Genomic DNA, 68,406 nt, shown 5'->3' on the forward strand with positions numbered 1-68,406 from the left:
TAGTTACTTATTACACAGTGCTAGTGTGCTGTTTGAATCACAAATTGCATGCTAATAGCCTAATTCATAAACCATTGACATTCTTTATGAGTCCTTAGCATTCAGAAATGAAGAATTTCTGTTCAAAATATAATTTGCATTGCAAAATTCAATAATTTAGTTTCTCATATTCATTAATGCCTAAAACCACAACACATAACTTATCCCATTCCAACCCCCTCCTTGGGACACTGGAAAAAGAAGTGTTTCAGCTGGGAAATCAAGTACTGCTTTTTATGGCCACGTTTGAAACTGCTGTGAGAGTTATCACAAGGGACGCCATGTTGGTTTTCTTCAAGGAGTGGGCACTGAAGGATTCTGCCATAACAAGATAGCAGAGGTAGAAGGGCCTCTTGCACCCATGCAGAAGTTTATTTAACCTTCCCAATCTCAGGAACCCCATCTGAGACCAAAGTTCCTGCTGAAAGAGATGTGTGATTTTCGGTGCACTCATCCATAGAAAACTCAATGAAGTGACCAGTGTAACATTCAAGGTAACAATTGAATAATTCATGGGACACTCAGTTGAATAGTCTGTGGAACTCTCAATAAAATGATCAATGTGACAGTCAACAGAATAGTCCATGGGAAAATTGAATAGTCTGTGAAGCACTCAGAGGGATTGTCAATCAGATATTTAATGGAAAGGGCTGTAGAATTCTTTGTGAACTAGAAATGAGGAACATTCCCTTGGCAGATAGCTCTGTTATGAGATAGGGAACCTACCTCGTGTAGATGAGAAGTAAAGTTGAATTCATAGCAGCTCTAGCTATTTTTGTGTCCTAGTATAAGTGAGGCACTGAAAATCTGTTGGAAGAAAGAACGGAGAGTTGGATTGCTTATGGAAGAGCCAGTGGGAATGCTTACCTGGCTCAGGTGCCCCTAGTAAGGTCTTTTGTGGTACCACCTAGGGTTCAGCTCCAACACACCAATCTTGATTTGATGGGTTTTAATTAGAATGTGCTAATATAAATTTTTCTTTTGAAACAATGCGTAGGCTGCTCAGAACCCAGATCCTAGTATTGAGACAATAAAATTGAATGAACGTAACTCCTGGAGTCAAAAGTCCTGCATTTTAATTTTCACTCTGCCTCTAGCCCTCTGTGTAAACTTGTCCAAGCCACATCCTCTCTCTGGGACTTATAAATAGGGAAGTTTGGATGTCGTGATCTCTAAAAACTCTTTCAACACTAAAACTTCTAGGACTTCTGAATCTGACCCTAGTATCATGATCGAAATTGGACACCAGTCACTCCTGTCTGGGTGTGCTTGCCTCCCAGAGCTGCTATCCAAGGCCATGAAAGGTGAAAGGCCAAACACCTTACTAAAATTACATTCTAGGGGTCCATTAAAGAGAACGATGTGTCTCATTTAGTGCTATATTCCAGGTGCTCAACATACAACCTGAATATCATTAGTGCTCAAGAAATAATCATTCAGGCCGGGCACAGTGGCTCACGCCTGTAATCCCAGCACTTTGGGAGGCCGAGGCAGGCGAATCACGAGGTCAGGAGATCGAGACCATCCTGGCCAACATGGTGAAACCCCGTCTCTACTAAAAATACCAAAAATTAGCCAGGCATAGTGGCGGGCGCCTGTAATCCCAGCTACTCAGGAGGCTGAGGCAGGAGAGTGGCATGAACCCAGGAAGCGGAGCTTGCAGTGAGCCGAGATCACGCCACTGCACTCCAGCCTGGGCGACAGCATGAGATTCCATCTCAAAAAAAGGAAAAAAAAAGAAAGAAAAGAAAAATTCATTCATTCAACAGATGTTTTCTGTGCACTGACACTGTGATGAGCTACATTCTAAGCAGTAGGGATATCATGATGAACAACATAAATAAAGTCTCTACCATAAAGGTAGGGTAGTAAAAGTCCAAAAGGTAGTAAAAGTCCAAAGCTTACATTGGACTGGAAGAGACAGATAACCAACAAATAAAGCACACATAAACAAAGCAAACAAGTTTGAATAGTGATGAGAGCTGATAAAATAAAGTAATTGATGGAGAATTGTTGAGATGAAAAGATTACTTTCGATTAGTTCAAGAATATATCCTCAGACTTTTGATAGAACATTTGAGTTGAGACCTGGATGACATCAAGAAGCCAGCCGTGGGAAGATCCCAAGGCAGAGCATTCTGGGAAGAGAGAGGAGCAAGTGTCAAGGTCCTGGAGCAGAAACATGCTCTGTGAGTTCATGGAAGATGGGCCAAGGCCTGTGTGGATGGAGTATTGTGAGGGGCGATGAATGGGCGAGGTGGTTATGGTTCATGTCGGAGCCTTTGATACATGGTCACGGGTTAGTATATTATTCTAAGTGTAATAGAAAACCACTGAATATTTTTAAAAGGTAAATGGCATGATCTGGTCCAGAGCTTTAAACAACCAAGTGGATGCTTTATGGAAAATTGAATTGTTGAACGAATGGAGTATGAAGTACCAATTGAATGTTACATTGATTATTTCACCGAGGGTTCCAAAGACTATTCAACCGAGTGTCCCATGAACTATTGACTTGTTACCTTGAATGTTACATTGGTTACTTCATTGAGATTTCCATAGACCAGCTTACCAAAAGTCACACATCTCTTTCAGCAGGAACTTTGGTGTCAGATGGGGTTCCTGAGATTGGGAAGGTTAAATGTGCTCCTTGGAAGAGAGTCATCCCGGGAAAGCGACACCTGTCCAGGAGAAGGACGCAGTCAGGCATTTCAGAAAGCAACTCCAGTGTGACTCCTGCTGCTGTGACATCTGACCACGAAAGCCACCCCTTCTGCCTGGCACCCAGTACCTCTTTGTGAAGCCTCAAAGTGGCTCTCGTTTTGAGATTTGCTTCACTTCTCCCTCCTTCTGTCCCTGCAAAACTCTATCCCTGCAGCCTTGCCATGAGAACAAGTCATTCTTCAGAAAATCTGAAATATTTATTGTGCATATTTTAAAGGCCAAAGTGCTACATCATTGAGCTCTGCCCAGATGGGGACAAGGTTTCAAAGTGTGATGACTGGGGTAAGGAAGTGTCGGACAAAATTGCAGACAATTAATCTGTGCAAATGTAATTCTTCAAAGGGGACCAGAGGACTCGCTTAAGCACCAAAGACAAACCAGTCCATAATGACCATCATTAAAATTTAATGCAATTTGCTTATTTGAAAAAAAAAAAAGGAATTCTTCATGTCCTTTATAGCTATCACTTATCATACTCCTACAGGGATAATGTGAGAAGTGGGAGCAGGTGGAGGGTGTAGAATTGCTTTGAGGGCTAATCATGAGCCAAATTCTGGTGGAAGGGTCTCTCCAGTGCAACTACATCCGTAGACATCCCTCTCTCCTGTTCCCATCACTACTTTTCCTTTGGCAGTGAAAGCAAAAGTAGTAATGGGGTGGTACATCAGATGGGATGACACACGCAAGTGCTTGGTGGGGGTGCTGAAGGCAGAGGTGCTGGTGGATAGGTGAGCAACGTGGTGGTTGTTACTGACTTTGAGCAAGTCCTTTGATCCTCAGGACTCTCACTTATAAAATCTACAAATGTACTTGGCACATGGTCAACATTGAATTCATGCAACTATCATCAGAGTTATCATCGCTATGGTTGTACTCCTAGATACTGGCTGTGGGCCTTTGGGCAAATCTCCTAAGATTTTCATAAAGCAGAATTATTACTGTGTCTTCCCCACTGGGATCTTGGGAAGATTAGACAAAGTAACATGTGCCCAGCACTTATGTCCCTGTACAAGTTCAGAGAACAGCTACTCCTGTCATCATCACCTTCTCCATCAGTCTCAGTGATTGACTTTCTCCTAAGGTCAAGACTCGCTTTGGAACTGGGGCTGGTGCTGAGATGCTATGGTGGGGAGTGGTGGTGGAGGGGTGTGAGTGGTGGGAAGTCTCACCATCTGAGTGTCCTCTGTGCCTAGTCTCTGAGTCTCTGTGTCCCCCATCAATAAACAGGAGCACATATTGGAACCACATAGTTCATAAGCCTTGTTTTGAAATAAAATGCAGTCATAGATACTAAGGCACTAGGAAGGGTTAAAAAGCTCTATATAAATATAAGGTGTTGATGGTTATTGTTTATTAAGTAGCAAGGACTTTTTTATTATTATTTTGATTCCTCTAGCCCTGAGATAGCAGATAAATCAGAAAAATGTCAAGTCAGAGTGAAACACAGATCTCCAGGAACCAGGGTACAGAGCTTCATCGGGATTTTTTTTTCTTCTTACAATCTTCGCTGAAAGACATTTGAAGGGAAGTTAATAATTGAAACGTAATGAATAATTGCAGTTTGGGGTCCATAGCACAATCATAATTGCCAGTTTATTACTTTTTTAATACATTTGCCAAGTATTAATAATATTGAAATAATGCAAGAAGATCATGGGAAATAAATGAAATATATCATTTGTCAAGGAAAAAGGATTTCCAAACTGTAGGCACTGATCTTATGAGTTCTGTGATGAATGTGGCATTGCAGCAAATCCTTCATCGTGGGAACGTCACCTGCAAATTTTGGTTCCTGCATAATTCTCATCAAGTCAAATAGAGGTGATGGTATGGAAGACTCACTGCGTAGGGAGCCCTGCCATGTTTCATGTGCTGCCTGGGGTGTGTGGAACACAAAGGGCTGAGAATCACAATACCCATGTTTTAGCCCCGGCTCTTTGGTTCGATCCTGAGCAAGTGTCTTATTAAGTCCTCATGGTCAAAATGAAAGATAAAAGCTTCAAAAATGAAGGGAGTGGGGAGGGCACGGTGGCTTACGCCTGTAATCCCAGTACTTTGAGAGGTCGAGGCGGGCAGATCGCCTGAGGTGAGGAGTTGGAGACCAGCCCGGCCAACGTGGTGAAACCCCGTCTCTACTAAAAATACAAAATCAGCTGGGTGTGGTGACGTGCACCTGTAATCCCAGCTACTCGGGAGGCTGAGGCAGGAGAATCACTCGAACCTGGGAGGCGGAGATTGCAGTGAGCCGAGATAGCACCACTGCACTCCAGCCTGGGTGACGGAGCGAAACTCTGTCTCAAAAAAAAAAAAAAAAATGCAGGGGTTGAAACACGTCCTGAATCCCAACTCTTTCATCTCTAACAACCCATTTTATTATTTTTAGCCCCCAGGTACTTGCATGTTTTGAAAGCTCTTCATATAATAATTTGTACATAGCTAACTTCACCACACCTTGACGTCTTCTTCGGGAACTTTGAGGGACTGAACATCCTTGTCTCTAAAATGAGAAGGTTGACTGGAGTGAAGGCTTGTAACCTCGGTATCTCAACATTAGGAAATAATGACTAGCAATGGGGAGAGTCACAACTAATTTATTACTAAAATCAGCTCAAGTAATGGAGTCTTCAATAAATTGCTTAAACAAATTAAAGTGGATTCAAAGGTCCCTCTGACAAAGCCATTCTTGCACCCTTAAGTTCAGATGCTTATTCTTTTTCTTTTTTTTTCTATTTTGGTTTGTTTTTGTTTGTTTGTTTGTTTTGGGTTTTTTGCTTCCATGTTTTAATCATGTACCAGGCATTTAGCTCAGGAAAAGGTGAGGACTCCCAGTTGAGGCACTGGGAATCACCACTGTTCATGGTCTAATTATCCACCCTTAGTCAGTAGTAAAAGGCAGAGCAGGTGTGAAGGGCACTTGTTTGTTTCAAAATAAAGATAATATTTCCTTTGTCATGGCTGGAGGAATCACACATTTTTACTTTTATTAAAAATACAGGCCAGGTGCAATGGCTCACACCTGTAATTCCATCAGGTGTGAGCCAAAGTGGGAGGATCATTTGAGCCCAGGAGTTGGAGATCAGCCTGGGCAACAAGATGAAACCCTATGTCTACAAAAAATTTAAGAATTAGCTGGACTTGGTGGTGCATACCTGTAGTCCCAGCTTCTTGGGAGACTGAGGCTGGAAGATCTCATGAGCTCAGAAGTTGAAGCTGCAGAGAGCTGTGATTGCATCACTGCAGTCCATCCTGGGCAGCAGAGTGAGATCCTGTCTCAAAAAACAAAAACAAGCCAGGCATGGTGGCTCACACCTGTAATCCCAGCACTTTGGGAGGCCGAGGCCGGCAGATGACCTAAGATCAGGAAGTCAAGACCAGCCTGGCCAACATCATGAAACCCCGTCTCTACTAAAAACACAAAAATTAGCCAAGCGTGATGGCACATGCCTGTAGTCCCAGCTACTTGGGAAGCTGAGGCAGGAGAATGGCTTGAACCCGGGAGGCAGAGGTTGCAGTGAGCCAAGACCTCACTATTACACCCCAGCCTGGGTGACAGAGAGAGACTCCATCTCAAAAAAAAACAAACAAACAAAAAAACAAATATATATTTATATATGATAATAAATCTGCCACCAGGATATAACTGATGCTAATATTTTAATAAACATTCTTCCCAATTCATATAGCTATTCACATATACGTACAGATTCTATTTCTCATAACCATGATAATATCATATGATATCATATGGTATGAAACTACAATCTGGTTTTATCCCCCATTCTGTTTTATACCAGGAACTTCTTTCCATGACAGCAAAGCCCTACAGAAGTTTTCCATTCTATTGGTTTACTGTTAATAATTCACCATTGACATCCGTGGAGCTATCAAAAAGCAGCTGTAAAAAAGAACAAGAAAGCTTATTGTGTACTGATATGAACCACCTCCAAGATATGTACAAGCATAAAAGGCAAGGTTAGAACACTGTTTACTTTGCTCCTATTTGCGTAAAACAAGAGAGAAACGAAAAAGGAAAGGTGTCATGGCAGGGGTGGGTGGGGGGCAATATTTAAACATTTTTGCCCTGAGACTGGGCGCGGTGACTTACACCTGTAATCCTGGCACTTTGTGAGGCCAGAGCAGGTAGATTTCTTGAGCCCAGGAGTTCGAGACCAGCCTGGGCAGCATGGTGAGACTGTCTCTACAAAAAAAAAAAAAAAAACTTAGCTGGGCATGGTCGTGCCTGCTTGTAGTCCCAGCTACTCAGGAGGCTGAAGTAGGAGGATCACTGGAGCCTAGAAAACCATGATCCTTCCACTGCACTGTAGCCTGGGTGACAGAACAAGATGATGTCTCAAAAATAAAAAAAAAAAAAGACAGACATATTTGCTCTGGAGGGGAAGCCAAAGAATTGATGGTGCTGGTTGTGCTGGGAGATAAGCCAGTGGGCAGATAGAGACCTGAGGCAGGAGAGAGAAGTGTCATCGTGTTCCCTATTGTACCCATGGAATTTTGGACCATATGACTGTATGAACATAGACAAAGAATGTGTGTGCTGTGGTTTTTTTGTTTGTTTGTTTGTTTTTTGTTTTTTTTGAGACAGAGTCTTACTCTGTCGCCCAGGCTGGAGTGCAGTGGCGCGATCTCGGCTCACTGCAAGCTCCGCATCTTGGGTCCACGCCATTCTCCTGCTTCAGCCTCCCGAGCAGCTGGGACTACAGGCGCCCGCCACCACGCCTAGCTAATTTTTGTATTTTTAGTAGAGATGGGGTTTCACCGTGTTAGCCAGAATGGTCTCGATCTCCTGACCTCGTGATCCACCCGCCTCGGCCTCCCAAGGTGCTGGGATTACAGGCGTGAGCCACCGCGCCCGCCCGGCCGTGCTGTGTTTTTATGTTGTATATACTTCATTGCATATGTGTGTGGATGTATGTATTTAATTTGAATACAGTAGATAAATTTGTGTTATATTTAAATTATATCATTTATAATGTATCTGTTTGTGACTTTGAGAAAACAGTTTATCACTGTATCCTCCATCTCTAGTCAAATGCCTGGAATAAAAGGAGCTCAATAAATACGTACTCAATAACTTGATGTTTGAATGAATAAATAAATTCTGATTATTAAATAGCATATTTGTGAGTTGTGATTTTTTTTAGTTACTTCCACTTTTTTCAATTTGGGTGTTCGGTCACAATCTGGGCATTGCCATGGAACATGTGACCCCTATGAATACCGTCTGCCTGATGTGCGGTGCTGAATAAATGTTTGAGGATCCCTGGGCCAACTGCCCTCAGGGTGCTTCCAGCTGATATAATCTTGAATTCCAGAATGCGATCTGGAAGACACAAGATTCAGGAGTCCTTTTCCTCTGAGAAGAGAATTGAGGGGTGGGAGGTAGAGAAGCTAGAAGCAGAATCCCAACCCAAGACCCACTTACCCAGAATACTTGCCCCTGGCCCGAGTGACTGCTCCAGCTCCGCAAAGCCTCCTTCTCTCTCTGACCCTCATCAGACCCAGAGGAGGGCTCTGCCTCCTGCAAGCAGGCTCACATGCCTGGACAGATCTTCCGCACAGCCTCACACCACCCTCTCCTTCCATCCTCCCATGCTCCAATTCCCTTATCCAAGGAAAATGACCCCTGAAGCTTCACTCTTCCACATCCCATCCTGGGATTCGGGGTTGTATCAGCTGGAAGCACTCTGCGTGCAACTGGCCCAGGGATCCTTAAATATTTATTCACCACCACAAGCAAGACAGATGTTGTTCATATAGATCACATGTCCCATAGCAATATCCAGATTGTAACAGAAAACCTAAACTAAAAAAGAAAAAAAAAATGGAAGTAACTTTAAAAAATTACAACTCACAAATATGCTATTTTTTTAATTGTTTTTTTTTTTTACACAGAGTCTCGCTCTGCCACCCAGGCTGGAATGCAGTGAAACAATCTCTCCTCACTGCAGCCTCCACCTCCCAGATTCAAGCGATTCTCCTGCCTCAGCCTCTGGAGTAGCTGGGATTACAGGCACGTGCCGCCATGCCTGGCTGATTTTTGTATTTTTAGTAGAGATGGGGTTTCACCATGTTGGCCAGGCTGGTCTTGAACTCTCGACCTCAGCCTAAGGTGATCCACCCGCCTCAGCCTCCCAAAGTGCTGGGATTACAGGCTTGAACTGCTGCCCCGGGCCACAAATATGGTATTTAATAATAAGAATGTATTTATTCATTCAAACATCAGGTTATTGAGTGCATATTCATCAAATTGCTATAAATATATACATAGCACTTGGCTAGAGATTAAGGATACAGTGATGAACTACTTTTTCATAAAATAGTTTATAGGAGGAATAGAACAGTCTCAGATAGAGGTAGGAGCTCTGGACTCCAGCCACCTGAGCAGGAATCCCAGCTGGTCGCTCGCCTGCTGGGTATCATTATATCAACCTCAGTTTCCTCATCTGTGAAATAAGAGTGATGATGATTGCATTGAATTCATCAGATTGTCATAAGTCTTCAATGAAATAATGCAAGTAAAATATCTGGTATACAGCAAACACTCCAAAAATCTCAGCTATTATTACTGTTATAATAGCACCCATTTTATCCAAGGTTGGATAGTCAATGAAAGATACAGAAAAAGACAGGGAGACTTGGGAGTTGATAAGAACAGGTGAAGTAGAACAGGTGAAGTAGAATTCAATTCATTCACTGAACCAATTTTTATTGACCACTCACTATAGCTCAGCATTCCACTAGGTACTGGGAACCAGTGGTAAGCAAAGACAGACATAGTTCCTATCTTCTTGGAGCTTACAGACTGGTGGGAGAGATGGACATAAACCAAAGAATCACACGAATAACTGCTGAATTTTGACAATGACAATTGTTACAGAAGAGAGATGTAGGATGTTTCAAGAGCTGACAACAGGAGGACTTGATCTAATCAGAGATATCAGGGCAGGCTTCCCTGGAGAGTCAAGTTTGAGCTGAGATGGAACTCAGGTTAAAAGATTAAGCAGCAGGTGCAAAGTCCCTGTGGCAAAGACATACGCATGGAACTGAAAGAAGTCCAGAGTTGCCAGAGAGAGGCTACAACGGGGAGTGTAGAGTGAGGTGAGGCTGAGAGCAAAGTCTGGACCAGTCCCATGCAGGGTCTAATGATAATAATGACCACAAATAGAGTGGCAGCAATCATATATTCATCTCTTGCTATATGCCAGGCATATTATATCATATCATCTAAACTCATGACAATACCATGAAGTTGGTGCTATTATTTTCTGCATTTTACTAATGGGGAAACAGGCTTGAGGACATGTGGCTACCAAGGATGTGAACCAGTTATGTCTAACTCAAGAGCCCTCACAGTCTTGGACTCAGAGCATCATACTATTTGTCATACAAATGAGGACAGTCCAGGGTTACATTATTAATAATACTAAGACCACAGACGTAAACCAGGACCTCCCCAAGCTCTACTGGATAAGATCTCAGGATAAAAAAAAAATGAAAGTACTTTGTAAACAGTGATATCTACTAAGAGATCAGAGACAATTCATCTGACCATAAGGTTCAGGAAGGGGAAAGATCTCAGTGTAACCAGGAGATCATTTTCTTGATCCAATGCCTCATTCTGCTACAACATGAAGCTTCATTCCAGTCCCACATCTTCAATATATTTGACATTTTGAAAAATAATTAATTGTGTCAGTTTTATTAATGTTTTAAAATACAAATTAAAAATGTGACAAATGAGTGAGAAACAGCAGTCTGTTTTAATGAAAATTTCATATCCTCCATCAATAAATCATAAACTAAAGAGAACCCAACATAAGCCACTATATTCCTTGCCTGTCTGTGTATGGGGTTACTTGGCAGAGGGTTCCACTTGGGAACTGGGAAGATTCTAGAATTCTGCAGGGCCCAAGAGTTCAGGCTGGTGAGGATCAAAGGGGTCTGGCTTAGAAAGACGTAGCACAGGCTCCAATTCCCCTGTTCTTTCCAAGAACAAAGGGCTTAGAGAGATGTAGCACAGTGGCCCCATATGAACTTTACCTCTAAGGGATCCACCACCCTGCGAGGCAGCTTTCACCAGGACAGCATGGTGATCAAGAAAAAGCACCCCAACATTAGGTTGAAATGCAGCAGAAGCATACCATTGTGCTGGCTGGAGAAGTCATCCCCCATCACCCTCCCTGGCTGAGATGTTGAGGATGATTCAGGGCGGGGGGGTCCCTTGACCAAGGAGGATGTGAAACCAGGTACCCCTTACTTCCTCTGCCAAGATTTCTCCTGCTTCAGACTCTGTTCCAACTGTAGGGCTCATTCCCAAACTTTGTGTCTAGAACCTCTACTGAAATGTTCTTTTCCCTGTTTTAACATCTTACAAGAGATGTTTTATCCTATCTCTGGGTAGCAGTAAACCAATTCCATCTATTTCACATTTTTAAAGAAACCCAGATAAGGAGATGCGAGGGTCTCCCTTGGTCATCCCAGGTCATTTTAAATTCCCAAGTCTGCTCCTCCAGCACCATCTTGGAAAACTTTCATATCTGATTTCAGGTTTGCAAAGGATTGGGCCTGATTGAGCTAGATCTGCTTTTCAAAAATTCTAAATATGTAAGAACGATTTGGCACGGAGTGGTTGGAAATGCAAATTCCTTGGCTTTATAATGTTCTAAATATTGATTCTGTGGGTTTGGGGTGGGGGAGGCCAGCAACAGGGGTAGGAGTGTACTTTGTAAATAAGCAACCGAGGTGCACTATTCAGAAGCACTACACTAAATGAGCCTTGGAAGGAACAGGGGAATTGGAGCCTGGAGTTAGTGGGTTATCTGAGGGAACTGGGATATTTCCAACCAGAATCTCCTCAGTCTCAACTCCCCAGTCCTCCCAGCTCTTCCCCACATCCTCCCTCTGCACCAGAGTTTAGCAAACGTAGTCTTCTTAGGCCAGATTGAAATGCCAGAATGTATGGAGATTAATCACAGAATAATACAAACTGCCGCTTATCATCTCCCATATATTTGACATAATTACCCTACAAGCAACATGAAAATGTTATACCGTAATAACTCCTAGCCAGGAGAAAAGGCAGTGTTGCTGATAACACGAAAATAGACAAGTATACAGAACACAGCCCTTCGAAAACTTTTAATTAATTTTTCCCCCTTTCAGCATAATTGATGTCAGTTCAGGCTTCCGTGTTTCTGAAGTGTTTGGCCTCATAGCAAAGAAACTTAGGATCAGGCAGATTGACTACAGATCAAAGCTGGGCCCCAATGGGGGACTAAGGAGAGACGGCATGAGGAGCATTTGTTCATTTTTAAACACATAATTTAGACTACGTCACTTTTCTATTTAAATTATTTTATAGTTCTCCCTTGCCCTGCCCTGCAGAACCCAAAGACCAAGGTCCTTTGGTGTCACTGGGGATAATTCATGGTGTGGCACTTGCTTGTTACCTTGTCAATTTCACCTGCTTCCCCTACCCACCAAGTGCCCTAGTGTGACTGAGTCACTTGCATCATGCAATGGTGCATCTTGCACCATGCTTCATTCCTCCAAAACTTTGCACTTGATGTTCTATCTACTAGGACACCCCTCCCACCGAAACTTCATCTGGCCAACCCAACTCATTCTTTAAAACTCAGCTCAGATGTCATCTCCTCCCCAGAGCCTTCCTTTCTCAATGACAGCCAAGGTTTCTGCCTTGGGCTCCTAGAGCCTCCTGACCTTCCTTCTAACATGGACTGTATCACCCTATATTGCATGAACCCAGCTGTCTCTCTCCTCCTGTAGAATGTGAATGTATCATTCATTTCTATAGCCCAAGATCCACACAATGTCTAGGATAGAAAACGTGCTGAAAGAATATTTGAAGAATGAACAAATAAATATTCTCTATAGCTACTAGAGTAACCTAACGCTTTGTCAATGTCCATAACATAGGAACCTACACAGTAAATTCCTTGTGTAAAAAACCATGCATCTCTCTTCATAAACCACTGTGATTCATTGGTCAAACTGGCTTATGTAATCCAATATTTTCCTTTTTGCCTGGACTGCCAGGAAGCTCGACGCTAAATGCCATGACAAGTAATAACAACAGCATTAGCCTGGGTTTTGTTTTTGTTGATTGATTTTCTTTTTCCTTCACTGTGATTTTGTTGCTGTTTTCGTTTTCTGTTTCCCATTTACTGACTCATCAGTAGCAAGCAACTTTATATAGGCAAGCTGCAAAGACCAAGTAAAGCATATATGCAAGCCCTCTCATGCTTGCTTTATGTCTTGCTTAACAGATAAGCACAGCTTTTGGATAAATAACAAGTATAATTTGTCTAAGTGGTAAACGAATACTCAACAAATATTTGTTGAGCATTAACTGAGCCAGGCACCAAGCTGGGTCCTGTGCATATAGAGAAGAAAACATACGGTCTCGTCATTCAAGGAGTACCTTGTTTTCTGGGAAGTAAAGGGGGTGATATTTGAGCAGGGTCTTAATGGATATGTAGGGGTTCACCAGTAGAAGAAACAAAACCTGCTGAATTTTAAGAACGTCAAGTGACTTGATATTGCTACAGGATACATGTGAATGAGCAGTCGGTAGACGACCAACCTGTTGAAATGAGGAAGGGTAGCTCATAAGACTCTTAGGAACAGACGTTGCTGATAAGTTTAGACTTTACCCTACAGGCCGCTGGTCTATAACTGTTTTACATAGGGGAACCCCTTTTCAGTGTTCAGAGATTTCATGGCAGTAGTCTCAGTGCAAATTGACTGAGAAAACACATGACAGCAAAAGTCACAGTAAGTTCAGTGATGCGTTTAAATTAATTTGTATTTTGTTCAACCCAATCAAATTTACAGACATTTGAAAAATAGCTGCACCCAGCAAAACATACACTGCTCCCCTCAGAGATATAAATAAAATAAGAATGTGTCTATTCCAAGTGGTTACTCTTCTCCTCAACATCTTTCTCTCTCTCTCTCTCTCTGTCTCTCTCTCTCCGCCCCCCCCCCCCACCCGCCCACCCACCCCGTAATATCTTATCTTGTGAGGCTTGGCATTGAAATGCAGTTTCCACAGTGCATGTTTCCAGTGTGGTTATTACTTGCGGACCTGTTTTATCAGATGCTCCTGTCTTTTGTTTAATCAGGCCCATATTGCACCCTTTCTCTTTTCTTTCTAGTTGTTCTTTTCTTTCTCCTATGTTCTTGATCACTAGTCTATTGTTGGCCAGGCTCAGTGGCTCACACCTGTAATCCCTACACTTGGGGAGGCCAAGGTGGGAAGATTACTTGCATCCAGGAGTCCAAGACCAACCTGGGCAACATAGCAAGAGCCCTTATCTACAAAAAATAAAAAATAACCAGGCATAGTGGCACATGCTTGCAGTCCCAGCTATTCGGGAGGCTGAGGCAGGAGGATTGCTTGAGCCCAGGAGGTTGAGGTTGCAGTGAGCTGTAATCATACCACTGCACTCACCCTGTGCAACAGTTATACTCTGTCTCAGAAAATAATCAACATCATCATCATCATCACCATCATCATCATCTATTGCTATCAAGTTACATTTTGATGTGTTAATCTAATTTTGTGGTCCTTAAATATTCATGTGTATCAGAACCACCAAGAGGGCTACTCAAATACAGATTGCTGGGCATCATTCCCAGAGTTTCTAATTCAGTAGATCATTAGTGGAGTTTGAGAATTTGCTTTTCTAACAAATTCCCAAATGAGGCTGATGCTGCTGATCCGGGGGCCACACTTTGAGAATCAGTGAGCTACCTTATCTCCCTTCTCCAACTATATTACCATTTCATTTATGGTTTCATTGGTTTCTTACATATTTTACCCTTCTTAAAATTCTCAAACCTTTGATTTCATAAATAAATGCTCAGCCAGGCATGGTGGCTCATGCCTGTAATCCCAGCACTTTGGGAGGTTGAGGGAGAAGGATTGCTTGAGCCCAAGAGTATGAAACCAGCCTGGGCAACATAGCAAGACTCTATCTCTACAGAAAATTTAAAAATTAGCGCTGGGTGTGGTAGTGTGTGCCTGTAGTCCCAGCTGCCTTGGAGGCCGAGGTGGGAGGATCACTTAAGCCCAGGAGATGGAAGCTATAGTGAGCTATGATCATGTCACCACGCTCCAGCCTGGGAACAGAGCAAGACCGTGTCTCAAAACAAAAAAAGAAATGTTCAAAATGAATAAAACAATTATATTAGGAGCATAAATGTTCATAAATACATACAATCCTGAAGAACACTTTTACACGCACCACGATGTTTCAGACTGATTGTGTATACATTATAGAATTTCTTAACTCATTTCATACTGTTAAGTAAATCAACACATATAATTTGCATTCCTTCTAATTGTCACCTGTCAGTAATTGTAAACATGTATAAATGAGGAGCCAAGACTTTCATGTGATCTCTTTAAGTTTACATGTTTACCTGAGAGACTGAATGTACCAACAGTGGCCGGATTCTATAAAAAGATGAATCCTGACCCAAAAATCTGCAGCGACCAGCCTGGACATTATCTACAGGAACCAGCCCAGGGTGCCAGCCTGCTCTCTGTAAGTCAGACTTGTAGGAAGTCCGGCCACGGTCTCTAGCAACTGGTTCAGGAAGCCAAGCAACAACCCCAGTAACAATCAGTCCCAAATGCCCAGGGTTCAAATAATAACTGACAGCTTCCCTAAAATTTTTGTCCCTGCATCCAACTGGGGATAAACCCAAGAAAGCTAACCAGATACCCCTACCAGATCACAGCAGATGACCACTTGTAATTAACCCACCTTCAGGTTCCCCATGACAACAGCTCCAATCAGAGCACACCAAGTCTTCTTTTTCTTCTGCAATAAAGGTTTCGCTCTCCTCTATCTACCTTTGAGTGTCTGCCAAAACGCAAGTGATGCTGGCTGACTCCCTTGCTACGGCAAGCTCTGAATAAATAGCTTTTGCTTGTTCTTATTTGGTTGGGCTGCGTTTATTTCGAAAGCTAGCTGGGAGGACAGGGGAAAGCCACAGCCAACTGAGCCTTGGGTAAATGTATCTAAGCATTACATAAAATACCTGTATGTACAAGACCCATTAGAATGTTTATCCAGTCTGCATATAATGGTTGCTGCAGGTAAGTGTTCTCAGGCTCTTTTCCGGAATTCTGTTGAGGGATCGTGTGGTCTCATTGACAGCAAATACAGCTGGGGGAAAGGGGGAGTCGTCAAGGAATTTTTGAGCTGAAAGTTGTCATGATTTTTGCATTAAAGACACCATCCCAGCAGCTGTGTGGAGGATGAGGAGTAAGGAAGGGCAGAATGCATCAACCAGGATTTCTCCAAAGGGGTTAAGCAAGAACTCTAGACCAGATTCTGTCTCTGTGGAGGCCCTTCCTTGTCCTGAAATGCATTCCCATTGCCCCTGAAGAGACGCGCTTTCTTTCTTTCTTTTTTTTTTTTTTTTTTGAGACGGAGTCTCACTCTGTCACCCAGGCTGGAGTGCAGTGGTGCAATTTCAGCTCACTACAACCTCTGCCTCCTGGGTTCAAGCTATTCTCTTGCCTCAGACTCCTGAGTGGCTGGGATTACAGGCACCCACCACTACGCCCGGCTAATTTTTGTATTTTTAGTAGAGACAGGGTTTCACCATCTTGACCAGACTGGTCTTGAACTCCTGACCGTGTGATCCACCCGCCTTGGCCTCCCAAAGTGCTGGGATTACAGGCATGAGCCGCCGCACCCAGCCAGCACACTTTGTTTACTGAACACAAAGGTTGGCAAGGTTGTCTTCTCAGGCAGGAGGAGGTCCTTGCGTGGCCTCTGAGTGAAGTCTCGGGGAAGTGCGGACCACAGTCATGGTTATTTAATTACCATGAGAGACTCTCATCAGGATGCCAACAGGCAAGTTCACAGCTGAGAAACCCCTCTTAATTGCTGGGCTTGGGAGGCCCATCATTCCTTTGATGGGCCTGTGGCTTGCTCTTTTGACCTCCAACATCTGGATTTGCTGGGGCTGTGGAAATGATTCCCAGTCCAGGTGTTAGAAACGTCAGAAACAAGACTCTGGCCAAAACATTTGGCCAGACTTTGTTAATTTCATGAGGAAGGGGAAATGCAAGTTTCACGCTCCTGGAACGGCTGCAAGCAAGACCCTCTAAAAAGCCTGTTCTTCAAATAAGTTACTTAGACACCATGAGTTTGAATCTAAGCTCCAGCCCCTAGTAACGGTGGGACCCTGACTGAGCAAGGGGCTTAGTTAGCCTCTCCACCCCCGGATTTTCTCATTTGTGAAAATGACATAATATGAGTTCCTGCCTCTCAGGGTTGCTGTGAAATGATGCATTTGAAGGGTTTGGCAGTGTGCCTGACCCATAGCAAACTCTGGCAATTATAACGCATGTTTCTTGAGTGCCGGGTGGCACCTCTATAGTTTTCTACAGTCAAGGTCAATGATTCTCAGATACTAGCCATGTACAGCGTGGCTTTACAACCTTTTACTATTATTACCTCCCTGATGAGTCTTTTAAACTTTTTTTCCTAATCGTCACCCCACACACACCCTTGAAATAATAGCACAGGTGCACTGTGTATCTGTTTCTGTACTGTGACCTTTTGCAGGGCCACGAACCATTGTAGTATCCTAGACCTTTTTCACCCCCTAAGAGCAAATTATCTGAGCAGAGATGAAATCTTATATGCATTTTTTGTCCTTTTCTTGCCCATAGAGAAGTGAGCTAAAAATTGCCATGTATATATATATATATACAGAAAAAAATACACCCATATATGGAAAATACTTTGTTTTACTTTAACTGACAGAAATGACCATGTGAAATATTTCAATTTTACGTAGTTGTTGGAGGAGCTAGTGTTAAAAAGAAATAAAGCATCTTCCAATCTAATAAAGAGAGTGAGAGAGAGAGATCCAGTTGTTGCCTGGGTTAAGAATGCATGATCTCGCCGGGCGCAGTGGCTCATGCCTGTAATCCCAGCACTTTGGGAGGCCAAGGCAGGTGGATCACAAGGTCAGGAGATCAAGACCATCCTGGCTAACACAGTGAAACTCCAGCTCTACTAAAAATACAAAAATTTAGCCAGACATGGCAGCATGTGCCTGCAGTCCCAGCTGCTGGGGAGGCTGAGGCAGGAGAATGGCGTGAACCCTGGAGGTGGAGCTTGCAGTGAGCCGAGATCGCACCACTGCACTCCATCCTGGGCAACAGAACGAGACTCCATCTCAAAAAAAAAAAAAAAAAAAAAAGAATGCATGATCTCAGGTTGGGGGTGGTGGCTCACACCTGTAATCCCAGCACTTTGGGAGGCCAAGGTGGGTGGATCACCTGAGGTCAGGAGTTCGAGACCAGCCTGGCCAACATGGCAAAACCCCGTCTCTACTAAAAATACAAAAATTAGCCAGAAGTGGTAGTGGGCACCTGTAGTCCCAGCTACTCGGGAGGCTGAGGCAGGAGAATCGCTTGAACCCAGGGGGCAGAGGTTGCAGTGAGCCACGATTGAGCCACTTCACTCGAGCCTGGGCAACAAGAGCAAAACTCCGTCTCAAAAAAAAAAAAAAAAAAAAAAAAGAATGCATGATCTCAACGTGAGATCTGTGTGAACTGAGAAAAATAAGAAAGTTCACATACATTCTGTCTAAAGTTCAACCTTTTATTCCAAGATATCATATTTTCCTTCATGTGTGTGTGCATGTGTGTGAGAGACGGTTGTAATAGGAAGTGGTAGTGATTATCTTTTTGTATGCGGGGTTCTGTGTCTGTGTGCTCAGGTGGTGGCTGAACTGATAGACTTACTTGCCATGATGAAGAGTAAGTAACAGAACTTCTACCTGTATTAGTCAGGGTTCTCTAGAGGGCAGAAGTAATAGGCTAGATGTAGATATATATAAAAGGGAATTTATTCAGGAGAATTGGCTCACATGATCACAAGGTGAAGTCCCACCACAGTCCATCTGCAAGCTGAGGGGTAAGGAAGCCAGTAGTGGCTCAGTGCGAGTCCCAAAACCTCAAAACCAGGGAAGCCGACAGTGCAGCCTTCAGTCTGTAGCCAAAGGCCGAAGAGCCCCTGGCAAACCACTGGTGTAAGCCCGAGAGTCCAAAAGCCAAAGAACTTGGAATCTGATGTTCCAGGGCAGGAAGCATCCATTATGGGAAAAAGATGAAGGCCAGAAGACTCAGCAAGTCGGCTTCTTCCACCATCTTCTGCCTGCTTTTTCTAGCCGTGCTGGCAGCCAATTGGATGGTGTTTACCCACATTGCGGCTGGGTCTTCCTCTCCCAGTCCACTGACTCAAATGATAATCTCTTCTGGCAATAGCCAGAAATACCCAGATACATCCAGAAACAATACTTTGCATCCTTCAAGCCAATCAAGCTGACACTTAATATTAACCATCACAGTACCCTAGAATTTTGTTCCTGTTCTCTGGAATCTAAAATCTGGTCCCTCCTGGCCGGGTGCGATGGCTCACGCCTGCAATCCCAGCACTTTGGGAGGCCAAGGCGGGCGGACCAGGAGGTCAGGAGTTTGAGAGCAGCCTGACCAACGTGGTGAAACCCCATCTCTACTAAAAACACAAAATTAGCCTGGTGTGGTGGTGCATGCCTGTAATCCCAGCTACTCTGGAGGCTGAGGCAGAAGAATTGCTTGAACCCCGGAGGCAGAGGTTGCAGTGAGCCGAGATCACACCATTGCTCTCCAGCCTGAGCAACAAGAGCGAAACTTCGTCTAAAAAAAAAAAAAAAAAAAAAAAAAACAAGCAAACAAACAAACACTGGTCCCTCCTAACACTCCAGCTCTTGGGGCTCTGAAGGTTCACCTCCTGCCCACTCCCATATCCACACATGCTTGTGGCTGCTAGAGAGATTCATCCCCTTCCTCACCCTGTGGTCCTCGCTGAACCCACAGGATAGAACGTCCACTGCTCTCCTCCTGAGAGAACCGCCGTAGAAGACTGAGCAAAACATTACTGGGCACAGGTATTCTGCACCTCACCTTGTACTTGATTTGCAGAACTACAAAGATGAATGATACATGGTTCTAACCATAAAGGAGTTCAAAGTCTAGCAAAGGTGACAGAGGTCTCCCGCCATCCTGTTCGCTCACTCTTCCTTGTTCTACTGAGCTATGGGTCTCCCAGGAAACGTGCTGCGGTCTCTGGCACTGGAGGATTTTTTTCTCCAAAGAAAGGATCCCCTAGAATTCTGGTTTTTACCAGAACCAAGAACCAGGAACAAGACTGTGGCCAAAACATTTGGCCAGACTTTGTTAATTTCATGAGGCAGGGGAAATGCAAGTTTCACGCTCCTGGAACGGCTGCAAGCAAGACCCTCTGAAAAGCCTGTTCTTCAAATAAGTTAGTCAGACACCATGTGTTTGAATCCAAGCTCCAGCCCCTAGTAACGGTGGGACCCTGACTGAGCAAGTGGCTTAGCCTACACTGTGTAGCCTTCTCTACACTGTTATAGTTAAAAATAATATTTAAGGTAAAAAAACAAAGATGAAAATGTCAAGGCCAAATTAGGTGAGCATTACATAAGAAGAGAATTCCAAAAATAAACAGTTGGCCCCAAATTCAACTTCCTCTGGCCAAAGCAAAGAGAGAAAGTCCATCAGTGACAACATTCCCAGTATCCTCAGATTTAACCATGCTAAAGTTTGACAAGAAACATTGACTTTCCGTCTGTGAAGCAGGACAAAAATTCATCTTTTCATAACCTTTCATAGAGTAGCACAATTGATATTATGAGAGCATCTCAAACAATACTCTGAAATAAAATTTAACAGTGTGTTTCTAGGGGTGTTTTATTAAACTTCTCCATTCAAGCTCGTGTATCAAATGTAAAACCCATGGTCATAATTGTGCAAAACTGAGAGCCACCCAAATGTCCTTCACTAGGTTACTGGATACACAAACTATACTACATCAGAACCATGGAATACTACTCAGCAATGAAAAGGAGCAAATGCAACAAAGTGGGTGGATCTCAAAGGTATTATGCTGAGTGAAGAAAAGCCAGTCTCCAAAGATTCTATATTGTATGATTCCATTTATATAACATTCTCAAAATTACAGAGCTCCAAAGCTAGAGGACAGAGGAGTGATTGACAGGGGTCAAGCAAGGACTATAAGGGGGACCAGGCACAGCGGCTCACACCTGTAATCCCAGCACTTTGGGAGGCTGAAGTGAGAGGATCTCTTGAAGCCAGGAATTTGAGACCAGCCTGGGCAACACAGCAAGACCCTATCTCTGCAAAAAAAAAAAAAAAAAATTTAATATTAGCCAGGCATGGTTGTGTGCGCCTGTAGTCCCAGCTACTACGGAGGCTAAGGTGGGAGCATCACTTGAACCCAGGAGGTTGAGGCTGTAGTGAGCTATATTCACTCCACTGCTCTCCAGCCTGAACCACGGAGTGAGACTCTATTTCTTTAAAAGAAAAAAAAAAAGACTACAAAGGGTATCTACATAGAGCTCCTTTGAGGTGATTGAAAAGGTCTGCTTCATGATTGTGCTGCGCAAAAAACTATACATAGCAGAAATTTGCACAAAACTGTACACACACACACACACACACACGCAAAGATAACATCTGTAGTTTAACTAACAGTATTGCAATGTGGATTTTCTAGCTTTGATATTGCACTGCAGTTATGTAGGATGTGACCACTGGGGAAAGGTAAGTGAAGGGTTCAAGGTACTCTATGTACTATTTTTGCCACTTCCTGTGAGCCTATAATTATTTCAAAATAAATAGGAAAAAAAAAAAGGACAATGGCTGTGCTCTAAGGTCCTACCTGCTCCTGAATTCTCTAACTCAGGGACCCTGGCCTTCCGCCCTGAAGGTGAAACCTTGCTGTTTCTGCACAAACCCCTCCCCTCCCCTCCCAGCAGCCCTTGATTCTTGGGCTTAACAGCTCCCAGGGCCCGCCGAGCTTTGACTGTGAAGTCGTCTTTGATCACCCACTTTAGGTCTCTTACCACTTAAGCTGCCTGTATTTAAACTTTCCGCGAGTGATCTCCATCCTTTTATCCAGGTCCTTTGATGGCTTGGCTCTGGTCACTTGCTAATCCAGCCGAGGTTCTTGCTTCCTGCCAGGTTTTTCTTCCGACTTCTCATCCTCCCCTTTGTTGCTCACCCTTTGCTTGGCGAAGAGGCCAGGATGGAGATGACAGGAGAGCACAGGAGTGCCGATCGCAGCCGTTTCATTCCTCTGGTCTGAGAAACACTCAGCTGGCCCTGGGGCATCAGCTCAGTGCCCCTGCTTTCCAGACCAAGAATCAAGACCTGTGATTTAATGGGCATTCTTTCATATCACTTTGAAATTGAGGTTCTGGAAAATCTGGCCATGGGTGGTCCCTGTGGGTGTCTGTGGCCAGAGAAGTCTTTCAGGAGAATGAAAATAGCTGTAGAGTCCAAAGAATCAGGAGATGGAGATTCAAGGACTTGAATCTTTTTTTTTGAGACTGTGTCTCACTCTGTTGCCCAGGCTGGAGTGCAGTGGCACTATCTAGGCTCACTGCAGTCTCAGCTTTTCTTTCTTTTTTTTGAGACGGAGTCTCGCTGTGTCACCCAGGCTGGAGTGCAGTGGCACGATCTCGACTCACTACAAGCTCCACCTCCTGGGTTCATGCCATTCTCCTGCCTCAGCCTCCCGAGTAGCTGGGACTACAGGCGCCCGCCACCACGCCTCCTATTTTGTATTTTTAGTAGAGATGGGGCTTCACTGTGTTAGCCAGGATGGTCTTGATCTCCTGACCTCATGATCCGCCCACCTCGGCCTCCCAAAGTGCTGGGATTACAGGCGTGAGCCACTGCGCCTGGCCAATCTCAGCTTTTCAAGTTCATTATCTTCCCACCTCAGCCTCCCAAGTAGCTGGAATTACAGGCTCACACCACTACAGGGCCTGCCCACTCATGGGGTTTCCCTCCCCTCTCCTCCCAGGTCTCTCCTTCACAGTAACCTTTGTGGTTTTCTCTGGTTTTGCCCATGTGAGTTGGTGTTTATCATGCACATTTCCTGAGCTCTTCTCTCTTCGCATGTGATGCTGACTTTGCTGACTTTCTGAGCACCTCATACATCCCAAAGGTATGCACTACTGATGCAGGGTAGGTTCTTGGCTTAGCCCAGGAAGGAATTCAAGAGCAAACCTCTGGTAGAAGAAAACAGCTGTATTGAGGAGGTGGCAGGGTTGCAGCTCCATGACTGCTCCTACAAGAGCAGGGCTACCCCACAGGCAATGTGCTAAGAGTAGCAGCTCCGGGCAGTTTTGCAGTCGTCTTATACCCACTTTTAATGATACACTAATTAAGGAGCAGCCTTTCAGAATCAGCTAGAAAATGAGCAGTAACTTCCGGGTGGTGGGGAGGTGTTGCCATGGCAAGGCAAGGGGCAGTAACTTCCGGGTGTTGTCATGGCAATGGTAAACTGTCATGGCGCTGGTAGATGCGTCTTTTGGTGCCTCTTCCCAGCTTTCACCAGTCTTCAATCTGGTCCAGGGTCCAGTTGCATCAGCTGCCTATCTCACTATTGTTTTCACGTAGATGACTCCCCATGCATCTGACCAGGTAATTCTCAACCAGGATAATCGTGTCTTCCAGGGGACACCTGGCAATATCTGGAGAGGTTTTTGGTTGTCATAACTGCAAAGAGGGGATGCAGTTGGCATCTACTGGGTGGAATCCAGGGATTCTGCCAAACAGCCTCCAATACAGAAGGCAGCTCCCAAGAACAAAGAATATCTGGCCTCAAATGTCACTAGTACCAAGGTTGGGAAAGCCTGGTTGACCTAACCCTAAGAAGTATCTCCAACTGCCTCTTGGACGTATCCCTCTTGGATGTCCCCACATTGTCGCAAGCACTATCTTCCAGAATGAATTTACTATCTACTCCCCTCCTTCAACACCACCTGTCGGCATGCCTCCTGGCATTTTCCAGCTCTGTGAATCATAATACCATCCATACTCATATTTCATCTGAGAACCCGGTCTCTTCTTCCTGCATCCATCACTCACCCAGTCCATCAATTCTACCTCGTAAATGCCAAGTCTGAATTCTTCTCTCCTTCCCGCCAGCTCTGCCCACATTCTCTCATCTACACAAGTATCAGCCCCTCTGCCGGCCTTTGTCCCTGCAGTTATACCAGCCCCCGCTTCTCCAGCCCATCACTCAAGCTATAGACAGAGATCCTTCTAGGGCACAAAAGTATCGCCTCCTCCATAGAACTCCCCACTGGGTTTTCTTTTGGGTTGAAAAGGGGTGAAAACATTCATCCTTTTCATCCTTTGGGGATGAAAATGTTCTAGAACTAGATGGTGACAATGGTTGCATGACTTTGTGCATGTACTAAATGCCACTGAGTTGTGTGCACTTTATTTGTTGTTGTTGTTGTTGTTTTGAGATGGAGTTTGGCTCTTGTTGCCCAGGCTGGAGTGCAATGGCGTGATCTTGACTCACTGCAACCTCCGCCTCCCGAGTTCAAGTGATTCTCCTGCCCCAGCCTCCTACATAGCTGGGATTACAGGTGCCCGCCATCTCACATGGCTAATTTTTTGTATTTTCAGTAGAGATGGGGTTTCACCATGTTGGCCAGGCTGGTCTCGAACTCCTGACCTCAGGTGATCCACCCGCCTCAGCCTCCTAAAGTGCCAGGATTATAGGCATGAGCCACCGCACCTGACCCGTGTGCACGTTAAAATGATTGAAATGTAAATTTTATGTCATGTGTATTTTATCACAATTTTTTAACACCCTTCACATTGATCTCAATGCTCCTCCCTGTGGCCTTCCGTAATGTGGCCCCTGCTGACCACTCCAGCCTCTGTTCTTGCTAAGGATGCAGATAAATAGTTGGATTTTGCTGGGGACCAGAGCTGGAGGTGTCTGAGATCCCATGGAAGAAATAATGAGTCGGTGAGGCTTGAGGAAACAGGATACACTCGGAGAGGTAGCAGATTGTACTTTCTAAAGGTGGCTCTAGCAGCTCTCCAATCCCCCATGCCCTTGTTAGAATATGACCTTGATACTTCTCCCAGGGAGGTTGAGGTCTATGTTCCCTCCTTGTGAATCAGAACAGGCTGTAACTGTGGCAGAAGGGATGCTATATGACTTCTGAGACTAGGTCACAAAAGGTAACACAACTTCCACCTTGCCCATGGGAGCACTAGCCCTGGGCCCAGGAACTGCCATATAAGCCTCCCAACAGCCCTGATACTACCATATTGTCAGGAAGCCCAGTCTAGCCCATGGGGAGAGCCATATGGAAAGGCCCCGAGATGATGTAAAGAGAGAAGTGCTCAGCCTGCCCCTAGCTGCTCCACTGCCTGCTGTTCCAGCTCCAGCTACTGCATGAGAGAGGCCAAACCACAATTGCCCAGCTGAGTCCTTCTGCAATTCCCAACTCTCAGAGACCACAAGCAATATACAAGGGTCACTAGTTTTAGCCACTACATCTTCGGTAATTTGTTACGCAGCTACGAAGAAATGTATGTGGCCCTTAAGAACACAGGTGCTGGTCAGCAGCCTTGGTCCCTTTTCCAGAACCAACTTACCCAGGGCATGAACTCAGGTAATTATTTCCTGCCTCTGAGCCTCAATTTCCTTATTTTGGGAAAGATAATAACAGCACCTACTTCACAGACATCGTGGGAAGACTGAAGAAGATAAAGCGCCATCGTCATCTGGTAAAGTCAGCTGTTATTAACACTTTGATCTTTAAAATAATCTTGTGATATAGTGACTTTAGTAACTTCTTAGAGCTGCCCTAACAAACCACCACAAATTAGGTGGCTTAAAACAACTGAAATGTATTCTCTCACAATTCTGAAGGTCCAAAGTTCAAAATCAGTCCAGGCTGGCACGGTGGCTCACACCTGTAATCCCAGCACTTTGGGAGGTTGAGGCAGGCGGGTCACCTGAGGTCAGGAGCTCAAGACCAGCTTGACCAACATGGTGAAACCCCATCTCTACTAAAAATACAGAAATTAGCTGGGTGTGTGGTGCATGCCTGTAATCCCAGCTACTAGGGAGGCTGAGGCAGGAGAATCACTTGAACCTGAGAAGCAGATGTTGCAGTGAGCACACGCCACTTCACTCCAGCCTAGGCAACAGAATGAGAGTCTGTCTCAAAAAGAAAAAGAAAAAAACAAAGTTCAAAATCAAGGTGTCAGGTGGGCCATGCACTCTCTGAGGACTCCAGTGGAGGATCCTTCTTTGCGTATTCCAGCTCCTGGTGGCTCCAGGTGCATCCTGGCTTGTGGCAGCATCACTCCAACCCCTGCCTCTGTCTTCATGTGGCCTTCTCTCTGTGTATCTCTCCATCCTCACATGGTCTTCTTAGAAAGACACCAGTCATTGGTTTTAGGGCCCACCCTAATCCAATATAACTTCATCTTAACTACAGTAATTACACCGGTAAAGACCCCTTTTCCTAAGTAAGGTCACATTTATAGGTAGTGAAGTTACAATTTCAACATGATCTTTTTGGGGCACATGCTTGAACCTCCAACAGTCCCCTATTTAGGCAGGCAATTACAACACCCACCCTGAGCATTTCACCCCACCTCTCAGGGCCCCATTGACAGAAGGTGGAAGATCAGATGCCAGTATGATTGCACCCAGTTCTTTTTTTTTTTTTTTTCGAGATGGAGTTTACTCTATCACCCAGGCTGGAGTGCAATGGCGTGATCTCGGCTCACTGCAACCCCTGCCTCCTGGATTCAAGCAATTCTCCTGCCTCAGCCTCCCGAGTAGCTGGGACCGCAGGCACGTGCCACCATGCCCAGCTAATTTTTTTTTGTATTTTTAGTAGAGACGGGGTTTCACCATGTTAGCCAGGATGGTCTCAATCTCCTGACCTTGTAATCCACCCGCCTCAGCCTCCCAAAGTGCTGGGATCAAAGGCGTGAGCCACTGCACCCGGCCACTTTTTATTTTTCTTTTTGAGATGGAGTTCGCTCTATCACCCAGGCTGGAGTGCAGTGGCATGATCTCGGCTCACTGCAACCTCTTCCTCCCAGGTTCAAGTAATTGTCCTGCCTCAGCCTCCTGGGTAGCTGGGACTATACGCATGCGCCACTACGCCCGGATGATTTTTGCATTTTTAGTAGAGACGGGGTTTCACCGTGTTGGCCAGGCTGGTCTCCAACTCATAACCTCAAGTGATGCGCCCTCCTCAGCCTCCCAAAACGCTGGGATTATAGGCGTGAGCCGCCGGACCCTGCCTTAATTCCACCCAGTTCTGAGACTAGCTGCTTCCATCGCACAGATCAGGACCAACGTCCCAGCTGTGGAGAAAAAACAACGGCTACTTCAAGCATTACAGGTGAATCCTCGGCCCGCCATGGGCTCCCTGAGCTGCTACTTCCAAGCAAGGACCCAGCAATCCAGTGGGTGCAGGAGGGAGCAAACTCCACCAAGGAACAAAGGTGGAAGGAGATAGGGGAGTCGGCTTTTTCAATGCATGAATATTTTATCAGTCATCAAAGCGTTGTTTCTCTTGTGGGGCTCTGAGTACTCTGTTAAAAGAAGCATTTCACTGAGGAAATAGAAATGAATGTGGGACAGACGTCGATGTTCTAACAGAATCCCCATGCCACCCTCACAAGGAGAAGGTGGCTGAGCCCTGCAGTTGCGATGCTGCCGACTTCGTGCTGCTGATGATGGAGGAGCTGTGTGTGCGTGAAGCCCAGGTTTCCATGACACAGAAGCTGCAGCACCAGGACAAGGACTGTGCTCCCCATGGGGCTCTTTAGACCCCAAAGGTGAGAAGTCGGGAGCCTGGGGTGGCTGAATGGGAGGCAGAAGTGGGCGGCTTAGCTGGGCACTCAGAAGACAGGGCTTTGAGTCTCCGTTCTGCAAACTTCTGGCTAACGATCTTGTTGTGGTTGTTGTTGTTTGAGATAGGGTCTCACTCTGTTACCCAGGCTGGAGTGCAGTGGTGCCATCACAGCTCACTGCAGCCTCGATCTCCTAGGCTTAATTCCCCCACCTCAGCCTCCTGAGTAGCTGGGACTACAGGTGCACACCACCATACCCGGCTATTTTTTATTATTTTTTTTTTGTAGAGATGGGGTCTTGCTGTGTTGCTTAGGCTGGGCTCAAACTCCTGGGCTCAAGCGATCCTCCTGTCTTGGCCTTCCAAATTGTTGGGATTACAGGTGTGAGGCACTGTGCCCAGCCTGCCCAGTGATCTTGGATGCATCCTTGACCTCCCTGAGTTTCTGCTGGCTTGTCCATCAGTGGGAGCGAGGGTGGGCATCCTCTCCTTGGACAGTGGCAAGGGTCAGATGAGCCTTGGAACTTGCCCTGGAAACTCTAAAGTGCTTGGCCATGTTTACAAAAGTTTGCATGCCAGGGTGGCCCATCCTCAGCGACTAGGGGCTAGGCACAGAGGAGGCACTTCCTGCTGGCTCCAAAAGGCAGGTTGTTTATTCTCAAGGAAGAAAAGGAGGGAGGTAGCCTGGGATGTCAAAGGGAGATTCTGAGGCTGGAGTTCGAGTCTCACCCTGGTTTCTCTCACTATCAGCCTCTACCAGAGCAAGTCTTCTCCTTCTGTGGGCCTCAGGCTCCTGTCTGTCATTCAGGGCATGAGAACATGCTTGGCAAGTTTCCAGGGGGCCCTCACTATGTCTGGGATCCCCCATCAGCCCCAACGTTCACCTCCAGGAGAAGGCACCAAAGTCAGCATTGGGGACTGAGGCTGGGTGTATTAGTCTGTTCTCACACTGTTGGTAAAGACATACCTGAGACTGGGTAAATTATAAAGAAAAAGAGATTTAATGGACTCACAGTTCCACGTAGCTGGGGAGGCCTCACAATCATGGCAGAAGGCAAAAGACACGTCTTATATCACAGCAGGCGAGAGAGGGAATGAGAGCCAAGCAAAAGAGGGAAACCTCTTAAAAACCATCAGGTTTCTTAAAACTTATTCGCTACCACGAGAACAGTATGGGGGAAACTGCTCCCATGATTCGATTATCTCACACAGGGTCCCTCCTGGAATTCTGGGAACTGCAACTCAAGATGAGGTTTGGGTGGGGACACAGCCAAACCATAACACTGGGTTTTCAATCTACTCCTGTCTGTCCAGCCCTAGGGAGATTCCCCTTCCCTTGCCTACAGCACAGTCTTGGGCAACACTTATTGAGCTAGTTAATCAAGGCAAAATTAGGAGGAAGAGTTGCTGGTCTCTCAAAAGACTGGACAGGACATTATTTTCATTGTACAACACACTCTTCCCTGCCACCTTCTCCCCATGTGCTTTATAGAACTTCTTACCAGGAAGCATACCCCGCATTCCACCAGCCATGTTTACTGTCTGTCATACCCGTGCACTCATACACACAAGTGCACAGACCCCAGAATGTCAGCTTCAAAAGGCAGGTTTTGAGTCACTTTTGTTCACTGCTAAATCCTTGGTGTTTCAAACAGCACCTGGCACATCAGGCATCAAATAAGTCACTGTTGAATGAATGAGTCGATGAGCATATGAATGAGTAAGTGAATGAATGAATAACTATATGAACAAGTGAGTGAGAAAGTGAATGAATGAGTGAATAAATGAATGAGTGAGCGAGTGAATAAATGAATTAGTGAATGAATGAGGGAGGAAGGCAATGAGTGGGGGAATGAATGAATGAATGAGTGAGTGAGGTAATGAGTGAATCAGTGAATAGTGAATGAGTGAGTGAAGGAGAGAGTGAATGAGTGAGTGAATGAATTAGTGAATGAATGAGGGAGGAAGGCAATGAGTGGGGGAATGAATGAATGAATGAGTGAGTGAGGTAATGAGTGAATCAGTGAATAGTGAATGAGTGAGTGAAGGAGAGAGTGAATGAGTGAGTGAATGAATGAGTGAGTGAATGAGTGAGTGAGTGAATGAGTGAGTGAATGAGTGAGTGAGTGAATGAGTGAATGAGTGAGTGAGTGAATGAGTGAGTGAGTGAATGAATGAGTCAGTGAATGAGAGAGAGAATGAGTGAGTGAATAAATGAGTGAGGGAGGGAGGGAATGAGTCAGTGAATGAGTGAGTGAGTGAATGAGTGAGTGAGGGAGGGAGGGAATGAGTGAATGAGTGAGTGAGTGAATGAGTAAATGAGTGAGTGAATTAGTGAGTGAATGAATGAGTAAGTGAATGAGTGAGTGAGGGAGGGAGGCAATGAGTGAGTGAATGAGTGAGTGTGTGAATGAGTAAATGAGTGACTGAATGAGTGAGTGAATGAGTGAGTAAATGAGTGAGTGAATGAGTAAGTGAATGAGTGAATGAGTAAGTGAATGAGTGAGGGAGGGAGGGAGGGAATGAGTGAGTGAATGAGTGAGTGTGTGAATGAGTAAATGAGTGACTGAATGAGTGAGTGAATGAGTGAGTAAATGAGTGAGTGAGTGAGTGAATGAGTGAGTGAGTGAATAAGTGAGTAAATAAGTATGTGAATGAGTTAGTGAATGAGTGAGTTAGTGAATGAGTGAGTTAGTGAATGAGTGAGTTAGTGAATGAGTCAGTGAGTGAGTGAATGAGTCAGTGAATGAGTGAGGGAATGAGTGAGTGAGTGAATGAGTGAGTGAGTAAATGAGTGAGGGAGGGAGGGAATGAGTGAGTGAGTGAGTGAATGAGTGAGTAAATGAGTGAGTGAATAAGTGAATGAGTGAATGAGTAAGTGAATGAGTGAGTGAGGGAGGGAATGAGTGAGTGAATGAGTGAGTGTGTGAATGAGTAAATGAGTGACTGAATGAGTGAGTGAATGAGTGAGTGAGTGAGTGAGTGAGTGAATGAGTGAGTGAGTGAATGAGTGAGTAAATAAGTACGTGAATGAGTTAGTGAATGCGTGAGTTAGTGAATGAGTGAGTTAGTAAATGAGTGAGTTAGTGAATGAGTCAGTGAGTGAGTGAATGAGTCAGTGAATGAGTGAGGGAATGAGTGAGTGAGTGAATGAGTGAGTGAGTAAATGAGTGAGGGAGGGAGGGAATGAGTGAGTGAGTGAGTGAATGAGTGAGTAAATGAGTGAGTGAGGGAGGGAGGGAGTGAATTAGTGAGTGAATGAATGAGTGAGTGAATGAATGAGTGAGTGAGGGAATGAGTGAGTGAGTGAATGAGTAAATGAGTGAGTGAATGAGTAAGTGAATGAGTGAGTGAATGAGTGAATGAGTGAGTGAATGAGTGAATGAGTGAGGGAGGGAGGGAGGAGGGAATGAGTGAGTGAATGAGTATGTGAATGAGTAAATGAGTGACTGAATGAGTGAGTGAATGAGTGAGTAAATGAGTGAGTGAGTGAATGAGTGAGTGGGTGAATGAGTGAGGAAATAAGTAAGTGAATGAGTGTGTTAGTGAATGAGTGAGTTAGTGAATGAGTGAGTGAGTGAATGAGTAATTGAGTGAATGAATGAGTCAGTGAGTGAATGAATGAGTCAGTGAATGAGTGAGGGAATGAGTGAGTGAGTGAATGAGTGAGTGAGTAAATGATTGAGTGAGGGAGGGAGGGAATGAGTGAGTAAATGAGTGAGTGAGGGAGGGAGGGAATGAGTGAGTGAATGAGTGAGTGAGTGAATGAGTGAGTAAATGAGTGAGGGAGGGAGGGAATGAGGGAATGAGTGAGGAAGTGAGTGAGTGAGTGAATGAGTGAGTGAGTAAATGAGTGAGGGAGGGAGGGAATGAGTGAGTGAATGAGTGAGTGAGTGAATGAGTGAGTAAATGAGTGAGTGAGGGAGGGAGGGAATGAGTGAATGAGTAAATGAGTGAGTGAGCAAATTAGTGAGTAAATGAGTGAGTGAGCGAATTAGTGAGTAAATGAGTGAGTGAATGAGTGAGTGAGTGACGGAGGGAATGAGTGAGTGAGTGAATGAATGAGTGAGGGAGTGAATGAGTGAGTGAGGGAGTGAATGAATGAATGAGTGACTGAGTGAGGGAATGAGTGAGTGAGGGAATGGGTGAGTGAATGAGTGAGTGAGTGAGTGAGGGAGTGAATGAGTGAGGAAGTGAACGAGTAAATGAGTGACTGAGTGAATACATGAGTGAGTGAATGAGTGAGTGAATGAGTGAGTGAGTGAATGAGTGAGCGAGTGAGTGAATGAGTAAATTAATGACTGAGTGAATAAGTGAGTGAGTGAATGAGTGGGTAAGCAAATGGATGGATAATGATGGATGGGTGGATGGATGCATGGATGGATGAGTGAATTGATTAATGGGAAAATGTATGAATAAATGAATGAATAAGTGAGTGAATGAATGAAGCATGGGACAGGTATAAGCAAGTGAACTTATGAATGAACAAAGACTGAGTGTGTGCATGAATATATAAATAAGTGAAGAAATGAGTGAGTAAATGAATGGATGGGTGTATGGCAAGTGAATAAATGAATGAGTGAATAAATGAATGGATCTTCTTTGCCAGATAGTGCGCCTTCTCTGAGAGAAAGAGAGCGGCCAGTTGTTTGCCAGGGGTTCCAGCCAGCTCTGGACCTGAGGGGACAAATCCTGGCTGAGCCTCCCCAGCAAAGGGACAGGCGCCGTAGTCCCACTTCCTCCTCCTGTTTACCTTCTCATGAGCATAAATCCCCTCCTCTAACCCCCGGTTAGTCCGGCACACCTGGATCTGACCACACCTCCACCTGCTCCGAGTTCTTTCTCCTCTCATCTGGCCCTGGGAGGCCCCTCCCTGTACTTCCTGCAACCACTCCCACCCCTGCAGGCCGGTCCGTTCACGCAACAGACCTAAGGGTCTTAGAGCAGCGGTTCTTACCTCCCCTGCACAGCAGAATCACCTGGGGAACTTTGTGAAAATAACAATGCCCAGGTCCGCCCTCGAGGGTCTGATTGCATTTGGCTCCACTGGGGCCCCAGTGCTAGCAACTGGTTGTTTTTTAAATAGGACCCCCACGTGATGCTAATGTAGCGCCAGGGTTGAGAGCCACTGTCTTAAAGGCATATCACTCTCAAGAGAGAGTCCAAGTGGAATAAGAAAATAGAAGAGGAGAGGACAAGACTGAATGGAACAGAACAGATCAGAACAAAATGGATCAGAATAGAACAGAACCGATCCAAATGGATTGAAATACAGCAGGACAGATCAAAACAGAATGGATCGGGCCAGGCACGGTGGCTCACGCCTGTAATCCCAGCACTTTGGGAGGCCAAGGTAGGTGGATGATGAGCTCAGGAGATCGAGACCATCCTGGCTAACACTGTAAAACCCCATCTCTACTAAAAATACAAAAAATTAGCCAGGCATGGTGCATGGTGGTGCGTGCCTGTAGTCCCAGCTACTGGGGAGGCTGAGGCAGGAGAATCACTTGCACCTGGGAGGCAGAGGTTGCAGTGAGCCGAGATTGAGCCACTGCACTCCAGCCTAGGTGACAGAGCTAGACTCAGTCTCAAAAAAAAAAAAAAAATCAGAATAGAACAGAACAGGTCAGAATAGAATGATGGATCGGAATAGAAGAGAACAGATCAGAATGGATCAGAACACAACAGAATGGATCAGAATAGAACAGATCAGAATGGATCAGGATAGAACAGAACAGAATAGAATAGAACAGCATCCCAACCCCACTTAATCGTCAGCACCTCCTTACCACGGGCCATGGGCACCGCCCACTGCCTTCTCCCTCCCTGCCTCTACCTTCACCCCCTATTTCTCTCCATCAACCCTCCCTCTTCATTTCCCTCTAACACAGAAGCTTCCTCCCACCTCAGGGCCTTTGCGTCTGCTGTCACCTGCCTGGTCTGCAGTTTCCCTACCTACAGGTTCTTCATGCGGGTCTCAGCACAATGTCACCTCCTCCAAGAAGCCCTTTCTAATTGTCCTTCCTGGAGTCACATCTCTACCAGACACCTTTCATCCCATCACCCTGTTTTTTTTTTTATTACTATTTTTTTGAGATGGAGTCTCACTCTGTCACCCAGGCTGGAGCGCAATGGTGCGATCTCGGCTCACTGTAACCTCCACCTCCTGGGTTCAAGTGATTCTCCTGCCTTAGCCTCCCAAGTAGCTGGGATTACAGGCGCGTGTTACCACATCTGGCTAATTTTTTTTTTTTTTTTTTTTTGTATTTTTAGTAGAGATGGGGTTTCACCATGTTGGCCAGGCTAATTTCGAACTCCTGATCTCAGGTGACCTGTCTGTCTTGGCATCCCAAAGTGCTGGGATTACAGGCATGAGCCATGGCGCCCGGCCTCATCACCCTGTTTTGTTTTCTTCATAACACTAATCACGGTCTGAATCTCTCAGATAGATTATTGGTTCATGTGTTTATCATCTGTTCCCATGTGAGCTAGGAATGGTGGAGATTTTCTTGGCCACCCCCATTAATGTGTCCCCAGGCCCTGGAACAGTCTCTGACACAGTAGGTATCTGGCAAGCATTTATCAAATGCGTGAATGGATGGGCGAATGAATGAGCTTATTCTATGTTGTCAGTTCCTGAGGTGCACACATGTTTTGGTTTGTTATTGTCCATTATTGCTCGCTTAGCAGAGTGTCTCAGCATGTCCCAAGGTGGCCGTGTGGGACCAGATGTCCTGAGCATGATAGCACGTCAAGGAGCATCCCTGGCCTCTTCCCACTGGAGTTGCCGGTAATACCACTCCCCACACGCACTAAGAACAACCAAAACTGTCTCCAAACACGGCCAAATGTCAGGTGGGGGAGAGAATCGCCCCAGCTGAGAACTCCGGCCGTGCAGTATTTAATCCAGCACTTGGGCGCTAGGAGGGCTGAAAACGTGTCTTTTGACGAATTTGGGGATCAAATCCTGCCTCTGGAGCAGTTCCACAATATGACCAGCAGGTGGAAGCAGAGACCGCCCTTTCGGTAGCATGGTTGCCCTCACTTTGCAAAAACTTTGTTTACCCCAGCATAGTAACTGATTTTCCAACAGCGCTCATTTAGCCCCATGTGGCCGTGTGAGTAACCCACTCCTTTTGCGCCTTTCCGGATGAGACACGGACGTCGCAGCAACGTCCTGAAAGGAGCAGACAGCCAGTAAAGAAGTGCAGGCGTTGGTGGAAGTAGGGGGAGGACCATCTTGGGATCAGGCAGTTCTGAAGTTTACTCCCAGTTGCGTCCCTTTCTCTCCTTATGCCCTTAGTCCAGTTATGTTAACCTGCCAGTGCCTCAGTTTCCTCATCTGTACCCTGCTTTGCTTATCTCCTAGTCATCACCACGGGCTACGTATTTCATATGCCTCTCTCTCCTCAATCATGTGGCACCCCAGAGAGCAAGGTCTGGGTCTGCAGGAATCATTGCCCCCCCAGTTGCTGGTGTGTACTGGCCTTCCTTTGAGTGTTTGTTGAATGACTGACTGACTGACCGACTGGCATGGAGAATAGCACAGGTGCATAGATGTGGATGTCAGCTATAATGATGACAATGCTGATGTCATGGTGGTGGTGATGTCATGGCATGGTGGTGATGATGTCATGATGTTTGTTGAATGACCGACTGGCATGGAGAATAGCACAGGTGCATAGAAAGTACTCAGTGGGTGTCAGCTATGATGATGACAGTGTTGATGTCATGGCGATGATGATGTCATGATGAAGACGATGATGCCATATTGTTGATAATCGTGTTGTCATCTTTTAATCCACACCAGTATTCCCCAAACCATCAGCACCTCCCAGAGTTTCCTAAGCCAAAGGCTCCTCGGCCCTCCCCTACATCTCATGACTTGGAATCTTACAGGAACAGAATCTCAGCCAGGGTTTTGGGTTAGAATAGGCTGGAGAGCTCTTAAAAAACACTGATGCCTGGACACCAGCCCTAGAGAATATCAGATCAAGGATGTAGACAGCAGCAGGATTTTTGGAAGATACCCAGGTGATTCTAAGAGCAGCAAGATGACAACTCTTGTCTGTCACTTAATAAACGCCCCACCTCGGCATTTATGCAAACAGTGGCTCTGGGCCAGAAGCCTCGGCATCGCCTGGAAGCCTGTTAGAAGTGTGAGTTCTTGGGCTTCATCCAGGCCTCCTGGCTCAGACACCCTGGGGGTGGCATCAGCCCGTGAGTATCAACAAGCCCATAGAGTCTGGGGCACGCTAAATGTGAACAGCACTGCCCCAGGGGACCCGGATGGGGAGCCCATTCCCAGGGGCAGAACACCAGGATGAAAGGAGGGATGGATTTTTCTGGGGGAGGATGGAAAAGGTATGATTAGTCTTGAAGAGTGCTTTATCAATTGGCCAACCCCTTAGGAGTCTCGCAGCTTCATATTGTAGACCTAACCCGACCCCGTAGAAAGCCAATGTCATGCCAGAGTTACTTTAGAGCAAAAGGAACTCCAGGCCGAGCTCCCCAGAGAGAGCTGAACGCATTACAGGGCCCAGGAGGTAGGGCACTCTCTCCCTTTCCCAGACCCACCAAGGAGCTGATCCAAGGGACACGGGTGAGGAGGAAATGAAGTTGGAGGGGGCGTGAGGACTTTGCAATCTGTAAAGCTCTGTGTGTGATTAAAGGATCGTTTTTATTTCTCGCGAAGCGGTTTGGCACTCCCTCAGGCTCCTCCAGGCCACACGGACACACACGGACATAAGCACACAGGTACTAGGATAACAGCCAGGCTCCAAGCTTAGTCCGCGGGGATTTGTGGGGGAAGGAGGGGGGGTGCCTGGCCTCCCCGAGTGGCCTTTGAGGCAGAAGAGGCTGCAGCCGATGGAGATGGGTCGGTGAAGCTCCGGGGCCAAGCCCCTCCCTCCCCTCCACGACCCAGCGCCCAGGCTCATATGGCCTGGTCCTGCCTCTGTCTCAGGCTGAGCTCGCGGGCTGCTGCCAGGAAGGCTGCCCCGGTGAGCAGCTCGGCGATGAAGCTGATCCAGCCCAGGGCCAGGGACCAACCGAAGCGGATGTCCACCTGGTCCAGGAGGGCCTTCTCCTCCAGGAGACACAGCGCCTCCCGGAAGGCGGCGGCTGAATACGCTATGTAGACGCTGATCCCAGCGAGGGTCACCATGGCTGCAGGGAGGGCAAAGGGAGAGCAGATCAATCCCTCACCCCGCCCCAGCACTCCCCTCCTCCTCCTCGCCCTGCCCAGCCACGCTGCCCAACGTCCAGCGTCCTCGCTCCTTCCTGCTGCGGGACCTTTGCGCGTGCTGGTCTCCCCGCTGGGTGCATTCACCCCTGCTTCTCTGCCTGTCATCGGCAACTCCTACCCTTCCCACACATGGCAGCTCACGCTTCGATTCCTGGACTTGCCTGAGCAGTGATTCCACAGCACCATACAGCTGCCCATCACTGCCCAGGTCACAATTGCAACTTTGCATTCTTTTGTGTAATTTTTTTTTAGACAGAGTCTCGCTCTGTCGCCCAGGCTGGAGTGCAGCGGTGCGATCTCAGCTTGCTGCGATCTCAGCTTGCTGCAACCTCCGCCTCCCGGGTTCAAGCTATTCTCCTGCCTCAGCCTCCTGAGTAGCTGGGACTACAGATGCCCGCCACCACGCCCGGCTAATGTTTGTATTTTTAGTAGAGACAGGGTTTCACCATATTGGCCAGGCTGGTCTCAAACTCCTGACCTCAAGTGATCCGCCTGTCTCTGCCTCCTAACGTGCTGGGATTGCAGGCATGTTTGTGTAATTATTTAACTAACATCTGTCTCCCCCAGTGGCCTGTGAGTGTCCAGAGGGCAGACATGCTCCTGTTGGTTTTGCTCATTTTCAATTCCCCAGCACCCAGAACGGTGCCTGGCCCACGGTGGTTCTCCACAGATATTAGATTTGAGCCGCATGGTCCAGTACAATAGCCACTGACCAGTTACACATGGCTATTTAAATTTAAGTTAACTAATTTAAATAAAGTTAACAGCTCAGTCCCCCATCAGCACTCACTGCCCTGGCCTGGTTTGCAGCTCCCGATGCTCGGCATGGATTAGGGAACTTCTCCACCATCACAGAAACTTCTACCAGGCAGTGCTGGTTTCGAGAATTTGTCATTGGGTGAACTATTAATGCTAATAGTAATAATAATAGTGAGTGATTAGAGGAGATGAGAACTTTGCAATATTTTCACCTCCAGACATCCCTTTTGTTTTTTTCCCTCCGTGGATTCCAAGGGAGCATGTCATCACTGCTTTTTTTTTTTTTTTTTAAAGGAACATTTCAAATACACAAGGATACAGACAGCCGTAAGGCAGCCAGCCACGTGCCAGGTCCCATTTTTCAAAACCTCTGGTCCACTGAACCAACCAGTGGTGTTAACCTAGCCATTGTCTGTCCACCTGTTGTTTTGTTTCGTCTTGTTTTTGTGTGTGCTGCTGTTTAATTGACAAGTAAAAATTGTATGCATTTATGGTACACAGCATGAGGGTTTGATATGTGTGTGTACACTGTGGAGTGGCTCAGTCAAACTATTCAACACAGGCACGGCCTCACATACTTAGCATTTCTTTTGTGTGTGGTGAGAACTAAAATCTACTCTCAGCGATTTTCAAGAACACAATAGGCTGTTGTTAACTGCTGTCACCATGATGCCCAATAGATCACTGAACTTCCTTCTTTTGAGCTGAAATTGTGTGTTCTTTGGCCAACATCTCCCCACCCTCCCCTGCCCCACCCCCAGCCTGTTCCATTCTCTCTTTCTGTGAATTTGACTCTTCCAGATTCTACATAGAAAGGAGATCATGAGGTGTTTGTCTTTCTGTGCCTGGTCATGCCCGTTTTTTAGTCGATCAAAGCAGTATCTATCAGAATGGCTGATCAGCAGGATAGACCGAGGGTGGCTGGAGCGAGGGTCTCCTGCCAGCGCACAGCCCTAAAGCTTGAAGCTATCATGAGTTTGGGCAAAGGTAATACATGCGGCTTCTTTGGTGAAGTAATGAAAAGGATTCTTGGAAGCTGCTCCCTCTGCACTGCTCCTGTCTTGGAACCAGAGACTAAGTGATTCTGGGCTGGAAACCACTCATCTCTTCCAACTGATATCCCAGAAGGGGAAACTGAACCCCACAAGGCCCTGGGATCCCCCTCGTTTGCTGAGGGTTCATACACAGTACCCATTGCCCAATCCCCAGACCACAAGCCAGAGCCCTAGGCAGGGTGGGCACCTACCTCCAAAGAGGAAGAGAATTCCAGTGAGCAGGAGGAGGAGGTAGGCTCTGAGGAGGAAGCTCAGAAACCCCGTCATGCCCCCAAAAACCATCAGGATCAGGCTGAGCGGCAGCAGAATCACAAATGTCCCATGCATCGCTTAGAAGAGACAGAGAGGATACCAGGCAGAGGACAGTTACTAACATTCTTCAATCAACAAACACTTCCCGAGCACCTACTAGAGCTGGGGAAAATCCACAGTGTCACTGCCCCTATGACGATTACTTCTACTGTTTCTGATGATGATGATGACCATGACAACAGTGGTTGAGGCTCATCTCGTGCAAGGCTGTGTGCTTTGTTGTTGTTGTTTTGTTGTTGTTTGTTTTGTTTTTGAGACAGGGTCTTGCTCTGTCACCCAGGCTGAAGTACAGTGGCACGACCATGGCTCACTGCAGCCTCAACCTCCTGGGCTTAAGGAAACCTTTCACCTAAGCTGCCTGAGTAGCTGGTACTGCAGGTGTGCACAACCACACCCAGCTAATTTTTTTATTTTTGGTAAAGATGAAGTCTTGATATGTTGCCCAGACTGGTCTCAAACTCCTGGGCCCAAGCGATCCTCCTGCCTTGGCCTCCCAAAATGCTGGCATTACAGGTGTGAGCCACTGTGCCTGGCCAGAGCTGGTTTCTAACAAGAGAGAAGCCACAATGCAGATGATCACATGCATCCTTAATTATTCATTACAAGAGCCGGAGTGTTAGGAAGAACTTGGGACTGGGGGATGGCTGGCAGCGGTTTGGGCCTTGGCTCTGCCTCCACCGCCGTGGGACCTTAAGAGATCTAAAAACCCCTGTGGTCCTTAGCATGGCATTTTGGGGACAGCACTTGCTGATCATTTGGAAGTTATCCTTCTCTCAAGGCTGGCTTCACTGACTGGAGTGCCGGCCCCGTTCTCTGCAAGAACATATTTGTCACCACAAGGAGGAGCCTCATGCAAGCTTTCTGGGTTTTGTTTGGTTTAAAGTTTTTGCCAGCACCTTGATTGCATCATGCAAGCTTTTGGGATGGGAAAAAGCTTTTTGGGGGAGCAGGGACTGTGTGGATGAAGGGCTTTGGGCATTGAGAGAACTAACGGGGACACTGTTAATCTCAGGGCTTGAAGACCACGTGATGTGTGTGATAACCAAAGTGAAGGGGGAGATGCTGCCCCCGGGTTGCAGAGCCAAATGGATCCACCGGGAGAACAGTCCTGCATTGAATGTATTTCTCTTGCCTCCTCTCTAGTAGGATCTGGGGCCATTTCTAGAGAACTCCCAGGCCCAAACAGTCAAAGATAAATAATAATACAACCTATAAAATCAGCAAGTGGAAAAGACGAATGACAAGAAAGTCAAGACCCATGATGAGGGGTGAATGGAGGAGGAGGAAGTCTAAGGTTTCAGGGTCTGTACCTCTGCCACTATTTGACTCTGAGCTTCCCAGCAGCCAAAGAAAAAAGGGAAACAAGTGCAAAGTTATTTTTTTATCCATCCTTCATTTACCAAATGTGTATTGGTTGTTTACTATAAGCTGGGTGCCAAGCGTCTTTAAATCCTTTTGGCAATAGGATAGGTATGAAAATAAATACTTTCCTATCCTTCAGTGCAGGCTAAGCATCATTTGTTCTGGGAAGTCTTTCCTTACACTGCATTCACCACTGTCCACCCAGTCAAGTGCCCTTCCTCTGTGCCCCCTCAGCACCCCATAGGGACAGGCATTTATTACCTGGTGTTGAGGGCATCTGAGTCACTTTTACGTCTCACCTGACAGAACATGAGCTCTTTGGCAAAGAGGATCTTATTTCCCTGTGCACAATTGTATCCCTGAGTTTCTAGCAGAGGTTCTGTTCTGGGACATGGTAAGTGCTGAAGAGATATGTGTTGACAATGTAGTGAATGAATGAGTGAGTGAATGAGTGAATTTTGAGCTAGACAGTGTGGCTCTCAGGCAGGAAAATATGTCAGTTTCTAGGAAATAAGAAAAAAACTGAGGGAGCCCAAGAGATGACCTCATGGCGATGAAAAATATAGACGTCAGAGCCGGATTATTTGCACTCTAATTCAGGCTGACTGTGGGGTCCTGGGCATGTCATTTAATTACTCAGAACCTCCATTTCCACTTCTTATGAAATGGAGGTAAAAGTATACGGCTCACAGAATTATCATGAGAATAATACTTGTAAAGATCATTGGGCAACATGGGGCAATGTAGTAAGATGTGCAGTGTTGCGTCCCGTAGAGCAGGCACTAAATAAATCATAACTCTATCAATAATAAAGATGATGGTGATAATCATAACTTGGCCCGTGACCTCCACTCTGACCAAAACGTTTTGCCTTCAGTCCCTCAATTGGCACTAACTTTGGTGAGTCAAGAAAACAAGACTGAACTTCCTCCCAAGGCTGTCCTGGGATAAAATATGATTACAGGGGATGAGACCTGTGGTCTTTCCTTTCTTTCTTTCTTTCTTTCTTTCTTTCTTTCTTTCTTTCTTTCTTTCTTTCTTTCCTTCCTTCTTTCTTTCTTCCTTTCTTTCTTTTTCAGGGAAAAGTCTTGGGCAGGGAAGTACCACAGCTCATGCAAAAACTTAGTCCTTTAAAATCCATCCCCCACACACCATTGTCTCAGACTGTGGCCGAGAAAGGAAATCATTTCTCGTTCAGAAATTAATGAGGTTTCCCAGAGTTGATGCAGCCGTGGCAGCCCCATGTGAGTTCCCCAGTCATGCTGCAAGCTGCCTTGATGTCCACATTCGATTAAACGCCTGGGTAAGAGCAAGCCACCCAGGAGAGAGCTATAAAATCTCCTGCTGAAATTTGGTTTAGCTTTCTTGGTGTGTGTGCCCTATTCTTTGCTACATTTTTTTCCCAGGATTGTGGTTTTGGAACATGAATATTGATTCCAAGTTCTGTTCTACTTGGACATGTTCCCATCGCTAGCCACATCTCTGAATGCACTTGGGGAAGATAGTCCCCTTTGGAATGTGGATATGATAAAAATAATCATCACCACCAATTTTGTGGGGGCTGGGTTACTTGGGACGTGGTGGATATGTAGTTTCAGAGTGAGGGGTTACAGTCAAAATACCACTGAAAAAGAGTCTGTGACATACAAGCTGTGTGACTTTGGACAAATGACTGGACCACTCTGAGCCTCGTTGGCAAAATAAGAGTGAAAACACCTGCCCACTGATCTAGAACTTATTAAATTCAGCAAACATATTAAGAGTGTCTGCTGTGAGTCTAGCTCCACGCTGAGCACTGGTATGAAGACAAAAATAAACAAGTCACAGACAGTTCCTCTCTTGCACGCATGTTGACAGAGTACCTGTATGATTGACCATCCAGATCACACTTTTGAGAATCAAACAATCATCAACTGTATTAAATTATCTACCATGACCATAGGTGTCTACAGGGACCAGGCAGGATAAACCAGGACAACTGGTCACCACACTTCTCCGTTTGTTGTTTCAGTAAACATTGATGCAACACCTGCCACCTATGCTCACCAGGGTTCCAATGTCAGCCCTATCACTTCCAGCTGAGGGTCTGTAGGCAAGTTACTTTATAACCTTCAAGCCTCAGTTTTCTCATCAGCTAAATGGGAATACTAAGAGTATGCACTTCACAGGATCGTGTACTGACGAAGAGGTAATATGGACAAACTTCTTAGAATGGTGCTTGTCACATCATAAACCTAATACAAGTGTTCATTGTTATTGTTTCTCAGCTTGGTATTGGGCTACCTAAATGAAATAATATGCATGAAATCTTGTAAACCTTTTGCTAATGTGGAAAGCCTGTTACAACCAAACACAGATATCTCAGGTCAGGAGACCTGATTCCCATTCATCAACAAGCCTCTAATGAACTCCTGTGATGGAGAGAAAGAAAGAAACAGTTTTCAGCTTCTGGGAACTGGCATGGCGCTCATAGCTAGGCTGCGGTGTTCTGCTGGATATAATCTCTTGGAACTCCGACATCAGACGAGGTCATCTGAGACCACAATACAATGAGACCCAGCAAGGGCACCTCACAGGCTGCCCAAGCAGAGGTGTAAACAAGGTCTCTGTGCCACCCACAAAATATCAAATGCCTCCTTCTCCCAGCTCATATGACTGTCCCTACTTTCTCAATCACAGCCAGTCTGCCTCCCTATAGATAAGATGGAGATATTTGTCACAGAATTGTCTCCACTTCCTGATATTACCCAGTCCAGAACAAACCTCCACATCCTCAGACCCTCCAAAGACACCCCATCAAAGCCCGAATCCGTAAGTCCTTCCTAGCAACCTCTTGCTGAGATACCCCACAGCTCCCCATGGAGTGTGTTCTCCTTTGCTGCAATGAGTAATAAACCCCAACTTGAACTGCAGGGGTGTCCCCACTGGTCTCTGGCTGGAGGGAACTGGCAGGGGCCAGGGGCTCTCCCAGGCACTGGCAAGCGGGAAAGGATATGATGGAGCAGGACAGAGGTGGCAGGAATCAAAGGCCAGCAGGACCTGGAAAATTTCTTCTTTCTTGTGATGTATTCTTGCACATCCCTGAATGCCCAATAACTTGCAACACAGAACCTAGAATGTAGTACATGCTCCCTGCGCAATGGATGGCTGAGTTAATGAATGAGAGCGGGAAGGAAGGAAGGAAGGAAGGAAGGAAGGAAGGAAGGAAGGAAGGAAGGAAAGAAAGAAGAAAGAAAGAAAGAAAGAAAGAAAGAAAGAAAGAAAGAAAGAAAGAAAGAAAGAAAGAAAGAAGGAAGGAAATTGAGCATTTACTGAGCATCTAATAGGTGCCTTATTTTGGGATGGGTATTGTAGAGGTACAAAGTTGGATCAGACATAAATCCCACCTCCTTGGAACTTATAATTCAGAAAGGAAGTTCACATGTAGACATAAATTGCTGTAATGTCAGGTGAAAGTGGTGCCTTAAGAGACTCAGACAGCCATGTGTCAATTCAGAGATGCCAGGCTAAGTCCACATGATCATAGACCTTCCATTTGAGGCAGTAAATTTTAAAGGAAAGCATGGAGTATTTAGAGTCAGACTTGAGCGTGGTTCTTACTAGCCATGTGACTTCGGAGGAGCTGCCTCATTGAGCTTCAATTTTCTCATTTGAAAAATGGAAATGGACCATATTCATCTTGACATGAGGACCATAGCAGATGACTTGGGCTCAAGCCCTCAACGAAAGCCACTTCCCTTCCCTCTACTCTGCATATCTAATTGGCCCTTTCCTTCTCCCACAGCCCCTGAAGCTGTTAAAGGTGTCTCTGCCTTTAACAGCTAGAGAGGGATGATGTGGGGACAGCTACTGCGTTGGACTCAAAAGCAAACTTTCTGAACCTTGGATTTCCATCTCAGTTCTGTCATTCCCTGTTGATGTTCTTGGGAGAGAAGGATCTTGGGTCTGAGGCCAGCCAGATACTCTTACTCACCATGTGACCTTAGGTAAGTCCCTTCACCTCTGTGAGCCCTCATTTCCTCATTTATAAAAAATATTTAAGACCTAAGACCTCCCTGCAGGGTTGTTTTCCTGATTGGCAATGTTTTCTTTTTTCTTTTTTGATTTTTTTTTTGTTTTTTGTTTTTTGTTTTTTTGAGATGGAGTCTCACTCTGTCACCCAGGCTGGAATGCAATGGTGCCATCTCAGATCACTGCAACCTCCACTTCCTGGGTTCAAGCAATTCTCCTGTCTCAGCCTCCTGTGGAGCTGGGACTATAGGCACCCACCATCACTCCTGGCTAATTTTTGTATTTTTTTTAGTAGAGACAGCATTTCACCATATTGGTCAGGCTGCTCTTGAACTCCTGACCTCAAGTGATCCACCCACCCTGGCATCCCAAAGTGCTGAGATTACAGGCATGCCACCAGCAGTGTTTTCAAAAGCACTGAACTCAATCCTGAGCGCATGCATTCATTCAGAAACTAATGCCTTGGGGTCCCCAGTGAGGGCCAAGCCCTGTCCTAGGGCCTGGGGACACCTCATTGAACAAGGCCACTGCCCTCATGGAGTTCAAAGATGGGCACAGGAGACAGAGTAGCCAGGAAGCAAGGAAACAAAGATCATTGCAGGCTGTGACGTGTCACAAAGGAAATAAGTGTGATTATGCAGAAAAATAGGTGGGCAGTGGTGGTGGGGGGGCCTTGTTCTTAGATCAGGTGGTGGTATGTGTTTCCTGTGGCCACTGTAACACATGAAGGCAAACTGGGTGGCTTCCAAGCAACAGGAATTTAGTCTCTTACAGTTCTGCAAGCCAGAAGTACAAAATCAAGATATCAACGGGACTGTGTTCCCTTTGATGGTTCTAGGGGAGAATCCTTCCCCGCCTCTCTTATGTCCTGGGAGCCGTTGGCAATCTGTGATGCTCCCTGGCTTGTGGCTACATCACTCCAATCCCTACCTCCATCCACACGTGGCCACCTTCTCCTCTTCTCATAAGGACACTTGTCATAGGATTTAGGGCCCACCAAGTTAGTTCAAGATTATCTCATCTCGAGAGTCTGAATTACACCTGCAAAGATGCTCTTTCTGAATAAGTCACATTCGCAGGTACTGGGGCTTAGTACGTAAGCATATCTTTTTAGGAGTGACACCATCCACACAGTACCACGTCTTGGATGGCATACAGTAGGAACTCAATAGATGAAACCTGTGATTATTACATGGAATTACTAGTAATATTAAAATGTTGGCTGGGTGTGGTGGCCCACACCTGTAATCCCAGCACTTTGAGAGGCTGAGACAGGCGGATCACCTGAGGTTAGAAGTTCAAAACTAGCCTGGGCAACATGGTGAAACCCCGTCTCTACTAAAAACACAAAAATTAGCTGGGCTTGGTGGCACAGGCCTCTAATCCCTGCTACTTGGGAGGCTGAGGCAGGAGAATAGCTTGAACCTGGGAGGCGGAAGTCACAGTGAGCTGAGATTGTGCCACTGCACTCTAGCCTGGGTGACAGGGTGAGACTCCATCTCAAAAAAATAAAATAAAATAAAATATTGGCAGGCCATTGTTTCATCAATGGTAAACGTGTGTGCCCAAGTGCAGAGATATTTTAGACGCAAAAATGCTTTGCTACAAGTCAAGGGAAAAGCAACCCCAGAAAGAAGCAAAGATGTTCACACCAAAAACAAACAGCAAAAGTGTTTGTGACTGCTCCATTATCATGCTGTTCGAAGAGCTGCTCAGTTGGGAAAGCAGTCTTCCATGATGCTTGTGAGGTCAGGAAGCCCCGAGCGGTCAATCCTCTAACGCAGAGCGGGGGATGTCTCTTACCCCAGGAACATCAAAAGCTCTGGCAAAAGAAGAAGGTCTCAGGATCCACTTACTACAAGGAAGAAATTTCACCGCCTTTATTTCCTAACCTTGTCAGTGTGACTTTGAGACTTCAGGAAGAGCTCAGAGCTATGCAGTCCTGTTATGCCTGGTAAGGCAGTAGCTTTTAAAATTTTATATATATATGTGTGTGTCCTTGAGTCTGTCCTGGAGGATGGGGGCTGCCTCTTCATGGTCTCCAAGAGGTATTGTTAGGATATGGAAAGAGCAGGAATCTCTGAGCAAAGACGTGGGTTCAAATCCTGACTCCGCCTGTTACCCAAGCAAACCACATCATTGCTCAAAAGCCTTGTTTTCCTCACCTGTCAACTGGACTCTGAACTTGCAGAGCTGTGGGCACTGAATATGAGAATACTTGTCTCTTTCTCATCATCAACTTAGACTCTACCAGGTAGGAGTTTTTAATTCCCATTTCACAGGTGGGAAAATTGAGGTTCAAGGAACTTATATCAACTACCCCAAGATCCAATGGCCATGAAGTGTCAGAGCTGGAATGAGATTACAAAAGAAGTGGACAAAGGGGTCGTGGGACTGCAGACATGGACACGTACTCCAGCTTGAGAAGTTAAAGCCTTCCTGAGTGGGGAGAGGTCTCAGCTGAGACCTGGAGACAAGACAGTGAGGCGTTAACTGGGCTGAGAAGTAGGAGAGGGATTCCCAAAAGTGGGGACAGAAAATGCCAACATCCAGAAGTAGGAGACATCCAAAGTAGCAATATCTCAGCTCTTGCAGCTGGAGAGGTGAGCCAGGGTCACAAATAGCCCTACAAGCCACACTAATGAGAAATCCAACCACAGAGGCAGCCCTCTTGGAGCTTGCTTTACATCAACACATGATAACATTCTTCTTAGAAAAAATTAAAACAAGGCCCGGCACGATGCATGCCTGTAATCCCAGCACTTAGGGAGGCCAAGGCAGGCAGATCACTTGAAGCCAGGAGTTTGAGATCAGTGTGGCCAACATGGCGAAAACCCGTCTCTACTAAAAATACAAAAATTAGCTGGACGTGGTGATGTGCACCTGTAATCCCAGCTACTCGGGAGGCTGAGGCAGGAGAATCACTTGAACCTGGGAGGCGGAGGCTGCAGTGAGGCGAGATCACACCACTGCACGCCAGCCTGGGTGACAGAGAGTGACTCCATCTCAAAAGAGGTAAAAAAAGAAAAAAAAAGGAAACAAGACCCTCTTGGCCACCCCAAGCCCTGTGTCTTCCTCTCCTTTCCAGAGTGACTCTCTGTAAATGACTCAGTGTGCATCTTCCCAGTTTTTGTCCATATATTTATAATTTTTCTATATATTCACATATTCCTCAAATTCTACAATGCACACTTGATTATACTTTGTTTGTTGTTTGTTTTTGAGATAGGGTCTCACTCTGACACCCAGGCTGAAGTGCCATGGGCCTTATCTCGGCTCACTGCAACCTCCATTTCCCAGGCTCAAGCAACCCCCGACTTCAGCCTCCCAAGTAGCTGGGACCACAAGTGCATGCCACCACGTCCGGCTAATTTTTTGTATTCTTGGTAGAGACAGGGTTTCACCATGTTGCCCAGACTGATCTAGAACTCTTGAGCTCAAGTGATCCACCTGCCTCGGCCTCCCAAAGTGCTGGGATTACAGGCGTGAGCCACCATGCCCAGCCTTTATCATACTTTAACAGATCTGAAAATAGAGTATGGCCATCCACTGCATCTCACAGTCATAATTGGCAGTATATTTGTCTATCTTAATGGCACATAAGGTAAACGTGCATCTTAAAATTTTGTTATATACCCACAGAAAAGGTGTAATATTGGGGAGTTTCTTTGAGGGGGGATAATAAATGACATCCTGCTGCCCATAACACTCTGTAACTTGCTTTTTTCATTCCACAGTACATCTTAATATATTCTTTCTATAGGCTATGTAATATTAATACTAATATGCATTAGTATATTCTTTTTATAGGCCATATAATATTCCACAACATGAATATACACCTATAAATGTCTAGCCATCTCTCCATCTGTGGGCAGTGAGGCTATACAGACCTTGTTTTTCACTGTTTCAAACTGGTATGGTGAACTTCTTAGAAGACTCACATGGCTGATACTAAGAAGTGGACTTGTGTGTGTGAGAGACAGGGTCCCACTCTGTTGCCCAGGCTGTAGTGCAATGGTGTGATCTCGGCCCACTGAAACCTCTGCCTCTTGAGCTCAAGCAATTCTCGTGGCTCAGCCTCCCAAGTAGCTGGGACTACAGGCGCATGTCACCATACCTGGCTAATTTTTGTATTTTTAGTAGAGACAGGGATTTGCCATGTTGGCCAGGCTGCTCTCAAACTCCTGACCTCAAGTGATCCGCCCACCTTGGCCTCCCAAATTGCTGGGATTACAGGTGTGAGCCACTGCGCCCAGCCAGAAGTGGACTTACTTTAAATATGAACTTTCGTTAGTTTAAAATGTGGCCTTTATTTTTTAATGGGCACCTCAGAAAGGCAGCCTGAAGCCCAGGCCCTTGTGCCCAGAGGAGCGAAGATCCACAGGCACCTGCTCCTTCCCTGACTGTCTGCAGCACAGCTATGCATAAATCACACTGAGAGTTCCTCCCTCCTGGGCTCAGGCAGCCTCTTCAAGCATTTATGTCCCCAATCCTTGCTCTGTCCCTCACCTCCTCCACTCTTGCAATTTGCACCGGGCATCGTGGGTGGGCTGGTTTTAATTTTCCATGTCACTGCAACAGCCCAGCACCCAGAAAAACTGGAAATCCAATCTTGTGATTTTTCCAACCTCGCCTCCTCAGAGGACAGCCTGGCCAGGCCACTTCCTCTCAGTTCAGCTTCCACCGCGGGCATGCTGTGTTGGACAAGGCATTTGACCTCTCTGGGTCTGGTGTCCTCATCTGACCAGCCTGGCCTCTCTCATGGGCTCTTAGGAGACACAGCTGAGGTAACACATAGAAAAAACAAACAGGAAGTGCCCTGAAGAAGCATTTTCCACACCACCCTCCAGAAACACCAGCCTTCCTGCTATTTCTGGAACATACCAAGCTCAGTCCTGCCTCATGGCTCTGAACCTGCTGTTCCGTCTCGTAATGCAGGTCTCTGGTTTCCTGTCTGAAAGAGGCAATGTTGGATAGCAGGACTCTGAACCCCAGAAACAGGCTAGGAGCTCCTCTGGGCTACCATGACCTCTAATCTTAATATACACACATTACACTGAAACTATACTCAGAGTTGCATTGCTTCAATGGAGTAGAAACAAACTGCTGAGTAGGCTGGGTGCAGTGGTTTATGCCTGTAATCCCAGCACTTTGGGAGGCCGAGGCGGGTGGATCACTTGAGGTCAAGAGTTCGAGACCAGCCTGGCCAACATGGTGAATACCCCATCTCTACTAAAAATACAAAAATGATCCGGGCATGGTGGTGCACATCTGTAGTCCCAGCTACTCAGAAGGCTGAGGCAGGAGGCTCAGGAGAATTGCTTGAACCCAGGAGGTGGAAGCTGCAGTGATCCGAGATCTCAGCACTGCACTCCAGCCTGGGCAACAGAGTGAGACACGAAAAGAGAAAGGAAGGGCAGGGAAGAGCAGGGAAGGGCAGGGAAGAGCAGGGAAGGGCAGGGAAGAGCAGGGAAGGGTAGGGAAGGGCAGGGAAGGGCAGGGAAGGGCAGGGAAAGGCAGGGAAAGGCAGGGAAAGGAAGGGAAAGGAAGGGAAAGGAAAGGAAACTGCTAGGGTTCAAATCCTAGAAGTTCCAGTTACTGTGCAAACTTAGATATCATACCTGACTTCTCTACATCTCCATTGCCTCATCTGCAAAGTGATGATGATAATAATAGTGCCTCTTGGGCTGTTGTGAAGATTAAATGAGTAGATACAAGTCAAGAGCTCAGAATGGTGTCCAGCACACAGCAACTGTCTCATCATGTTCTACACCAGGCAGCTGGTCCAGTACTGGGGATGAAATCAATATGTACTGAGCAAATAAGTGCATCTGGTGGGTCTGCGATGATTAGCTCTATTTCATAGATGAAAAGCTTGAGGCTCAGGAAGGTAATGTGAATTAGAGCAGGAAGAGGAGGCAATAAGTGAGCTCCTACTATGCACAGAGTCCAGGGCTGGCCGCTTTGTTTATGTGATCTCATTTCATCTTAGAACAGCCCATTTGTGGATGCAGGTGACTCATCAGAAGTCACACAGCTGGCCGAGCACAGTGGTTCAGGCCTGTTATCCCAGCACTTTGGGAGGCCAAGGCAGGAGGGTCGCTTGAGCCCAGGAGTTTCAGACCAGCCTGGGCAGAATAGTAAGACCCCCATCTCTACAAAAAATAATACAAAATTAGTCGGGTGTAATGGTGCACATCTGTGGTCCCAGCTTCTTGGGAGGCTGAGGCAGGAGAATTGCTTGAGCCTGGGAGTTCAAGGCTGCAGTGAGCTATGATTGTGCTACTACACTGCAGCCTGGGCAACAGAGCAAGACCATGTCTCAAAAAAAAAAAAAGTCACACAGCTAGCAAGAAGGCCAGGGTTTGAACCCCAGTGATGTAGGCACATGTGGGTTTTGCCTGCCCCTACACCTAATGACAGCACCTTGAGCTGCCTGTGATCATGTGACCAATCCTCCTCACCTTCCCACCCTTATCTGTGGAGCTGATCCCAACCCACTCCAGTTATAAGTGGGCACATGACTCAGCCCGGCCAATCAGCATATTCCATCCCCTTGGCTGGAGGGACTGGCTCAGGACTGAGCATGTCACCCAATGTGGTCCAGTGGAAAACCTAGCTGAAAGTTTGGTGGAATTCATGAGAAACAGAACGTCACCCTTTTTAGGGTTGCTAAGGTGGGAGAGGATTTAGCTGAAAGCAGAACCCAAACAGAAGAAAGCAAAGCCCAAAAAGAAGAGGAAAGAAATTGAGTTTAACAGTGGATTCCAGCAGACGTGAGCTTTTCAGTTACATGAACCAGTAATTTCTTTTTTTATTGAAGCCAGTAAGATTTGAGTTTCTGTCACTTGCCACCAAAAAGTTCCTGGCTGATACAGCTAGACTGGATCATTCTAGACCACAGCTCTTTAATCTACACTGTGCTGAATTTGAAGACCTCCTTTCCACCAAAAATAATTCCAGTCCCTAGCCCAAGAAACAAACCCACGACTTCCCCAGAGCTAACCTGGAAGACGAAACATTTCAGCAAAGTGGATTTTGCTGACAAGGAACCTGTTTCATTGAAAACTTCTCTCTGTGGCTGAAAGAGTGGAGGTTATTGGGATGTACCTGTTTAAGGACCTGATATTTCTGCTCAACTCCACTCTCCCAAGGTAGCTAAGCAGAATTAAGGAGGTGTGTTAGTCTGTTTTCATGCTGCTAATAAAGACATACCTGGCTGGGCGTAATGGCCCACCCTGTAATCCCAGCACTTTGGGAGGCCGAGGCAGGCAGACCACCTGAGGTCAGGAGTTCGAGATCAGCCTGGCCAACGTGGTGAAACCCCATCTCTACTAAAAATACAAAAATCAGCCGGGTGTGGTGGTGGGCACCTGTAATCCCACCTACTTGGGAGACTGAGGCAGAAGAATTGCTTAAATCCAGGAGGCGGAGTTTGCAGTGAGCCGAGATCGCACCATTGCACTCCAGCCTGGGCGACAAGAGTGAAACGCCGTCTCAAAAAAAAAAAAAGAAGAAGAAGAAGAAAAGAAAAGAAAAAGAAAAAGACACACCCGAGACTAGGTAATTTATAAAGGAAAGAGGTTTAATGGACTCACAGTTCCACATGGCTGGGGAGGCCTCACAATCCTGGCTGAAGGTGAATGAGGAGCAAAGTCACATCTTACATGGCGGCAGGCAGGAGGGTTTGTGCAGGGGAACCCCCTTTATAAAACCATCAGATCTCGGGAGACTTGTTCACTACCACAAGAACAGTGTGGGAAAGACCCGCCCCAAAATTACCTCCCACCAGATCCCTCCCACAACACATGGGAATTAAGGAAGCTACAATTCAAGATGAGATTTGGGTGGGGGCACAGCCAAATCACATCAGGAGGCAAGTTAGATCATGGGACTTCCCTAAGGGTCCTCCATCTGCCAGGTGATTACAGCAAATTACTTGGCACTGAAGTGGTCTCTCTGTGAGGGTTTTCTTAGAGGAAAAATCAAGCTTTCTTCCCATACACCCCTACCAGGATTTATCTAGGAGGCTGAACTTAGAGAACATGCTGCTTGTCGAACGTGCTGCTTGTCAGCTAGCTTCTCCTCTATGGCCTCTGCGGCAGGTCCTTAAAGGAATGAAACATCTTCATATAATAGAAGAGCTTGGACCAAACTCAAAATTCATTTTGGAAGAAAAAGAGATTATGCGGAGAAAAAAAAAAAGCTCTTTCTGGGGGTGATTTACAAGGAGTACATGGTATGAAGGGGCAGCTTGTCCTTTTTCCTGGATGATATAATGGGAATAATAGCAGCTACCACTTACAGCACACTTACGGAGGCCAGACACCACATTAGGCTCTTTAAATACACTCTCCTGTTTTAGCCTTACAATAACCTTAGAAAAAGAGATGACAATTATCCTCATTTTGCACAGGAGGGAACTGAGGCTTAGAGAGGTATAAGGAAATAAGGAAAGGCCCATGGCCACGTGCCTACTTGGTGGTGAAACTGCGGGTTAGCCCTAGGACTGAGGGTGAACGAGTGAATAGACTGTGGATGTGAGTTCTGCTCTTTCTCAAAATCCTGAAACAAGCAGGGTTGTTGCACTGTCAAGACTGAAGAGGAAGCCAGCCCAGTGCCTATTGTGGTTAGCCATCCAATTGACCCATGGATGTGATAAGTCGCCTGAATGTGCACACCCAGCTTGGCAAAGGATCAGCACTCCATAGATGTTACCACCTCTAGAAGGAGGCTGGAAGGAAGGGCAAAGGGAGAGCTCATGCTTACTGAGCACTTACCATATGTCTGGAAACTCGATGTCAAGTCATTCCTTTCTGACAAGTCTGGTCATTCCTTTATGACTGGTCCTAGGCAAGGTCCGTTTTGTTCATCCATTTTTATTCCCTCTCATGGAAGTCTAACCATATCCCTCGATGGTGTCCACATCTCGTTTTGACGGATGTGAACATTGAGGCTCAGAGAGGTTAAGACACCTATCCCAGGATCACGGAAGTCCTCTGTTTTGTAGGGGTTTTACCTGGGACGTGACCCTCATCTCCCTCAGTTCCATGACCAGAATTCTTATCATTCTTTTTTTTTTTTTTTTTGAGAGAGAGAGTCTCACTTTGTTGCCCAGACTGGAGTGCAGTGGTGCAATCTCAGCTCACTGCAACCTCTGCCTCCCAGGTTCAAGCGATTCTCATAACTCAGCCTCCTGAGTAGCTACAGTCATGTGGCACCACACCGGGCTAATTTTTGTATTTTTAGTAGAGATGGGGTTTCACCATGTTGGCCAGGCTGGTCTCAAACTCCTGACCTCAAGTGATCTGCCTGCCTCGGCCTCCCAAAGTGCTGGGATTACAGACATGAGCCACCACGCCTGGCCGAATTCTTATAATTCTTGAAACAGTGCTTCAAAGACACTCGCAGTTTCCCCTTGTGCAGTTTGGGGCTCAGAACAGAGCACACGGTACCTCCACCTTTCCTCAACTCCCACACATTCCAGGTGTCTAGGGTATGTCTCCTTTGGTGGAACTTAACTCAGTGGTGTGCTGGAGCTGACTCATATCAACTCACAAGAGCCAGTTAAGCTTTTGAGAATTTTGTGAGCCAGGTAACATCATGTTGGTATCTTGAAATTGGCCATGGTGGAAGTATTTGCACCACAGAAATTGGCAAATGCTACAAACCAGGGCTTTTTTTTTTCTTTTAATTTTGCAGAGATCCAGTTGTTCAATATTTCCCAGCATGCCTCTGGACTTTAGAGAAACAGTTCTGGTTCACCATAAACCCATATATTCATATAATAAATACATATATTGAGCTCCACCTACAATATAATATAATTTGCATTCACTAACATGTTTGTTCAGCAAACTTTGACTCATGGGCTACTATGTGCCAGGTTCTATGCTAAATATTGGGAATTCAGCAGTGGCAAGATAGACATGGTCCTTGTCCCCATGGAGCTTTCAATCTAATGAGGGAGTCAGATTTAAACCCCCCCCAAAAAAGTCATACAATTTGCACTTAGGAGTTAGCCAAGTCAAGTTGGTGGGATAAAAGCAGGGAGATTCCAGGTAGAGGGAACAGCATGTGCAAAATATTTGTGGCAGGAGGAAACTTGGCATGTTCCGAGAACTGGCCAAGGCCAGCACAGCTGGAAAGAAAGGAGTAAAGGGGAGAATGGGGCTGGAGAGGTCTGGAGAGGGACCCTACCAAGCCTTGTGGGCCATGCTAGGCACTTGTCTTTATTTTTTTATCCCCAGCCTCAGTAAGTCTATCAAAAACTGCTCATGCCTATAAGCTCAGCACTTTGAGAGACTAAGGCAGGAAGATCGCTTCAGCTTAGGAGTTTGAGGCTGCAGTGAGCTAAGACGGTGCCACTGCATTCCAGCCTGGGCAACAGAACAAGACCCTGTTTCTCTGGGTAGGGTTGAGTGGAGGGAGAAGGCCAGGCACAGTGGCTCACACCTGAAATCCCAACACTTTGGGAGGCCAAGGCAGGAACATCACTTGACCCCGGAGTTCAAGACCAGCCTGGGAAACATAGTAACTATGTTTCCTATCACTATTTAAAAAAAACCGATACCAATGCAGTGGCTCACACCTGTAATCCCAGCACTTTGGAAGGCTGAGATGGGCAGATCACCTGAGGTCAGGAGTTCGAGACCAGCCTGGCTAACATAGTGAAACCCCATTTGTACTAGAAATACGAAAAATTAGCCCGACGTGGAGGCAGGCACCTGTAGTTTCAGCTACTCAGGAGGCTGAGACAGGAGAATCGCTTGAACCTGGGAGGAGGAGGTTGCAGTGAGCCAAGATTGTGCCACTGTACTCCAGCCTGGGGGACAGAGCAAGACCCTGTCTCAAAAAAAAAAAAAACCTGCCCACATTTTCAAAGTCTATGAAACTCAGTCTTCATTTCCTCATCAGATCCTCCTACAGAACCTCTCTGGGCCTCCTCATTGGAAAAATGAAGGCAGAAAGGATGATACTAATAACTTCATAGGGTGTGGCTGTGGGAATCAAATGAAGACATAGATGAAAAGCAGTTCGCTCCATGTCTGGCTTATCTCAAGCATCAATGAATTGAACTGTTAGGTTTATTTCCCTCCCTCCACAAATGCTCATTCATCCCATTTCCTTTCTTGCTTTCAGTCCTCACAACTTTTACTGAGTTCCAGGCACTGAGCTGGGTACTAAGAACCAACCAGGAATAAGAGGGACACAGTGGACCTGAGAGGAGGGGCTGTTCCCACCTCCTAATTGCCTGGCTCCAATCATATATTTATATGCAAATTGTTATCGCACCCCACTACTGCAAAGCCCTTGTTCTAGGCAATGTGAATACAAACAACAGCTGGCATGGAATCTGTGGAATGAGACCTCTCTTTCACCATTCACCTCCCGAGGCTAATTTAGATCCCTGCAGGGTCTTCCCACCTTCCCTTCCTCATGCTGCTGGACTCTAACTGCGCGTCTCCACATTTGTCCCAGCACCACTGTGAGCCCCTTGAGGGGATGGCCTGTGTCTTAACCATCAATCAAAACGGTGCAAAGAAAGCCATTAGTCAACGTGAGCTGAATGAACCCTAAACCACAAAACGTTACAGGTGGATCAGGAGAGACCCTGCCCCCAGGTCTTAAGCCCACTCCATTCTCAGGCTGGGCTGTCAGAGGCCACCCCAGCCGCCCCCTCCGCAGGCCCCGAAGCCCGGCTGTTTGGGGAAAGGCTCCAGAACCCACGGCTAGGACCGGGGCGCTCCCTCCATCCTCACCCTCCCCGGACTCACTGAGAAGTTGCCGGCTCGATTCGCTGACTGTCACGTTCTCCAGCCTGAAGGGGTTCATCAGCGGTGTGCACGGGCTCTGCACTGGATAGGACAGAGGAATCCATGGGCGCAGGACCCCGGAGTTCTGTGCAGCACCCTCGTCTGCTGCTTTGCCCCCATGCTCACCCTAAGTGCCCCACCCGGGGAGGGCGCGGGGAGAGCTAGAGCAGATGGGATCACAGCCGGGTGCCTCTCGGAAGGGTTTTCGCAGCCCCGGCCTTCTGCTCACCTTCCCCCCGAGTCCCTAGACATTGTATTTTAGGGACTTGGGGGAGGAGTGCGCGCCAAGCAACAGGTCCCAAGCGAGCAGGGCACCGCGCAAGGGGCGTTCGCAGCCACAGCTCCCAGCCACGGGGTGCACCCTTACCCCGGCAGGTCCGCCAGAGGCCGGAGTGGGAGCTCAGAGGCTCGGGCTGGCTGCGATTGATGGACCCCAGCAGGTCCTGCGCCCCCGGGCCAATCCTCTCCAGCCGCTCGGTGTCAATGATATACCAGAAGTCCGTGCCGATGGCGGCCGCCAGGAGCACAAAGCTGAGCGCCCCAGTCAGCGCAGCCGCGCCGGCCAGCCCGCCCAGGTGCACCCGCATCGCCGAGCCCAGGACCAGCAGCCGCGGGTTCCAGTGGCCGAGGCGCGACCCCTCTGCTCCTGCTCCCGTCCCCAGCCGGCCACCGCGGGCTCCCAGCTCCACCGCCGGAGCCGCCGAGCTCAGATCTGAAAGCCTTTCCTTTGGACCCCGGGCCCTAGCTTAGACCCTGGCTCCTCACCTGCCGGCTCCGACCTGCACGCGCGCCCCGCTCAGCCGCCGTCCACGTTCCCAGCCCTCCAATGCCAGCTCTACCTGCAGACCCCCTCACTCTCACTTGTGCTGTCCGACCTCCACCTCCGCCTTCAGACCCTCCTGGAAGCTCTAGTCCTTCCCCACCAGCGCCTTAACCCCCCTCGTCTCTCAGCCCCACTCCACCCTCGGCTCTCCACGCCCAGCCCAAGCGGACTGTCTCACTTCAAAATCCTCACTTTCCCCGGGCTCTTACTCCCTCCATTCCCCTGCCTCACTCTCCACGAACCCTCCCCACGATCCCAGATGCTCCCCTCTCTGCCTCTGTCTCTGGCTTTCCGCCCCAGCCCTTTTTCTTGGCCCCACACTGCCAGCTCCCCACTCCCAGCCCTGCTCTCCAGGGTCTTCCTGCAGCTCCTGCTCTGGCCGGGGCGCAGCTGACCCTCTGCGCCCTCCTCCTCGCCGAGGAAAAGCTCGGAGTGCGCACGCAGCATGGACGGGGGCGGTCCCCAGCCCTGGAGCGCTGGAGGCTGCCGGTGTGGAAGGGCAGGCGGCCTTGGGACCACCTGGGGCAGAAAGAAGAAGGGGTGTGGCGGGCCTCACAGTCCCGCCAGGATTTGCAAATCATCTCCAAGAGCCCCTCCAGCTCCAAGTACCCTTTCTCCAAAATCCACCTTCGAGTGTAGTCTGGGCTGACTAGAATGTGAAAAGGCACATTAATTTTTCATAAAAGTTCTCTAAGGCACTGAGGTAGTCCAGGTCCTCAGAATCTATCATTTCTACCCCCAAAGTCTTTCTTCATTATCATACCCACCACCATTGCCACCATCATCACCACCACCACCATCACCATCATCATCATCACCACCAACAACAACACAATCATCACTACCATCACCATCATCATCACCACCATCACCAGCAGCAGCATCACCATCACCAACAGCACCACCATCACCATCATCATCATCACCAACACCGTCATCACCACCATCACCATCATCATCATCACCACCATCAACACCAGCAGCAGCATCACCAACACCACCACCATCACTATCATCATCACCACCACCACCACCATCACCATCACCACGGACAACACCACCATCACCACCATCACCACCATCACCATCATCGCTATCACCACCATTGCCATCGTCATCACCATCATCATCACCACCACCATCACCACCACCACTATCATCGCCATCACCACCATTGCCATCGTCATCACCATCATCATCACCACCACCATCACCACCAACCACCACCGTCACCACCAACCATTACCACCACCATCATCACCACCATCACCATCCTCATCACCACCATCATCACCACCATTACCACTATCACCACCATCATCATCACTACCATCATCGCCACCATTACCACTATCACCACCACCGTCATTACCATCACCACCACCACCATCACCATCACCATCACCATCACCATCACCATCACCATCACTACCACCACCAGCACCAGCACCACTCTCCTCTTTATCATCACCATCACTCTTATCAATTCCACCATCTTCTTCACCACCATAAAACCTTTTACTCCTTCAAGAAATACTTCCGGTACCTTCTATGTGTCTGATGCTATAGTCTATGTTAAGAATACAGGCATGAACAATCCAAAAACAAGTCCTGCCCTTAAGAAATATAGGATTCAGGCTTCCCAGACTTTTACAAAGCAGGGGACACAGAGAAAATACCTATATTTGCATGGCTCATTAATAGAAGAGGCTTCCAGATACTGGGGATGACCAATCCTCAGGAGTTACAGCTACTAAAGGCCCCTCAATGCTGACCTTATGGCTGAGGAAGCAAAATCTTGGCACTCCTGTGATGCATTCTTAAGGGACCATTGTATCAAGGTCCAAAAGTTGGTAAGTGCTGGTCAGGTTGGAAGAGAATCATCAAAGCGTGCTTACGACAGGGTGCTATGAGAGAAAGTACCAGAGGGGAGATCTCACTGGGCTTCTCTGAGGAAATGACATTGATGCTGAGACACGAAGGTTATAAAAGTATCCATGTCTAGAGAATGGCTTATAGAGGGGTTTGGTCCATTCTAGAGAAATCGAAAGAAGGGCCATCAGGCTAGAATGTAGTAAGGGAAGAGCAACCAGAGGGAAATGAGATTGAGGGTATAATAATTGGTCAGGTCATGCAGATCTTGAGATCCATGATAAAGAGTTCAATTTTATTCCAAACCACTGAACCATTTTCAGCACAAAAGTAAAATGTTCTAACTTACGTATTAAAAAATCTCACTATGCTTGCTGTAGTGTGGAATATAGAATATAGAGAGACAAGAAAGGGAACAAGAAGGCCAGTTAGGAGGACATCATAGAAGAAGCAGAAAGATCCTGCTGACTTGGGCTAGGGTGGGGGCAGCAGTGAGCAGAGAGTGAAGTGGATAGAGTTTTTAAAAGTTGAGGGAGTACAATTGATAGGGCTCGGTAATAGGCTGGGGTTGAGAGTTATCCTTTCCCTTTATTCTTCCTTCCCAATACCACCTTAATCTACATCACTGTCATCCTCATCTTCATTATCAAGGGCATCAGCACCCTGGCAGAGCTATCACCAGCAAGAATACACTCTCCCTTGATTCTGCAGACCATTCTGTTTCATCACCCCTCCAACACTATCTTGATGAAGATAGATCTTTTCCAAAACCATCATCACTGATAATTTTGCTGTCACCTCCATCACACTACTACTGTTATCTTTACTTCCACCATCATTAAAATAGTCCTCACCATCGACTTGAGAGATGTAGGTAAAATTCAGTTGAGGCTGATCCCAGGAGGCCTTCCAATGTTTTTGAGATTCAATCTCTTCCCTCTTTCTCTTCTTCTTGCCACCTCTCAGTTGTTTTCCTCATGCTTGACTTCACTTTTCAAGCAGGCTCTCATTTGTTCAATCATAGGAGCCAGTTTCACAGCTTAGGAGCTCCAAGAAAAAGAAATAATCTCTCTCTCAATAGTGCCACATCCCCAGAATTAAATCTCACTGGCCTGTTTTTGGTCATGTGCCCATCTCTGAATCAATCTCTATCATTCAAAGGGACCAGATGTGCTAATTGGCCAAGCCTCGGTCACCTGTCTACTCTTGGAGCCAGAGTGGGAGAAGTCAGACCCACCCTAAATATTTGAGTCCAACTATGATAGCAAAGATATAGAATCAACCTAAATGCCCATCAATGGTAGATTGGATAAAGAAAATGTGGTATGCTACACCATGGAATACTATACTGCCATAAAAAAAGAACAAGATTATGTCCTTTGCAGGAACATGAATGGAGCTGGAGGCCATTATCCTTAGCAAATTAACACCGGAACAGAAAACCAAATATTGCATGTTTTCACTTACAAGTGGGAGCTAAATGATAAGAACACATGGACATGTAGAGGGGAACAACAGACACTGGGGCCTACCTGAAGGTGGAGAGTGGGAGGAGGGAGAGGATCAGAAAAAAAATAACTAATAGATACTAGGCTTAATACCAGGTGATGAAATACTCTGTATAACAAACCCCTGTAACATGAGTTTATCTATATAACACACCTGCACATGTACCCTTGAATTTAAAATAAAAGTTTAAGTCATTTGAGCTGAAATACGTTACGATTGCTAAATGTGGCAAATAAAAATATAGGAAATCCAGTTAAATTTTAATTTTAAATAAATGGTGAATTATTTTTCAGTGTATGGCCCATGCAATACTTGAGGTATACTAGAAAAACTTCATGTTGTTTATCTGAAGTAAAATTTAACCAGATGTATCCAGCAAACCTAGCTGGCTCCCGCAAGAAAAAGCGAGGTGCCATTATGAGAACCAAGAGAATGGACAATGGCAGGCCAAAACCGGGGATGCCTCCTGCACCCACCATGGGCCTGTCCCTTCACTGGGTCCCACGTTCCTCATCTATACAAGGAGACCTTCTTCCAGGCTCCTAGACAAAGATAACCTTATAGGTTTCGAAATTGTATTTTCCCTGAGGGTTTTAATGTACTCCACCTAAATCATGCTCAGTCACTCTAAAAGGAACAGAAAGTAATTTTTTTTTATGATTCTGGGGAGGAGAGGAGCACGTCAAACATCATGTAATATCATTACTCAGCCAGTCAGCTGAAGAGGCATGATAAAACCTGAAAGCTCCCAAGGCCAGATCCAAACAAGCCACGGCGTTTAAGATTAAGGCTACACCAGGCACCGTGCTATCTCACTACGGCATGGGGGAGCACAACGTTCATCAGGGATTGCAGAGGCTGGTTTTGAGTCTTAAATCAGCATCTGACAGCTGTCTGAGCCCAGAGAAGTTATCTATTATCCGGGCGTGGTGGCGGGCACCTGTAATCACAGCTACTCAGGAGACTGAGGCAGGAGAATCGCTTCAAACCAGGAGCCAGAAGTTGGTGTGAGCTGGGATTGCGCCACTGCACTCCAGCCTATGTGGTAGAGTGAGACTGTCTCAAAAAATAAGATAAGTGGAAAGCACTTTCAGAAGTGTGGAGGGAAATGCACGTTAAGAATGAAAAGAGGAAATATTAAAAGAAAGAGAAGGAAAAGGCTGGGAATAGTGGATCATGCCTGTAATCCCAATGCTTTGGGAGTCTGAGATGGAGGGATCACTTGAGGCCAAGAGTTCCAGAACAGACAGGGCAACATAGCAAGACTCCATCTCTACTAAAAAAAAAAATTAAAAAATTAGCTAGGTGTGATGGCACACCTGTAGTCCCAGCTACTTGGGAGGCTGAGGTGGGAGAATCGCTTTAGTCCTAGAGTTTGAGACTGCAGTGAGCTATGGTCATGCCACTGTACTCCAGCCTGGGCAACACAGTGAGACCCTGTCCCTAAAAAAATAAAAAATATTTATTTTTTAAAAAGAAGGAATAAAGGAAGAGGGAGGGAGGTATCAGGGTGTAGGGAAGAAGGGTTACCTCTTATTATGAAGCACTGAGGCATCACAGGGAAAAAATGATATTTAAAAAACAATTAATGAGACCTGGGTTTGGCTGTCAGCTCTTTTACTGACCAACATGTGAATTTGAGTAAGTCCCTTTTTCCTGGAGCCTCAGTTTCCCTATTTCTACATGTATCTTAAATACAGAGTTGCAGAGGGATTCAATAAGACAATGTATAAAAAGCGTCTGAAACATAGTAGATGTTCAATAAGTCCATGAATTCCCTTCCCCTTTCCCAGTTCCCAGAAAGCTCTGTGGCCTAGACAGTTTGTCCTAGCCCAGATTGAGCCCAGATGGGTCATCAGGGAAACCTGGGGGCATCAATTAAGCGTCTAAGGCAGAGCACATTGGCTCACACTTGTAATCTCAGCACTTTGGGAGGTCAAGGCAAGAGGATCACTTGAGCTCAGGAATTTGAGACCAGCCTGGGCAACATGATGAGACCCCTGTCTCTACTAAAAATGCAAAAAAAAAAAAAAAAAAAAAAAAGCCAGAAGTGGTGATGTGCACCTGTGGTCCCAGCTACTCAGGAGGCCGAAGTGGCAGGATCACTTGAGCCTAGGGGGCGGAGGTTGCAGTGAGCTGAGATTGCGCCACTGCACTCTACCCTGGGTGATAGAGCGAGACCCTATCTCAAAAAAAAAAAAAAAAAAGCATCCACCCCAGGTCATTGCCACACCCACAAAGTCCTCACAACTATTCAATCAGAGAGATTATGCATGCCCATTTTACAGATGCAAAAGCTGAGGTTCAGAGTCTGAGCAGCTTGCCCAAGGTCAATAACTTTGCAGAGATGGAATAACTGTCTGACTGAACAGACGACCACCCATGAGTGCCGTGAGAACTGAACTGTTAATCTCCTTCTCGATCTCAGGGCATTACCTCCTCAGGAGACAGAGCTATCATCTCCTCTGTTGCCTTCACAGAAATATGGAAGCCATTCAGCGCTCTTCTCACCCGAAAGGCCCACAACCAAGACATCACCAACTCCTATCGGTTCTACTTCCAAAATGTATTATGCATCTGCAACTCTCCATCTTCACAGTCATGTCATTAATACCAACCATGATTGTTTCTTGCCTGGATGCTACAAAACCTCCTACCTGGTTGTCACCAACTGTCATTTCCAAACATGGTAGCAACAATATTGCCCATGCCACAGACTCTTCTCCAGTGGACTTTGCCACTCTCCAGCAAAATGATGACTGTACTTCTCCACTGCCTCAAAGCTGAGGAGGCCTGTGCTTGTTTTCACCAATAGAATTCGGCAGAAGGGATGCTGGGCCAGTTCCAGGCACCACCCTTAACTGGCCTGGGAGCCTCCATTTTCAATCTCTTGGAAGTTGGCTACCACATAAGGATGGAAATTCCTGGAGACCACCCTTCTGTGAGAAGCCCAGGCCATGAGGAAAGGCTGGAGGATGAGATGCCAGAGAGTGGGTGGGTGGGGCCAGGGAGTACCAACGTGCCAGGCTTATGAGTGGAGCAGCCATCTTGGAAGTAGACCCTCCAGCTCCAGCAGCTCCATCTGCTGCCACATGGATTAGAGATGAAACACCCAGCTGAGCCCTTCCTGAATTCCTAAACCAGAAAAGCATTAACAAAATAAAACAGTTGTTTTAAGCCAGAGAATTGGGGGGTAGCTTGTTACACAGCTATTGATAACTTGAACACTGGCGTCCCTGCTTCTGCTGGTGTCTGCCATTGCCACACTGCCACTATGACCATCCATTCTTACAAGAGCCTGCATGGTCATCATGAAACACAACTCAGAACATGTCATTCCTTTTCCCACAGCTCCTTTATGGCTTCACATTTGCTAAGGCAATCCTACCTGAGGCCTGTCCCCACTCCCAGCCTGTGTTACTTCAGGTCTTCTAAGAAGCAGACACAGACAGGGTTAGATCTACAAGGCTTTCACTAGGAGAAATACCAGTGTGAAAGGGAATAGAGTGGAGGATAAATAGCCCCCAGTGATCTCACCCGTTAGGGCAGGGGAAAGCTCTGAGCATGTTCTACTCTGGCTCCCAGAGTTTCCCAGGGAGACTAAGTTGCAGCTCCCCAAAGTGGTGACCTGCTCAATAGCACATCTTATATTGATTTCCTTTTCTTCTCCCTCCTGCATCTCAATTCCCCACTCCTGTACCAGGGCATCCTAGGATAACCCTCCAAATAAAATTACTTGCCCTCGGCCAGGCATGGTAGCTCATGCCTGTAATTCCACCACTTTGGGAGGCCGAGGCAGGTGGATCACTTGAGGCCAGGAGTTCGAGAACAGCCTAGCCAACATGACAAAACCCCATCTCTACAAAAAATTAGCTGGGTGTGGTGGCACATGCCTGTAGTCTCAGCTACTCTGGAGGGAGGCTAAGGCAGAAGAATCACTTGAATCTGGGAGGTGGAGATTGCAGTGAGCCAAGACCAAGCCACTGCACCACAGCCTGGGTGACACAGCGAGACTCCATCTCAAAAAAAAAAAAAAAAAATTACTTGCCCTTAAATCCTTATCTCAGGGTCTACTTCCAAAAAACCCAACCTAAGACCTGTTATCTAGCACTCTTACACCTTCAAAGAGACCTTCCTAATAGTGATTAACGAATACTTAACAATGAAGTTATTTGCTAGCTACGTGTCTGCTCCTTTGGACTATAAACCTCATTCAGGCAATATGGTAGATACTATAGGATGGCTCACTCAACACCATTCAGATTCACTTCCCTTTCACATTTCACGATACGTTCCAGCCAGTAGTGGCCATGTGACATAATTCAGACCAATCAGATAGACACAGAGTCTATTGGGAATGGCTCCCCCAAGCAAAACGACAAGGCCTTGGGAGAAGGCTTTTTGTCCATCTGGAATGTAAATGTGATGTCTAGAAGTGCAGCAGCTATTTTGCAAACATGAGGATAAACCATCCGTGATGGCAAAAACAGAAAGCGGCAGAGACCTGAGCACCCAATAGTATCATTGAACTTTGCAACTCTCCATTGAGTGAACATATGAACACCCAATAGTATCATTGCCCCATCTTTGATTTGCCTACCTCCAGAATTTTTGTTACAAGATAAAAATGAACCCTTATCTATTAAGCCATTAACTTAGAGTTGTCTGCTATTTGCAACGGAATGCATTGTGAATTGATGCGGACAGGGATTGCATTGGTGCTATACAATGGGCGTCATTGGCTTTGGGGTTAGTATGTGACGTGTGTAATAGAAATTTGTTGATTTAATAAACGAATCCTGCAAAAAGTCTCTTCTTGCAAGCACAGATCTTATTTTGTGGGGCTGTAAGGAACTGTAAAGAACCAGCTGAAGGCTTTAGAAATATAGCTGGGATGTGGTACAGTTATTAAGATTGCTGCACTAGAGAGAAATGCCTCCTCTCTGTATTAGGTTTCATGATGTCATGATGTTCTGCTGGTGAACTGGACTCCCTGGACCTGACCTGTGCATAACCATTTAAGTGTAAAGCCTTTATCCCTCCATTAAGGACATCTAGAAGAGCTAGCTGCCACTCTCCATACCCTAGGTGATGTAATTAGCTTAGAATGAAAAGAGATCAGTAACCCACTGGTCTAATTTTTCCATTACCCACCTGGCATAACACCAAGAGATTGAAACCTGGGTCTGAGCTCTCTTTCTTTCAGGAAACTTCTTCCCAAATTGGAATAAAAATCCTCAGCCAGAGAGAAGCTTCTTTCAGGTATCATGCAGCTGAAGGGAAAGAATTTAGACCAGGAACCAGGACAGCTGGGTTCCAGCACCAGCTCTGCCACTAGCCTGCTGAAAGGTCCTGATCTGGTTACTTCTCCTTTCTGGGCCTCAGTTTCCTCATCTGTAAGAGGGGCTAGTAAAAGCCCTTCTCTAGGAATCTATTCCACTGATAGCTGATATGTACTGGATTGTGACAATGGGGCAGGCACATCAGGCACATTCCTGTTTGAACCTTCACATCAATTTTGGGAGAAAGGTATGCCTAATGCAACCATGTTACAGATAGGAACACCAAGGCTCAGAGAGGTTGAGTAAGTGAATCAATATCACACAGCTATTAAGTACAGGATCCAGGATTCAAACACAAGCTTGTCTAACTTCAAAGCCATGCTTTGAATGTGGGATTGGTTTCATGCATTTCTGTAAAAGAGCATAAAGCAAGACTAACATGTAACAGATACTCAGTCAATATTTATTTATTTATTTAGAGACAGGGTCTCGCTCTGTCGCCCAAGCTGGAGTGCAATGATGTGATCTCGGCTCACTGCAAACTCTGCCTCTGGGGTTCAAGTGATTCTCCTGCCTCAGCCTACCAAGTAGCTGAGATTACAGGCACCCAACACCACATCCAGCTAATTTTTGTATTTTTGGTAGAGACAGGGTTTCACCATGTTGGCCAGGTTGGTCTCAAATTCCTGGCCTCAAGGGGTCCACCCGCCTCGACCTCCCAAAGTGCTGGGATAACAGGCATGAGCCACGGGGCCTGGCCTCAGTCAATATTAACTCATATGGCCTGACAATAGCTTGATATGAGAGATATAGTGGAAAGAATTGAAGTATCAAAGAAACCTCACTTCAGATGCCACCCCCGCCCCTTATTTGCCAAGGGACACTGATCGACAGTTTTAGTTCTCTGAACTTCATTTTCCTCTTCAGAAGAATGAAAGTAATGATACCAAACTCACAGAGTTATCGTCGAAATTAAATTAGACAATATATGACAGGCTGGGCATAGTGGCTCACACCTATAATCCTAGGATCTTGGAAGGCCAAGGCATGGAGGATGGCTAGAGCCCAGGAGTTTGAGACCAGCCAGGGCAACATAGTAAGACCCCCTCTCTACAAGTAAAAAATTTAAAAATTAGCTGGACGTGGTGGTGAGCACCTGTGGTCCCAGCTACTTAAGAGGCTGAGGTGGGAGGATCACTTGAGCCTAGGAGGTCAAGGCTACAGTGAAAGAAGAGAAGACATAAAGATAATCCTGACTGTGAGATTATAAGGACATGACCTGGAATCACTCATGCCAAGTCCTGAGCAGAGTCTCAGGCAGCCCATAAAAACCGCTAGTAAACATTAGCTCCAGCTGTTAGCTCAAGTCCCTCTCCTACGAAACGCCATACGGCAGCTCAGAGTTTGACCCAGCAAGGTCACACAGCTAATAAGGCATGGACTTGGCATTTAAACACAGGCCTAGCTCCAAATTCAAGGATGTTGTTGCTACCTGGGTATTAATCTGAACAATTAGGTCTGACACCTTCTTCTGTGTCCAGCGCCACAGACAGCAGACAGCCTACCCATCTCTTCCACGCTGAAAGCATTTGCAGTTTGCCAGGAGTCAGCATCTCTACAGATTGTTAAAGCCAGAATTGCCACATCAATGCCCAGCGTCAGCCTCCAGCCAGCTCCGCCCACCCCTGCGCGCCCTCCGTGGCCAGGGCATACAAAGGCTATGCTGGAAATTCACTGACAAAGATTCTGAACATCACAGGGGATGGTGGGTGTGGGGACAGGAGTCAGCCAGGTGTCCCCAGTCATGTTGCCTTGAAACTGCTTGCTGCTGTGGCCACTGGCACCCCGCTCCCCCAGCCCAGGCCTGCAATGACAGCCTTTGAGAGACAGATTTTGTCCTTCTCCCTACTGTTGCTTGGTGGGGATCCAGGAAGGGGCCAAGCACTAGAACCACAGAGCTGGGAGAACCCTTAGCATCTGCCCATCATATTACAGAGAAGAAAAGTGAGACCCAGAAAAGAAACAGTTACTCAAGCCCTCACCAAAGACAAGAAGAAAGGTTTCTTGGTTCAGCCCAGCCACAGCCTGCCTCCAGAGCCCATTGTGCTGACTGTAGACCCCACAGCTCCTCTGAGAGAAACAATATCTGCCTCCCAGGATTGTTGGGTTCATGAAAGATGATGGCTGCAACCAGCGTCTGACACATAGCAGGCATTCACGTCTAGTAAGTGGTGCTGTTGTGATGACTATCACTGTTATCAACCCCAATATTGTCATTGCACCATCATCATCGTCACCTTCATTCCTGAGCTGTTCTCATCCTGTTCCCTCTTGTTCAGGCCTACGTAAGTCAGACATAGACGTCTAAAAATCTGTCCATGTATTTAAAGCACTTCTTTATTGAGCAACTACTATACGCCAGGCACTAAGGATACAACAGGAATAGGACAAGGTCTTCTGCATCCTCCAGGGAGCTCACAGTGTCCTGCAGAGAACAGAAAAGGAAAGAAATACATGTAACAATGTGTCACACCTGTAGTCCTAAAAATAAGTCAAAATAATACAATTTGATGATAACCACCATTTGCTGAGTGCTGAAATAAAAAAGGGCTTCCCATGCCAGGGTGTTCACATAGCCCCCACTCCTGCCTTCATCCCAGTGACTCTCCCCCATAACCTGTGAGATTTCATCTTCACACCAACCCTATCTTAGTTTCTCATGGCTGCTGTGTCAGATTATCACACATTTTGTGGCTTAAAACAACACAAATGTATTCTTAGAATTCTAGAG

The 68,406-nt window shown here is 46.4% G+C and overlaps 1 protein-coding gene across 2 annotated transcripts; it reads right to left on the minus strand.

Moving 5' to 3' along the window:
* Positions 1-6,400: 6,400 nt before the first annotated feature.
* Positions 6,401-57,386, minus strand: TMEM114 (transmembrane protein 114). 2 transcript variants are annotated; one of them, XM_031002892.3, is made up of 4 exons: positions 56,497-57,386; positions 56,091-56,171; positions 38,817-38,954; positions 36,226-36,732 (listed from the first exon to the last, which is right to left on the minus strand). In XM_031002892.3, the coding sequence occupies exons 1-4, from the start codon at positions 56,714-56,716 to the stop codon at positions 36,500-36,502; spliced, it is 672 nt and encodes a 223-aa protein (XP_030858752.2). In that variant the 5' UTR covers positions 56,717-57,386; the 3' UTR covers positions 36,226-36,499. The 2 variants fall into 2 exon arrangements, with proteins under 2 accessions (XP_063555858.1, XP_030858752.2); XM_063699788.1 differs by lacking the exons at positions 36,226-36,732; positions 38,817-38,954 and adding an exon at positions 6,401-6,658 and having other exon boundaries at positions 56,497-57,278.
* Between the last annotated feature and the right edge of the window lie 11,020 nt (positions 57,387-68,406).

The sequence above is a fragment of the Gorilla gorilla genome, chromosome 18, assembly GCF_029281585.2.
Source record: "Gorilla gorilla gorilla isolate KB3781 chromosome 18, NHGRI_mGorGor1-v2.1_pri, whole genome shotgun sequence".
Lineage (NCBI taxonomy): Eukaryota > Metazoa > Chordata > Mammalia > Primates > Hominidae > Gorilla > Gorilla gorilla.

Bases quoted from the DNA above. Each gene is read 5' to 3' on its own strand.
- TMEM114 (XM_031002892.3), bottom strand. From the start codon at position 56,716: ATGCGGGTGCACCTGGGCGGGCTGGCCGGCGCGGCTGCGCTGACTGGG. The intron at 38,955-56,090 runs GTGAGTCCGGGG...GTCTCTTCTAAG, and splicing joins ATCGAGCCGGCAACTTCTCA to CGATGCATGGGACATTTGTG. The intron at 36,733-38,816 runs GTAGGTGCCCAC...CCCTCCCTGCAG, and splicing joins AATTCTCTTCCTCTTTGGAG to CCATGGTGACCCTCGCTGGG.